Here is a 52,933-nt window from a genome sequence, read left to right as displayed (position 1 = left end):
AATAGAAAACCTATGCAAGCCACCAAATATTAAGTTGGTTAATTAATCGATAAAATCCACCCTTTTTTTAAAGGTATATGTATGAGAAAATTAAAGTGGTATATCAATTTTTCTAAAAAAAGAAATTACATGGAGTGTTTTAGATTATCATCCGTATAATTAATGATTAATCTGGGGCCCAATAATTAGGAATGCTCAAAACGACATAACCCAACACAAAACCAAGATGGACGTTTATGCATGGGAACCTTATGTGAAATCCGAATCCGAATCCAATTCCCAAACGGAAATTAAGCTGGTCGAAGTCCGTACGTGTTCGAAAGTCATATTTGTAAATCTCGCTTCTGCATATTCTGGGTTAGGGTTTTTACAATCTCTACCAATATTATTTTGATCAAAACTCTCACTAAACAAGAACAGAAACGCACACCATGCATGTCTTCATCAAAGAAAATCACCCTCGGGACTTCAGATCGGGAAACCTTCGAGGTAGAGGAGGGAGTAGCCCTAGAATCCGAAACAATATTGAAGCACCTGATCGGAGTTTGAAGACTGGGCAACGTAATCGGCCCGTTACCAAACATTACTGGCATGATCCTTTCCAAGGTCATTGAGTACTGCAAGGAAGAACACGTCGGTAGTCAAGTTAACTCATTATTTTAGCATTGTAGTGGAATTAATTTCTTGTCATATTTGATATATCTGGAATTCGTACATGCTCCCAGAGACCTATAGCCTCAATGGGGAGCTGCCAAGTGGAAAACACAAGGGGTCCTCCGTTTAGCCAGGCATATGGGAAGAACTTGAACAGGCCTCTGGCCTCTAGGGATTAATCTCTACTCTTTATATATATATATATAGCCTATAGCCTCGACGAAGATACTTGACATGAATATATAAAGGTCTAGGCCTCTAGGGACATAAGACAATCTGCTATAATAACCTTTTCCAGATGGAGGCCATCAATAAGTCTTAATTTACAAGCGATTGTAAATATTTAAGGAAAAAGATAGGGTGATGGTGTTTCTACACAAAAAAAAATTCTGAATAGTGTTGTATAGTAAGTTATAGTAGAAGATATATAATCCTTACACTATAATTAAAAAAATTAACGATAATACTTATATTATCGATCTCCCAAATAATATGAGTATTTCTATAACCTTCAATGTTCTCAATATTTTATTTTTTATTATGACGTTGATCCTTTATATATAGAATTTGGTGTTGACTTAAGGCTGAATCTTTCACAAGTAAAGGCAATTGATGTGCAAATATATTTATAGACTAGATAAAGCAAAGCTTGTGAAGAATCTTGTACTCGTCAAATGCACAATCCAACAAAAATAACTATAAATTTAGATTTAATAGCTGGATTAGGCTTAAATTTCATCAAATGAATCTACCGGTTCACTTATATAGGTGGGTTGTCTGGTTATAGCCAATCGAGGTATGAAAAACCCTCAAATTAGCCCAAGAAAGTATGCTCTTGCTATTAATTATAATTATTTTCCCTGATATTTTTTATTTAAATTATTTTTCTTGCTTAATTTTGAATTTTTTTTTGAAAAAAGTTGATATATTAAAAGGGCTAACCAAAAGGTAGCCAAAAACAAAATACATGGAAGAAAAACATAAGAAGAAAAGAAAAGAGAATTACAAAAACAAAAAGCAAACATAAGAAGAAAAGAAAGAAAAAAGCTAACATATACATAATTGAAAAAGAACATCAAGATTGAAGGAGCTGATACACCACGTTTAAAGCCTTGATTTGGTGTTAGACTAATTTATAATACCTTCAGGCCTCATAATTAAAGTAGTGTCAGTAGCTATGAAGAACTTATCTGCAGACTTGAACCAATTCGAGAGACGATAAAGAATTAAGAAGAAACTGTCTTTGAACGTCATAGTTTCATCATTGAAGATTACCTCGTTTCTCATAAGCCATATAATTCAGCTAACACAACAAGAAAGCATAGACCAAGCCTTACACTGGAATTTTCTAAACACTAGGTAATTTTTTGTTATTAGTATGATTTTAATTTCTATATAAATAATTGGTGTATTGTTTTTTTATTAGATTGTTGGTATTCAATTTTTCTAGAAAATATTATAGTTTTCTTTATCTATTTCTGTATAGTTTATAGCCGTAACTTTAGGGTTTTAAAACGCTAATTTTACAAGCTGTCCCATAAGAGACATGAGCAGCCAAGAGCTTAGGAAAAATTGTTGTTTTAGAAAAAAAAACCTTGATAATGTGGCACGAAACAAACAAGTAGCACGTAATTCCCATAAGCCAATAGTCTACTCGAGTATTTCCCTATAACGCACAGAATTCCAAAATTCAAAAACCCCGCCACTATAATTTTCAAAATCCAAACAATCAACTTTCTCATTCATTTACACTCTCATAAATTCTGATTTTTTTAAAAAAAGAAGAAGAAACACTCATCCGTCCTCTCTCTCCCAACCGAAATGAAGAAAAAAATGAGAAGTCGAAAATCGCCATTGCCTATGGCATCGCCACCATCTCCATCGCCGCCAAAATCTAGCATTCTCAACAGCAACAAGAAAAAGAAGCCGATCGCATCTGTTGCTGCCGCCGCTGGTGTTTTGAGATCATCACCACCGCCGTCTCTTGATAAAACCCTAGCTTCAATCTCCGATCTCAAGGAGTTAGCCTCTTCTCGCTTCGACGATATCAAGAGCCGTCTCATCGATCGCTCTCACTCTGAGATCATCAAAGATCTCGAAGCCTCTCACTCTCGTCTCCACAAACACTTCAAGGTCCTCTTCATTAGACTCTTTTTATTCAACCGCTCACAAATTTAGTTAATTGTGCCATCTTTTAGTGCAATTAAAACCGTTCTCAAAGAATTATATCTCCGTTTGGTTTAATTGTGCCATCTTTTATTGTTATAGTTTACAATTTAGCTTCAGTTAAAGGAATTAATCGCTTTGTTGTTGAGTTTAATTTTTTCCGATTAATGGACCGTTTTTTTTCTTTTGCATGTTTTTTGAGGATCTATTTCTTTGGTTGCTGAGAAATCAAAAGAAAATGAAATTAGAATCCGAGATCGTATGTATCATGTTCTGATTTGATCTGCTATAAACACAGCTATCTCTAGAATTAGACAGTATTTCACCTTGTGTTTGATTTAAATGCGTTTGCGTTTTGACGCTATCAAATCCTTTTTTACCCCTTGATAAACTAACCGGCTGCTTCTATACGCATGCATATTCTAATTCACCAGATTCAGAGCCAAACATGCCAGCAGATGATGGATGAATCGGAGAAGGATTTTAAGAAGATGACTGAACGGGTTACTGAAACCACCGAAGCAATGAAGGTAAAGAAACCTTTACTCCTGTGTTTTTTGAATCACAAAGTAACCAGTTCTATACTTCTGCTCATGGTGATTTCACCAGTTTTATATGTGTGATGTAGTGATTCTCTTGGTCTATCTTACTGTCTGCAGGAGACATACACAGAGTTCATGGCAGAAGCACAAGCCACCGCATCTCGTGGTATGTTTAAGTATCTCATCGTTTTTATTTATTGCCTGTGTGATAGACCAACTGTAGTTCTGAAGTTGAAGAAGACTATATAAACTGTATATATGATGTACCGAATCTCTTCACAAAGTGGCTGGGTTAGTTTTGCTACCAAATTTGCAGGTAATTCCCCAAAGCAAAAACTCACTCTCTTTGAGAACGGTTTTAATTGCACTAAAAATATTACGTACTTACAAACACGGCTGCCCAGAATTTTTTAATGAGAGATTACTATTGACAATATTTGGTGTTTGTTGAAAGTAGCTTCTAGTTGGACATTGAATCTGGTTACTTGAGTATGCACCCTGAATCCACTGACAAGCATGACATTACGAGTGAGTTTTGTTTGTTTATTTTTCCATGTGTAATGAGACCTGCAATCTAGCACTACTATTTTTGTAGATCTAGCATCAAGTGAGAAGTTCCTACCACTTGTAAATATTAGTGGAAGTGCAGGTTACTTGGAAGGGTCACAGTAGGTTTCACCAATGCATCACATGCCATCGTATTCCTTTTTACAATCTATTGATTTTTTTCTCAGTGTGCAAAACCACAATCCCTGAGCTTGCAAAGTCCTTGGAGAAATCCATTGGTGATCTCCAAAGCCGCTTCGGTATTCCATCAAATTGATCATTTGCTGTGATTTTCTCGGTAATTATCGATCCTTCGATTTTCTTTCTTTCTTGATGCCACTTTTGCTACAGGTACGTAGATGATGAGCATTTGTTCTACTCGTGAAATACCACTTATCCTATATTTGTAAAAAGAAAACGATTTTGTCAGCCATTTCCAATTCGAAGAGAAGTGGATGATGCATTTTTTGGGGGGAGTTATGCTGCACTGGCATGCAAAGAAATATTTTGTCATGTAATTTTAAGTACGAACCCTGGACGGACAATAAGTCTACGAACACGTAACAGATTGGTGTGTTGGTTATCAGAAATCATCTTGCTTGGCTGGTTGCTATAGCTATTATTAAAGCAGTTTTATTGCTTTGTTTAACTTATGCGGATATTTTGTTCAATTAACATTATCTTATTATTTTTGCGGTTGATCTTGTATTCCGTTTTAATTTTTTCTGCAATTAATATATCTGATGATTTTCATTTCAGATCGTTTGTAACCCAATTGGATGCCGTCATCAAACAAGTAAAGATGTACAGATTAAGCACCGTACCGGTGTTGTTTAGGGATGAAATTTAGAAGGACAATGATCTGCAACTCTCAGCCATTTCTTATCCTCACCTGATAACTAATGAATGTTACATTTAGAAAGACAAATCTAGCTGATAATGGCTTATAGTCTATAATATACCGGAAGAAAGGATTATCTTTGCTTTAGTGGTTTACCCATTTAAGATGAATCAACCAGTGCAGACTGTCAAAGTGATATGTCTTTCCTTGTTTCCCTTTTCTCTCTTTTTCGTAGTTATACGTGTTCCCTCTTGGCATTGTTGTGGTATTATTTGGTTAGGGAGTGAGATTACATTTTCAACTCTAGGGGAGATAATAGTCAAATAAACTATTTACTTTAAACCAAGCAGAATAATGACTTTCCGATTCTGAGATAGATAAGTGAAGCCGGAAAGATGATGTCCGAGTCCGAGTGTTTGGACTTGGCTCCAGTCATATATCCATCTATCTAGAGAACGATGATTTTTGTTGCTCAGAGTGTTTGTTTTTGTAGTTAAAAAATGTTTTTGATTTTTTAATTTTTTTAAAATTAGTTTTTTATATTTTTAAATTATTTTAATATACTAATATTCAATTATTTTAATGAGCTAAAGCAAATCTATTTTTAAGCTTCCTTTTGTAAAATGGAACCAAGTTTGGGCTGAACTCATGAATTGATTTGATTAGACTTGTGAGCTATATATACGTCTCATTTATGTAAGCTCTATGCGAGAAAAAGTTGTATCAGATCTCGTACGTAAAATAACCTAATTCTACATATTACTAGTAGTTTTGTATTTATATATTATTAGTCGGTTTTTCAATTTAATGATTGCTCTATAAGGCGACACATATTTGAATTATAAGTTAAGCTCGTCCATAGGTTCATTCAATACTTAACCGAGATCTTGGTCTTGACTTTCTATTTCGGTATTCTTTGGAAACAAATAAATCCTTGCCATATTGGCCTGGTGAATTCCATCTGTCTTTCCAGGTCAACTTATGATTCGGCAGCAAAACCCGATATAAACTCTTTTTTTTCGGCCAATATTTTTGCAACAAACTGAAAAATCTAATCTTTGATTCATCTAACATTTTTTTTAGTTTTTTTTATAGCATATTTATTCTACTGACTGCTAGAAGAAGAAATGGAGTTGGAGTGGTCTGTAGACAAGGGTGATGAAGTGGTTGGAGAGAGTAGAATCATACCCATTATTTTCATTTGGCATCGTTGGAAAAAAAAGGTTTCAGAATCTCATCGTCTGTGTTTTTCCTTCTCTTTGTGGTCTGGTTTTTTATTGACCAGAACGACAAATACACTTTGTGACAAATATGGAATTGGTGAAGCTGGAGCGTCTCTCTCTCTCTCTCTCTCTCTCTCTCTCTCTCACACACACACACACACACACAAGGAAAGCAGAAGTCTTGGGAAGATAACTGGGTGGGAATGAACGGTTGAGATTGTTTCTTAGGATCCCCCACTTCTCCATAATTTTTTTTAAATAACGCTGTAGGAACTAGGATCATGCTTTTATTTTTTGGATGCAGGTCAGATGAACCCTAAAGAGCCATGTAGTCAGCTCGGATCGACTATCATTTGAAACGAGACTCATTAGGTTAGCTAGTGGTTATGAAAGATGAAACTTGAAATATATATGGTCTATCATGAGTTCTTATCCCGTCCCTTATTCAATTAGCCACGCACTCTTATTAGTTACATCTCTAAGATTTTGCTCTCCTTCAAAAGAGTCCATCAACCTTTCCTCCAAGTTTGGAAACTTATGTTTCGAACCAAGGACCCTTTACAAACTAGCAAGACTCTCGGTGTTCATTGGTTTTGCAGAGAGAATTTCTGGGATCATGAAAGAGTTTATTAAAAAAAAATTTATAAATTATTTGTATTTATCAAAATAATTTTTTTTATTATTAACAACAAACGTTAATTAAGCTCTAACATAAAATACATTAAAAAATATATATATATATATATGTATACATACATACTCATCTTTTACTTGAAAATTAACCTGAAATCATGCTGTATAGCGTAACGGAATATAAGGCTGGTGAGTACTATTTAGGAGCACGTACAGCAATAGAATCTGTTTTTTGTTTGGTTAAGGGAACAGGCCATAATGCTCCTCGAACAGGTATCTTGGCATCTATTTTATTTTTTCTGGCTTGTGTTTTTCTTGTGTTAAACCGAAGCATCATCAATGTTACACTAGGATAACATCTCATAGATGCATCAAGACCCTCTTACATAATTTTTCTCCCCTTCAAAACTCTGCACTCTCTGCTGTTACAACCTTCAGATGCAAGAAAACATCCCAAAAAAGAAAAACAAACAGCAATTCCTCTCTTAGAAGATTAGATTATTAAATAAGGGCCAGGGTTTGCAGATCAGAAGAGGCTTAATTTCCAATTCTCTCTGCAAACCCATTTGGTAGCCCTGATCAAATGTCCTCTCAGACCCCAGATATCTCCCCTTCTTATGATAATAATGATGATATCCATGATCTCGCTTTTGCCAAAAGAAGGTGCTGTTGGATACCATGTTTAACCACAGATCCAGTACCGTCATCCAGTGGTACTGCTGGACCAGGATTTTGGCAAAGAATCAAGCCTGTAGACCGCACAACGAGCCCAGAATCATGGTGGTTTCGGGGATGGATGAGAATCCGGGATTGCTCAGAACTACTTGCAGGCCCCAGATGGAAAACATTTCTGCGGAGGTTTAATAAGAAGCCAGGCGGTGGCACTCAATACGGGAGATTTCAGTATGATCCTTCGAGTTATGCCCTTAACTTCGACCAGGGTTCAAGACGACGTCCCGAGGATGATGATCTTATGGACAGGAACTTCTCATCCAGGTACTCCCTCCCGCCTTCTCGTAAGTCATCTATTGATTTCGACAAGGAGGGGTTGTTGATCACATGATCACGAGATATGTTGTTCACCTTTTATCCTCAAAGCCTCGTATTCAAATCTTGAAAAGGGTAGCATGGAAAGGACAAATCAGAGGTTTTTCTTAATTAATTGCTTTGTTTGATGATTTCTTTTAGTAATTTTCTTATATATTTTTCATTATACATTAAGCATGTTTTCAGGTTTTTTTTTTCTGGAATGTGAGGAAAATATGAAAATCTCGTCATGTTGTTAATTTTTTACTTCTCATAGTTGGATGATCACCAATCTTTTCTTCCAAACCAATCCATTCCTACTCCTTATGCGCTTCTCTTTTGTGTGCCCTACCTGTCACGGATATATATATATATATATATATATATATATATATATATATATATGCGCTTTCTTGCAACCGAGTTGTGTGCCTTTCATATCATTTTGCGAATCCAACAATTAAATATGTTTTGAAATTTGCAGCTCCTGCGTTGCTTTCAGTGTGCGTACTCTTTTTATGCGAATACTGTTTGCTTTGATACGCGGAGTGACGATGATAAAATTGTAAGAAATCTGTATAGATTATATAGGAAACACAAAATCCAGCAGCTATTAATGTTATGCTGGACATGACTTTTGAATTATAACTTTAATTTTGAATTATAATTCAAAAATTGTTTTTTCTTTTAATAATTAAGGATAAGAATAAGTTAAAGTGCCTTTTGTCACGTGAGACTATGAAATTAAAATCATCATCTTAGAGAATTATTAAATGAATTAATCACGCTTTAAAAATCGATGTTATTATTATGGCATCCTTTCAAATGATAAATAATATTTATTATATATTTTCTTCAAATTTTATTCTAGCATGCTAAATTATTTTTAGGCTTATTTTAATTTGTGATTTATTTTATTATATTTATTTTTAATAGGACGTCAAAGATTTTGACATTAATATTTCATCGGTATTTGATTTGGACAAAAACAATTGACATTAATCCCTAATAATAGGAGATTTCATTAATTTTTTATTTTTTACAAAAAAAATGATATTAATCCCTAGAAATAGAAGATTATGTTGATTTTTTTTTGTAAAAAAAATTGATTTTAATCTCTAAAAATAAAAGATTTCATCACTTGTTTATTTTTTATATTAATCATTAAAATAAAAGATTTTGTTGATTTGAAAATTTTTATAATGAGTGTAGACCCATATGGAAGGTAAAAGTTGGGCTTTTTACCTATTCTTTTGAATATGAAAATAATTCTATTATTTGTTTTATTTTAAAAACTAGTTGAAAATTAATATCTAAGCACAAATTATTTTTAGACTAAAAATTGGCATATACTCACATTGAATTTACACATCCAATAATAAATAAATGATCCCTCACTCAAAAAATATCCTTCCATAAAATTCAAAACTTTCACATATAAAAATCAAAACACCTCAAGTAAGAAAGTAAGATTGATAACGTAGCACAAATCATTCAACACAAATAAACCAATGCAACATGCATTATTTAACATAAATAAATCCATAGTTTTTAAACCCGGCCTGGTCCAAGGCCCGGGTTTCGAGTTTTAACTGGGTCACCGGGTTTTGATCGGGTCATCGAGTCGTCCAGGTCAATTCTTTTTTTTTAAAAAAATCAAAACGACGTCGTTTTAGTAAAAAAAAAAAACAAAAGTTAATGGGTTGCAACCAGGTTTTTGACCGGGTTTTGTCGGGTCAGCCAGGTCAACCCGCCGGGTCAGCCGCTGGGTTTTGCTTTTCTCTATTTTTTCTTAAACCCGCTCGGTTCCAGTCCCAGTTCGACCCGTCGGGTCAGGTTTCAACACTATAAATAATTCAACATGATCAAAGACATAACACAAATAATTCATAATAGATAAATCAATGCATTAGAGTTCGAAATCGACTTTTCAAAATGGTGGGAATCGACTGAAGATTACTGGAATAATGGGATATAGTGGTGGCACGTGTTTGACACATGCTCATCGTGGCAGTCACAAGTGGCACATTATCGTATACGTTAGCAAGGGATAGAGACACGTGGACCAGCCTGCAGAATGCACCTCTTCTTTTTCTCTTCTAGTAACAACAATTTCATCCATCATTGCCTAGAATGAGAGATTCTTTGCATTAAACTTTTGGTTCTCTCTCCCTCTCTCTCCCTCCCTCCCTCCCTCATTATTTTTCTCTCTTTTTTTTTAGGTGGTAGAGGTTGGTCTGTCAGGTTAGGATCGGTCGATGTTGGGGGTTTTATGCTTATCACCGGTGATAGAAAAAAAAAATAAGAGAGAAGGGTTGTCCAAGTTTAATTTGGCTACAATTTTGTATGTTTACTGATGAGTAGATCGTGCTATTACTATCGGTAAGATGAAGAGTGGTGGTAGGTGTGGTCATTGTTATAATCTAATTTTTTACTTTAATTTTTGTATATATTTTAAAAATTAGAAATTTTTTTTAAAAAAATTTTATTTTAGTAAGTTTAATTAGTTTTTAATCGTTTCATCATTTTTCTTTGTGTTAAGAAAATAAATCATGAAAATATTAATAATAAAAGAAAATGGTTGGGGTTGAAATTAGGCTAATAATTGAGCATTACATGCATAAATGAAATTTGAGAATCTTTGAGCCACAATTGAGGGTTTTAAATTAAAAAGGAAATTGAGAAAAAGATTTAATTTGATTTAACTTGGCTAAGAGTGAAAAAACGATCTAAAGTTCAATAATGATTTTGAAACAAATTGTTAAGTTAGAAGTCGATGAAGATATTAATTGAAGAAGAAATTAAAAATGAAATATTAGATAGATTTAATTATTAGACTAAATTGAATCAATTGAAAACAATTGGAAAAAAAAAGGAATTAATTTGGGATTGAATTGAATTAAATCAATTCGATTGGACTTAATTAGAATTAATTGGATTACCAATGAATCACTTGGACTAAATCAAAACAAATGGATTGAAAAAAATAGGACAAGCATTTCCTCATTTCCAATACAGTTCTTTTGAATTTTTCAATTTTAATCAAATTAGCCTTACATCACATTTTTATTCTTATTTGTACCCCTAATTGAATCAATTTAGGCCTTTATATTTAATAATTTATTGCAAATTCATCCTCGATTCTCAAAATTGTGCAATTTTGACCAATCTAATTCCTAACTTTGATTTTCTTCTTCGATTAAGCTTTTTATTGATTTTTAACTTGACTATTTATTTCAAAATCATCATTGAACTTCTAACTTCTTTAACTCTTATCCAAATTAAATCAAATTAAGCTATTTTCTCAAATCCCTCTTCAGTTTAAAACTCTCAATCATGGCCCAAAAACTCTTAAACTTAATATATGTTTGTGATGCTCAATTATTTGTCCAATTTCAACCCCAACTATATGTTTTTTTTGTTTTTTATGATTTTCATGATTTTCACAAAAATGATGAAATGATTAAAAATTAACTAAATTTATGAAAAAGACATATTTTTGGATTTTGTTATCTAATTTTCAAAATATATACAAAAATAAAAGTAATAAATTAGGTTGTGTCAATTTTCTTCTCTTTATAATGTTTACAATACAAAATCATGTAAAAGATTTTGTGCAATAAGTTTGCAAAGAAAATGGTGATATTTGAAAAGGATGTAACACCCATGGAAATCACATATTTGAAAAAAAAGAATGTTACAAGCTTAGAAATCATATTATGATCTCATTATAATAGGTAATCTACCCAAGATGATATAAAATCTAAAAATGGTTAATTAAAGAGGTGACTTACCTCATGATTTAGAAATAACTTACCTTGCTATAAAATTAGGCTTGAGATATCCTAATTGCATGATTGAATCTGAAACTTCTTGATGGTAGGTTTAACTTTTTTTCTTGATTATAGGGTTGAAACTGAAATTTTCTGATGATAGGGTTAAAAAACAGAGATTCTTTAAGACAATGTTGAATTTTCCTGATTACAGGGTTCAAAATGAAAATTCCTTATAGCAAGGTTGAATTTTTCTTCCCTAATGAAAATTATTGATAGAATATTTTTTATTGATGTTTTCATTGTTATTTGCCAATTTTCTGTTAATTTATATCAAATTTTAAAAACAAAGAAAAAAAATAAAATTGATTAGAAATTATATATACAAGGCTTTCACTAAATTTTGTTTTGTTTACAACTGGAATTTTTCATTGAATATTAATAGATTATCTTTTGATTTACAAGACTCAAACGATCACAATTTACCCAATTCGATAGAATTTGTTTGCTTTCAAAGAGATCTTTTATGATTTGGCATATAATGAGTTGTTTTTTGATCTTTTAGAGATGTCTAATTAAGCTCGTGTTAGTTAGTTTTTGCACATTATTTCTCATGATCGATGTATTCATGAGGAAATATTTTTTTGATAATTTATTTCCTAAATTCAAAATCTAAATGATAACGTTGGAAGCATAATAAACACTGACTTCATATTTAATCCTTACAAACATCGGTTTCCTCGAAAGCCAAAAGAAGAACAATAGTGAAGAAAAATGGAGTTCTTAGTAAATAAAAATGAAAAGCCTATATAGTAATAAAAAGGGCAATATTTTAGTGGTAAAATTAAAAGAAACTTTGCAGTAGAGGATATAATTTGGAATTCAGAACACATGGGGGCCTCGGGGGACTGATTTGTAGTTCGCTCAGAAGAAAAATCAACAAGTGTTTGTTTCTCCATGAACATGCAAGTAACCTTATCCTCTCCCAACCTTAAACATCACTCAGCCGGTCAGCCCCTCTGGTTTTCTGAGGAAGAGCTAAATAATACTGCAAGCATGTCTCTACTCGGAAGTTAAGGTTTAGTGTTAGCTAAATTGCCTTATCTACACTCAGGACACAAAAGCAAGAAAGAGAAGGAGATAAAGAAGAAGTGAATGGCTGAAATAGCAGCTGGAGTAGTGAGACTATCATCGTCAACATCACCATTTTCTTGGCCTTACAAGCTCTCTTCAACATCTCTTTTTTCCAAGGTAATAACTAGTAAGTATTGAAATTTGTCTTCCTGGCAATTCTATAATCTGTAGCCTGTAGAGAGAAACTGGTGTTATCTGTTTATCGAGCCCAATAATTGTTTTCGTCTTTATTGTTGGATACAGTAAAGCAATTTGAATTTTTGTTTTTAATTTATTGGTTAGAATTGTTACTGGGTTCATGAATGCGTCTCTTTCTTGTTCAGATCTGGTGGGATTTTATGAATTTCTTATTAGGAAACAACTTTTATTGAAAAGGCTTTGCAGTCATTCTTTTTTGCATTTGGGTTCTTGAATTTTCAGGGAAACGGTATCTTTAGTGAGTGGAAGAAAATACGTACATGTCATACTTCAGAAAGTCCAGGATTCTTAAGATATATAAATGTTTTTTTTCGTTTCTGAAAGTTTCTGTTTCTGCCTCTCTGCAATCCCGTTTGATTAGATTGATCCCAATTTGCATTTCAATTTATACAGTGTATCACAATGAAATGTTAGAAGCACAACCAGTAATTGAGTTAAATAGTACTGCTAAGCATTTCAAGAATACTACTTTGTGAGAAAGAGGATAGAGAAAATGTTAGACAGCATTTAAGAAAAGACTTGCATGGGGTGCTTTCTTGGTTAAAAACTTTGGACAAAATTTGATATTACAGCTTTGGTTTGGTTGAGCTTTGTGCACCAAAAGTGTTCAAGGAATACAATTGCTTTGCATAAACTGCAATTTGCGAAATTGTGGTGGACATAAATGTTTGACGAGGTTTAGACAATTAGTTTTTTCTTCTAGGACAATTCAGCTCAGTGTGATTGAATTTCTTAATCAAACAGCAAGTTTCATGTTTCTTGTTTAATTGTTTCAAACATCACTTAGATTTGTTAGCCTGCTGATTTCTTTAAATCTGCTATGGTTTGTCCATAACAATTGTAGTTTGCATCTGGCTTTTAGATCGATCGTATTTGTGAACGAGCCTCAAACTCCCCTTCTTCGCTTGTTCCAGCCAAACAAACCTTGCGATTTCCAGTTCCCATACCAGGTTTTTTCCAAAATCAATCTCGCTTGTCACATCCCTCATCCCTATATGCAACCTTGAATAGCCCAAGAGGCTTTGGTCAACCTCCGAAGAGAAGCAAAAAGACCAAGAAATCAAAGCCAGGCAATGATGAAGATGACGACGACGAAGACGAGGAGGAGGAGCAAGAAGAACCAGATGCCGGGGTAATACCCGAAGTAGTGACTAACAGGATGATGACCAGGATGGGAATCTCGGTGGGGGCTCCCTTGTTTGTTGGAGTGTTGTTCTTCCCATTCTTCTACTATCTCAAAGTTGGTTTGAAGATTGATGTGCCTACATGGGTGCCTTTTATTGTGTCCTTCATCTTCTTCGGGTCTGCCTTACTAGGTGTGAGTTATGGCATTGTGTCCTCCAGCTGGGATCCAAAGAGAGAAGGATCATTTTGGGGTTGGAACGAGGCTCAGAAGAACTGGCCTGTTTTTTGGCAGTCTCTACGGGGGAGACCTGGCAAGCAGTAGGCTCTCCTATCTCTTGCCCTGTTTCTGCTTTCTTTGGATATTCTTGTGCTAAAAAAATAAAGACAATTTTGGCAGTCTTGAATGAATCTGTAAATTCTTACTTAACATATGCTTTCAAATAGAGTGTTTTTTTTAATCCATATGACCGACCACTATTTGAACTCAGCATGTGCTCTCTGGAGAGGCCTTATGGATTTGATGTGGCTTTCTGCAAGGCCTTTAACATATCAGTCATATCAAGCCTAGAAAATGGCCCACACGGGAGCTTACCAGCATGGACCTCATCAATGTTCTGGCTTGTCATGAGCCCAAAATTCAATTTTATAATGCGTCCTTTCACGTGTACTTCTTCTCTTCAGACATGGGCCTCTCTCATCACTAAATTCCTCCACAGAGAATTTGAGTCGTCGAGTTTTATGGTGGTTCGATCCTCGGAAGCGATCGATAACCACGTTAGTTCAAATTTGTTAAAAGTTGTTTTTTCTTCTTCTTTTAAAAAAAAAATAATAATAATCAGGGCTTTACAGCCCTAAAGATTAAACTAAGCTTGTGTTACAGGATCCAATTGGATCATAGTATAAAATTAAATACAAACTCATAGCTAGGAGGTTAGGTTAAAATCCAATTATTCTTATTAGTAGGATTCATTGATAAATTAAAATTAGCTGACTGAATTTGCTTCTCGATAAACATGTTGAATCTTCACCTCCCAGAATTACATTGATCATTATTAGCCACAAAAACCTTTTTTCATATTTTCAGTAATCACCTGGTTTGTATAATCAATTAACGGTCATAATCCTACTAACTAATTATCCATCCAGGATTGCGCATTTCTACCATTGCTAATTGACCATCTAGTACCTTGAATTGAATCACAAGAGACCATTCTTTAAAAACAACTTTCTAAAGAGGAGAGTCTCTCTCTCTGGCTTGAACCTGAGTAGTGGGTTGCTGTGCTCTGATATATTTGCTTATCACAAACTTGTCTTATCGTGAATGGCCCCCCATCCAATCTTCATGATAATTTGCTTCGTTTACTGAGTGCATTTTCCTTATTCCTATACCACCATCCAATTTCGGTTTGCAGAGCTCATTCCACCAAATTAGATGGATCTTATTCTTGTCCTCTTTCTGACCCCAGATGAAACTTCTGCAGATTTTCTTAATCTCATAACAGGTGGACTTCAGGATAAGTGAGGATTGCATAGAATACAATGGAATAGCTGCTAGCACAGACTTGTAAAGAGTTACTCTCCCAGCCAAGGATAAATGTTTTGCTTTCCGACTGGATCCAACTCCCAAACCGAATGCATCTTCTAACATCCACTACCATGCCTCTCACCTTCTCAGTAGCTGATATAACTTAATTGAAATCTCCCAATACCAACCATGGAGATGAAATGGACTAAGCCAAAATTGAAAGCAGTTTGAAACATTCCCTCTTCAATTAATTATTTGAATTCACAGATACCACAATGCACAACCAAGTTGGGTCATCAATCACGTTCACCTTTGTATGGATGAAATGCTGTGAAGATTGAAGAATCTAACTATCTACTGTATATGCCCTTGTTCCACAGTAACCATAAGCCCCCTAACCTTCCCTGGGCTTCTATTCTAAAACAAGAATCAAACTTCAATTGTTCTATAACCTTGTCTGCTTTTTTTCCACTTATCCTTGGTTCAGCAATGGCCAATATATTGAACCCATAGATTCTCTTGTAATCGTGAATAATAGAGCTAAATTGAATATTCCCAGCACCCGGACGATTCCAGAAAAGAGCATTCATCAAAATAAATAGATAAAAGTAAAGAGATTTAAGACCAATATCATAATTATGACTTGGCTTAACTAAGATATGTTCGAAACTTCATTGAAGAAAATGAGAATATGTTCTTTTATTAATATTTTGGCCAAGGATATATGGAAGGCGACTTTTATATGGAAGTTTCCTACCTTGGCTTCTTGTAACCTCACCATCGTTAGCACGTGTTATCACAAGGATTCCACGGTAAGGGAATAGAGCAACGTAAGCATAATTCAGATTCTTGAATTTAGATGATTTTGCTTCTATGTTGTTTGATATTATCTCTGTTTATGTTTTAAAAAATTTGAAGATAAAAACAAAAGCTTGTTTGATGGAAACAAGCCTTGTTAATTTCCATATCTTAAGGACAAATGAAAGAAAAAAGGAACCCCACAAATGACACGAAACAAGCCTTGTTTTTCTTTTTCTTGACTTTGTATTTTCCATATCTTAAGGACAGAATGACCGTTAGTGAATCCAAATATACTTTTTTTTTCGTTTTTTTGTAGCTTATGCATGCAGGGAAGACGTACGGACATGGTGTAAAAAGCTTAGTTTGATGGAAACAATATTCAAGATGGTCTCTTCTTTTAACATGCAGCATGGGTTAAGCAAAGCATATGTTTTGATCTCTGAAAAAACAATAAATCAAAAGAATCAAATGCAGAATCAAAGTTAATCAAACATTGGAAACAGGGAAAGACTTGGCGATTGAGAGAGAGCTGATGATATCTTTGCTTTAGGGAGAGTGGATCGCTGAATTAATAGCTTTATAATATTGATCACTTTTCATAGTACACATCAATATTTATATGATCATTGCTTCAACGCCCCATCATTCCTAACGTTAAAACAAAGCCTAAACTCAACCCTACCTTTCATGTTCCCCTTCTTTCCTACAATTTTTTTAATGCTTGGGAAAGAAGAGATTCATTCAGGTGCCTCACTTGTAATAATTTCATTTTGGGATGCATGGGAGGGAGACTTCTCCACACCTTCATCATTGACTGGTTTTTAAATAAAACAGGAATTGCATCAATCGTCCCCTTGCATAAATTGACGGTTTCGATCCTTTCCAGCAAAAAAATTGCCCTACTTAACTGGAAGATTTACGTGATGCCTTTTTGTTCTCAGAAAAGAGAAAAATGATTTGTGTCTCGATCGAATATAAGAATCGCTATATAAGTTGGCAATGTGCTAATATTTCTTGGGGAGGGGGAGCTTAATTATACATCGCATGTCAACCACCTTTTTACTGTGTGTTTATTCTTAGACATGGAATGTTGACTCAAAGTACAATATCCATTCAGGTATAAAACTTTCAATTTGAGTTTCTGTATTCAAATATTGGATGAGAATGATCATGGAGATCATGATTATTGAAAAAATGTATATAACACTTGAGGATATATATTACGCACGAAAAACATAAGAGCAACTCTTCGATCTATGAGGGATCAAATGAGAACATCATGGTATATATGATGCATGCATGTGTTTCTCAATTCTATTGTTCAAAGGGGTCTCGCCTACTGTACTAGTAAATTGGCATACCTTTGTTTTCCCAATATTCATCTTTTTCTTTACACATAGATACTAGATAAAGATATGTGAAAAAATAAGAAAGTTGTAATTAAAGCGCTGGGTTTTTGAATTTGTTTCCAAGCCAAAAGAAAAGAAGAAGAAGAAAAACAACTTGCGTGTTCATGGGTGGGCATGAGGGGGTGGAATGGAGTGGCTTTGGACCTTGACTATGCTTTTCTTGCTTAAGAAGATCTTGCAGGAACCTCTTTAGGTAAAGGTTATCTCTTCATATCCTACCACGTGGCAAAAACACACTCATTATAGTGAGAGAAACCATATTAGCAACCCTAAAAAAACAAATAAAGAAAGAGAGGAAGCCTGTTTTGATGACAGTCTAGCTAGAGAGAGAATGTTGTCTAAGTGTGGTTTCTTAGGGAGAGAAGGAAGAGATTGTGAGACGATAAGGGCTTGTTTTGTTGTCCCTCTATTCCAGGCATTCTTTGCTTAAAGACAATTTAGCCCCAGCCGCAGGACAGGAATAAAGCTATGGATAAAAAACAGAAGCGGGTTAAAGTTAAAGCGATGGAAGCACAAGCATACAGATAGAAACAATGCACAAACATACATACATACATACATACATACAACAGCCAGTAAACATACATACATACATATGTATATGTACATATGTGTGTGTGTGACAAAGCAGCAAATAGCCAGAACGTACTGCTGACAACCGACAACAGCCAGTAAACATCTCCCTGAGGTAGAGGGCACTGCCCAAAATATACAAACACAACGCCTTATATGTGTAGTCACCGCTCACAGCCAGTTTTAGTCTGTGACCAAATGTTTACTGACCGTACTAAATTTCACTGTCCAAAGATTTAGAAAGCTGGTTCTTTGAGTTGCATGCACTGACCGTATTATATTGTAGTCAGATTTAGAGTACAGTCAATGAGACATCTCATAGCAAGCTAATACTTGTTCTTTGCGTATTCTTTTATTTTTCTCTCTGTTTTGTTATTTGGGCCTTGGATTCTCGGAATCTGCTGTTTGTAATCCTTTTACAGGATCACAGATTCTGCATGGTTACAATTTGGATGTTTTTAACGGTGTTGATTTCTTCCCCTGTACTGCACCATATTGTGATCATGATTGGAATTTCTTGAGATATTAAGGGAGTTAATTTTTATAGGAAAATAATTTAACTTCAATCTAAAAAATTAACCTATCGTGACCGTTCATATTTTGATTAATTGTTTGAGTGCCAAATTCAAGTGGCGATGACAGGAATAAAATAGAGAACGAATAATAATTAGGACTAGACACATCATTGAATTGCTTCTCTTTCTAGTGAATCAGCTGATAAAAAGTTCTCTCTGATCAACAGGCGTGCGTCCCCATGGTCGTCTTGTCCTCGCTTCTCCCAGACGAAAACCTACTCTTCCTCTCCTTTCAGTACCCCTCCATTGTACGTACGAAGAGGAGCGTCTGCCTCTACCTGGCAGGAGAGGATTCTTGTACGTGCCTGGACTTTTCATGTATCTCACTCCTCCATTGCTGATGAATTTTCATTAGGGACCGGTTTTTGGTGTGGAATTAACTTCTCTTACAAGCCAACTTTTGCCCCCATTATATGCGTGGTATTGTGATCGAGGTGCTTCATGGGAGATCATTTTGATGGATCTCTCTTTTTTCTGATCAATAAATGAACTAGGAACCTTTATGTGAGAAATCTGTCAACAATAAATTCGTGAAAAAAACTTAACATGTAAATTAGATTTTCCAAGTCTCCGTCTAGACTTACCATTGATCTGAAAGCTTTGGAGACTCTCTAATACTTAAATGAACGACTATAAAAGAAATATAATATATATGGAATGGAATGCAAGAAAATTATATATGTTAAAAAATAATATAAATCATATCTTGAGACCTAACCTAATAATTTAAGCTATAGGGTTAAGATAGTTTTTTGACATGGTATCAAAGCCTTTGTGACCAAACGGTCACGAGTTTGAATCCCCTCATCCCTATTTATTTGATAAAAATTAAGCACAAGGTAATGTGAGTATGTGCAAGTTTCAAGACCAAGGGGCTTTCACTTGAAGGTGTGTGTTAGAGAATAATATAAATCATATCTTGAGACCTAACCTAATAGCTTAACCTATTGAGTTGAGATGGTTCTTTAACAGTATGTATTAAAAAGAAAAAGTCTATATGCTTTTTGGTAACTTTTATAACCTAAAATGGCATGCTAGCTTTGGCTAGCTTCAACTAGCTTTTATAGAACTTAATTGGCATTTATGACTTTTCATTGGTTTCTATAGCCTAGAATGGCATGTCTGGCTTTTATATCTAGGTTTTAACTGGCTTTTATGATGTAAAATGTAGGTTTATGTTGTCAGGTTTTTTATGGCTAAGTGGAGTTCTAGCCATGGATCATATATTTATTTTTGCCTCGTGACTAAGTGTATTTATGCATTGAATTATTTAAAGAAGAAAGAGATCATATCATTGGAAAATAAATTGGTACTTAACCTTGGTTACGGGGCTAGTAATCCATTTGAGGAAAAAATAATGCTTTGTCAATGTTATCTATACTTTTGTATAGAAAAAACCAATAGTTAGTCATGGTTGTTTGTTGATTGATGTGTTATGTCATAGTTATTGGTTCAAATATTGGTGATGGACAATATCATTGACATAGAAAATTACACTTACTCTGCATAGAAAAAGTCAAGTATGCGTAGAAAATAATATGTGCATGAGAAAGTTAATATGTGTTGCTATGAACCCAAAAAAATATATAAAATGGTGTGTCAGGTAGGATTGGATAGATCAAATCAACATCGAGTCTGAGATGAAATTTTATGCTGAAATCTCAACCTAAATGGCTGAAAAAATATTTTTTCTTATTTTAAATGTTACATTTGTGACCTTTGTTAACATGAGAGTTCTTCCATAAGGAATATGAGATTTTATCAAGTTCTAGTAGCAAACATTTTTATCTAAAAGATGAAAAGTACTTTGGAATCATAAAAAATTTACTATGGTTTCTTGTGTTTGAACCACTTTTCATAAGAGATGGGTATTATATAAAGTTTTTTTTTCTTGATGACAACTAATACCTCATCACATGTGGTGTTGAGAGGTGTGGTAAGGAGTTCAAAGAATGTCAGGCTATCACAAATATTCCTCTTGATGTTTTTTTTATACTATGGTAGGAGACTGATGGTGTTGTGAAGATTTTTTATATTTGAAAACAAGTGTGTCCTTATTTGGTGGCATTTTCTTCTTCTACTTGAATATGATTCTTCATTACTTGTTTTACATTAAGAAGAGTCATGTTAGGGAGTGTATATAGGCGTTCCCATGATAAATAGTTATAAACTCCATTGATTAAGACCTTAATGATAATTGTTTTAAGAAGATTTTTCACATTTAAAATTTCCTTATTAAATATATAAAGATAAGATTTGGTGCTTTCATCTTTTTATCAGGTGATGGAAAAAAGTTTAGCCATACTTTTTTTAGCTAGAATGTTAGTGCTAAAATGAGATAAGCTTCACCCATAGATCATAAAGGCAGATAATAGAGTTGAGTTCAAGGTTGTGATATTATACCCTAGTAGATTCGTAAAAAGTTATTGTAATATCCCACATCGGCAGGTGAGGACCTGGAGAGGGCCTTATATGAGCATGCTCACCTTGATTAGTAAGACGCGTTTTAGAGTCATGTGTGGCTGCTAAGAACGAATCTGTGAGGCCTCGTGGGCCAAAGCGGATAATATCTTGCTAGAGGGGTACAACACCCCACCCCACTAGCAATGACATAATCTTTGAAAAGATGAGTGTGTAATACCCCACCCCACTAGCAATGACATAATCTTTGAAAAGATGAGTGTGTAATACTTTATAATAAAATGGAGAGTCTTTATAATAAAGTAGAGAATCTCTCACTTGGTGAAATGATGTTCATTCTTAAGATCTTATCTTGTCTTGCATCAAAGTCTTTTTCATTAGGGAGCATGTGAGTGGGAATCATAAGAGGATTGATAGATATAGTCATGCTTGTGGCTAGGATCTCGTTTCGTGTCTAGGACTTTTCATTAAAGAGCACACGAGTGAGAGTTAAGGAAGGATTGATGAAGATGGCCAATAGCCATGCTTGTGGCTAGGGATCTGTGGAGGAGTGTTCTTCATGGTAAGAGTGATTTATTTACAGAGTTGAAGTGACATGCATAGTTTGTACATTATTTTTCTTATTTCTTCACGAAACTAGAGTTGTCTCTGTGCATCTAATGCATATAATAGAGTTGTGTGTTGATTTTTTTATTAATGGAATGGAAGAGAGCGTAGCTATTCTTGTATGACTAGAAAAATATTGTTAATCACTTGCACTTGATTAGTGAGTTGATGGCGATGTAAAAAAGTTTGAGTTGTTATGGTAAGGAGATTGGTTATTCTCTCTTGTTTTGGAGTGTTGTTAGCTATGAAAAATATTTTTAATGAGATGTGAAAAGAAAATGGATTAACTTTAATTTCGTTTTTCATAGACGATGTCACTGATAAAGTCATGAAAGAACTTCACATAGAAACTAGGTTTTTCATGATTGCATCCTGGGATGTTGGTATGATTGGGCTTGACTACGAGTCCATGAGATTTCTTGTAAAACAATTCCCCTTTTGGAATAAGGGGCCCTCCAATGCTTAAGTTAGCAAGTGTAAGAGGAGTTTAGTATGTATGAAATGAAATGTAAGAGAAATGTGTGAATGAAGATAAAGAGTCTATGACCTATGATATTCCTGGTTTTTTATGACTTAGAATGGTATGCTGCCTTCGTTTGACTTTTATGGTTTTTGGTTGGCTTTTATTTCGTGAAAATAGAATGAGCTAGCTTTTGTTTAGTTTTCCATAAATGACGTTATTAATGAAGTCATGAAAAAACTTCACATATAAATTGATTTTTCCATTGTTACATCTTGGGTTGTTGGTGTAACTAGACTTAAATGAGAGTCCACAAGATTTCCTATAAAATAATTTCTATATTGGAATAGGGTACTCTCCAATGCTTAAGTCATCAAGTGTAAGAAGGGTGTAGTGTGTATGAAACGAAATGAAAAGGAAATGAATGTATGAAGAGAAAGAAGTTTATGGCTTGTGACATATCTGACTTTGGCTTACTTTTATAGCTTAAAATGACACTTTTATGGTTTTTGATTGGCTTTTATGGCCTGGCTGTTATGTTTGCCTTTTTTATTTGTAACGTTTTCAATAGTTAAGTGGAGCTCTAGACAAGGGTTAAATCTTTATTTTACCTGGTGATTGATTGCATTCAAGCCTTGAAATTCCTTTACTGGGAAGGAGATCATATAATTGATAGAGAAATTAATGCTAAACTTTGGTTGTGTAGTTGGTCATAAATTGGAGAGAAAAATAGCTCTTTGTTAGTTTTATCCATGCCTTTTATATAGGGAAAAACTATTGGTTAGTCATGGTTGCTCGTTGATTAATGTGTCATGTCATGGTTGTTGGTTAGAATATTGGTGATGAATAATGTTATTGATGTAAAAAATAGTGTATGGTCTGCATAGAAAAAGTCATGTGTAAGTAGAAAAAAATATTTATATGACATAATTTATCTACGCAACTCATGAAAACCTAAAAAAAAAGAGCATAAAAGGGTATGTCAGACAGAATTACATAGACTAGATCATTACTCAATCTAGGATGAAATTGTAGGCTCAAAAGCCTATTTAGTATTGTGGTAGCGGTTATTTTTTAAAATGTTTTTTACTTTGAAATGTATCGAAATAATTATTTTTTATTTTTAAAAATTTATTTTTGATATGAGCACATCAAAACAATACGAAACACAAAAAAAAATTAATTTGAAATAAAAAAATTAAAATAAATAAATTATTTTAAAAATATTTTTAAAACGTATAGAATTTTAAAAATTGATTTTGGCTAGAAAGCTAGAAAAAATAATTTTTTAAAAAAATTAAAGAGTTAGAATAAAGCCCTTTTCAGAAAGCACCAGAAAAGGTTCACATACGATTTGAGTTTAGAATCATTGGATCACATGCTACTAGTGGTACGCACGTCACCTACGAGCTAGCAGCCTAGAATAAGCTTTTATTGAGTCATTAGTAAATCGCAACAACATATGCAACACCTTTTAACACATTCCAAACTGTATAATTTATCCATTTTGATGAATCAATGTCAGTAATTTACGTTTCTCGATGTTCATATATATATATATATATATATATATATATATATGAGTGTGTATTTTTTTTAAACCATCAGAATCAGGATTCTTCGAGCCAATTTTAACATAATCAATTACATTTCTTTGATAATTTTAAATTATGAGATAATAAGATTATTGATGGGTTTCTCAGGAATAATCTTGAATTGATGAAGTTACTCTTCTCATGGGAAAACAACATCCATGCAATCAAGTTACTATGTGATCTCAAGTTCAAGCTATGTGGTTGTTTATATGATAGTCACTGGAGGCTTATATAGTCGTTAACTTCAGAACCCATGAGATTAGTCAAGGTACGCGCAAGCTGACCCAGATACCCACATTAAACTAAAAAAAAAAAAAAATTATTTTAAAAAGTTTAACTCAACTGGTCAGGTTCTGAATTTAATTTTTAAAAATCACTAGTTTGAGTTTCATAAATCTCAGAATTACTAAAAATTTATATAATTATTAATTTTAAAATATATAAAATTAGTTAAAATATGTATATCTGAACACCCATGTTATTTAAAAAATAAATATATCAACTGAGCTTGCAGCTCCGTAAGTCTCGCACTCAAGTATTTTTTTTATATATATAAATAATGTTCAAATATATTCTTCAAAGATGTTGCATCAGAATCCAAGTAAAAGATTTCTTTTCCTCGGAACTATGAATCGAAGGGACCAAGTACCTCAGTCTTCCATTTCAGCAGGGAATATCAAGTCAACTTATAACAGATGTATGGCCATGGATTGCAGAGAGTTACAGTGCATTCATTGTTTAGGAGTAAAAACCTTGGTACTTCGACAGGGACGAATCACCACCCATGTCTTAGCTTAGATTACTTAGGTTTCCCGCGCTTCGGAACCGGCCAAATCAAGAAAACGTTGAATGTAAAAAACTATCTTTGAGATTTAGCTACATCGTGGATTAAATATTTTTATATTTTATAAAAAATTATATATATAAAAAATTTTAATGTATTTTTGTAACTCAAAAAATATAACAAATTAAAAATTGTATGTAAATATAGAATCAAATAAATTAAAAATTATATATATTAATAAATAAATAAATAATTATTAATTAATAATACCTAAAAACAAAACTTTAAAAACCAAGAGATATATATATAGATCAAGATATTTAATATTAAAAAATAAAATATTAAATTGATTGAGTAAAATAAAAAGGAAAAAAAATAACATGTAAGATTATACATATTAAAAATATTATCTGAAAATAAATATTTTTTTATTTTCAAAAACAAAGTTTATCTATATAAAAGATAAAAATAAAACCATAGATAAACCAGAAAAATCTCTCCAAAAATTAAACACATAATAAAAAAATCAATATTATTTAAAAGAGACTATCTGAACAAAATAAAATAAAAAAGGTTATGTCTATCTTTTGAGTTTCTAGTTTTTTAATTGGACATGTTACTTTATTTTTTTTAATTATATTTTTTAAAGTTATATTTTCATGGCAACCATGTCAAATTCAAAATGCTTAGGTCTGACAGTCATGCTAATAATAAACAACATGTAGTCATGCTAGTAATAAACAACATGTTGTTTGTCGAGATAGACAACATGTCGCTTATTTTGCAACTAAAATTAATCTTTTTTATAGCTAAAATTTATTTTAATTAAGACTTTATCTCTTTCAAATGTGAGAAAAGTTACCATGGTTATTTTATTTTAGTATTTTCGGGAGATATTCAGACAACTTTGGCTAATCATTAATTATTTGATGAGTGCAGAATGAAAGTTTTGAATTTGGATAAAAATAAAGAAATGGACTCGCTAAATTTTTTTAAAAAAAAAAACTAAAAGAGATTAGATAAACATTATAGGTTGGGAGTGCTTTTATTATAGACTTAAATAGTGTTAATCGCGCAAAACTTTATTCATTATAAAAAAAAAAAAAAAGTTTTGTTCAGTTGTATCCATCGTATTTTCTCATCTCTTTTGGAAACTTGTAGTCTCTGATTCTTTTTATAGATGAATAGGGAACCCTTTTTTTTTTTTTAACGATGATATGGCCTCTTCTCTGCCACACTTTCCAATTCTTTTTCCAACTCTTCTCCACCTAAAAGTGTGTGTTTTTATTCAATCAGTTTTTCTAAGAACAAACCTGCAGATAAGAGAGAATTAAGTGAGGCACATCAGAGGTATGGACTGGCCTAGCGAGAGAATAGACATACGAATGAGGAGAGAATTAAGTGAGGCACATCGGAGGTATGGACTGGCCTAGCGAGAGATGGTTTGGTTGGCGAGGATTTGAAGAGCTAAGCCTTTGTTTCTCTCTCTCTACTTCTGTTCTCTACACCCTTTCTGGATTATGAGTTTCTTTTACCTAAGAATTCTAATTGCCCTTACTGGCTGATGTCTTTTCTTTGATTTTTTTACTCACACCCTGGTTAGATTAGGTGTCGTGTTCTTTGGGTTGCAAATTAGATAACACTGTTAATGTTATTTTTTAAAGTATTATTTATTTAAAAATATTTAAAAAAAATTATTTTTATATCCATATATTAAAATAATTTAAAAATATATAAAAAAATAATGATCTTGTGCCAAAAGATTTACACTTGATCACCTTATGCCAAGCCATTTACAGAAACCATCTTTTATTGTTGTCCCTTGCATTCTAATTATTTTTTGTTTTCTAATTATCCTTTATTTTAAAATATACCTTCGAATTAAACTAGTAAATTATTAGCACATAGCAATGAAAAATATGCATGTTATTCTTATAAAACAAGAATTTAATGATGTATCATGTTAATTAGATTGAGATTCTCTCATATACTTTAATCTAAACTTTAAAAATAAATGGATGATAAAGAACATGAGATGTTTATTAATTAATATATAAAATAATTAAATTACTTTTCTAAAACTTAAACTTAATGAACAAGAGGAAGTGAATCTTCTTAAAAAGAACTTTTTATTAGAACAATATTTTGTTATTTTTTTGGTTTTTTTAATTTATTTTATTTTTAATTTTATCTTTCAATATTAATTAGCTTTACTAGGATTTGAATTCATAATTTATTTTGATTTATTTTTTATAGTGTTATTTTGGTCTCATAAATCAAGTTGTAGGTTTGACATATTAATTTAGGTTGATTCATGTTTTTTTTCTTTTTTTAATTGATTTTTTTAAGTTTCATCCTTCAACATTAATTGATTGAAAATCTAGCTTCATAATTTATTTTAATTTTCTTTTAATGAATTATCACGGTCTTATGATATGAGTTAAGAATTTGACTAGTTAACAAAGAATGACCTAAATTGATCCAATATATTGTTGTCTAAATATTAAAATTTTTAAGTTAAATTATATTTTCATCAATCATTCAGATTATATTTAGACACTTCAAATTGATTGGATCAACCCCACATGTTAAGTGATTAAAAACTCACTTATATTTGCACACTGGATTGCTACAGTGCTCTATAATATGTGGAAATCAACAATGCAAAATCTAGGTGCACCGAATTACAATATTATCCCTTAATTTTATAATTTTTTACAATATGGTCCTTTAATTTTGCAATTTTCTTATATTTGGTTCTTCTAGTTTTTATATTTATGATTTGGTCCCAAACTTCATTTTGAGTATGTTTCAGTCTCTGAATGTTGAGAGAAAAGTGAGAAACTCACCATGAAAAAGAGAGGAGAAAGAAAGGAATTGGCCAACTATATTTTGCTTTAAAAAAAACCTTGTTCCTGGTGTTAATGAATTCGTCTTAGAGGGGGAGTTCAATGGAGATAATTTTACTCTTTAATAATGCAAAAAAAATTGATTGAGGCTCAAAAATATTTCTTTTATTCAATTTGATTTTGAGTTTTTTTACCAATCAAAGGGTGTCTTGGAATAGAAAATCACTTTCTTTAGATTTTTATGATTTTAGGTTAAATGATTGAAATTTAGGCTTTTTAAGGTTTAAATGACCTAGACTTTGATTTTCTAAACATCAAAAGTGGTCTTAATTTGTTACAATGGGTGGCACTTCATCTACCTATATAGATTATATACCATCTCATCTGTTTCAAAAATAATATATAGAAGGTAGACAACACATCTTTTATTAGTGTATATGCCCTATAGCTAATAAATTGATTAAACATGACACTGATTTTGTTCATATAAAGATATATTTATTATTAATAAATGTTTTTTTTTCTTTAATATTCATTTATGTTTGAATAACAAATCTAATATTTGATTAGTGAATTTAGAGTAAAGATAAAGTTCATAGAATAAAAATATTTTGCAAGGAAAATTATAAAGTTGTTATAATTATGAGATTTTTATTGTATTAAAGCTTTATTCCTATATATTCATAGTCAACACTATATTAATACAGGATAATAAATCAATCCCTCAAGACTAGCACATTTTATGTTTTTTTCTTTATGAAAGAAAACAGTTGTTCTAATAAACTGAGTTATAAGGGATACCTAGAACTAATATGTAGGTACTTGTCAGATGACATGCATACTAAATTAACTCGCATGAGAATTTTATATGGAGAAATCACATATGTCTATAAGAAGGCTCATAGGTATAACATGAACTATATAAAGGTATTTAAATAATTAAACGAAGATTCATCATCCTATGTGAATTATATAAAAAAAATATTCAACATGTTCTTAAATAGTATTAATTGTAAAATTTTTGTTTAAGGTGTAACAAGATTTAAAAAGAGTTTCAAATATTATTCAAAAAACTAACAACTATGATTTTGAGAACAAACATAATTTAATAAAATAGACAACTATGATTTCATTGAAACTTGTGTTTTACATTATAATAAGTTTTATTATAAAATATATGCTTCTATTTAAAAAATATGTTTTCATTAAAATAAAAATAAAAACTAAATGAATAGAGAAAGAGGAGTTTTTCCTTAATAAATGCATTTTCCTCCTAAATTTAAATGATTAGAACTCTTACAAATTTTGATTTTAATTACTTAAAGTTTTGTTAAAAAACCACATTACTAATAAAGAAAGAAATATTTCATAAAAAATGTGTATATATATAAGAAAATAGGGGAATTGGCTCACATAATACATTTTTTCTTCATAATTTAAATCTTTTAAACTCTTTTAAATATTTATTTTTATTATCACATAATTATCTATAAATTAGCTTTGAAATAATTCTTCACTCTTTCCTCCATTCCATAGTTTATTGCACCTATCTTATATTTAACTAGCTGGACTATCTGCAACCTATATTTTATATGTATCTATCTTTTATTTTTTTAATGAGATGATGGGATGTTGGTTCATTTAAAAATATTATAATCCTGTCCACTAGCATCCTAAATCTGTCATCGAGTGTTGAGTATCCCATGTCTATTTATGAGGGTCTTGGATCTATCTACGAGTTGGAATGATATTGATCTTCCTTATATGTATATGAATATTACAAACCTTTCATCAAATTAGACGAGTTAAGTTGATGCTCCAAACTTTTTTATAAGTGATTCAAACTTTTTTATGAGCTGAAATGATTATTAGATAGAGTTATATGTTATAAGTATTATGAATAAATATATTATTTAATTTTAATAAAATATTATGTTATATTAATTATCGGTATAATTTTGTTATTTGTGATTAAAGATGTATTGTCAATTGTATTTTAATATTAAAAAATTAATTATTTGAATGGTACAAATTGTTGTTTTTTTAGGCAAGGAGTTAAGAAAAAATTATCCTAGAACGCTGCTGTTAAAAAAATCACAAATATTATCTGTGATCAAATATATTAGATTCTTATATATATATATATATATATATATATATATATATATATATTAACTATGTTATTTTACTAAAATATTTTTTAAAATGCGATAAGTTACCGAAAGAGTCATGGTTCCTCATCCTGCAAATATCTCACGATCAAATCCCAGCCTTACAATCTCTCTCTACGAGCATTTCATGGTTTCCAACTAATCGCACCATGCCACCTAAGCTAGATACCATACGTAAGAGATCCCCTCTCCTTACATCAGCTAGACATGCGGGCCTCGCATGTCCTCATTTACCAAAACCATTTCCTTAATCAAAATTTCTCTCTTAAAATATTGTTTTTAAAGGAACTTATTGTGTGTTAAAACAGTTTTTTTTAGTTTTTTTTCCTTCTCAATTTTTTTAATAAAAACTTGAAAAATGTATTCGTTTGCTAAAAAAAAATGAATTTTTATAATAAGAAATACAATAAAACTACAACTATTTTTTTTATAAAAATCAAAAGCATAATTTATGAATATTTTATATTTGTGAAAATCGAATTATATAATATTAATTCTATTTTATTTAAATTAGAAATTATAATGAAAATTTTATATCGTTAACTAATTTTTATGTTAGATTTATAATAAAAAAGTAAATTTAATTAAATATGAGAAAATATATAATTTTTCTATTAAATATATGAAACCAACTAAACATAAAAAAATATTTTAAATATTTTTTATTGATAAAAGTACTTGTATATAAAGAAAGAAAATGTATTGATCATGTTTTTTTTTTCATTTGAAAATAATGTGAAAAATTTATATTGAAAAACTATAGAGAACCTTTAAAATGCGTTTTTCAAACTCAATATAATTTAAAAAAACTAGAAAACTATATATTTTTTTAATTTTCAAGATGAAGAAATATTGTATCTAAAAATTAAGTTCTAATTTCCCTTTTTTTATTTTATTTTTTTATGAATTGGAGTATTATTTTGTTTCTAAACAGTTACTTAACTATTTTATTCACCGATTACAATTATATCTATCATACGATCTAAATAGAAATAGACCAAACTATTTTAAATAGTACTTTATAACATAAATAAAATAATTGCAATTGTATATTCATTCATGTTTATAATTAGGATATTGATAATAACATTTTAAAAATTTTCAAGTCATCCTAATTATATTATACTTTCATTTAAAAACAAAATTAGTTTGGATTGAAATATAAATTAATTTAAATATATCTATTATTATTAAATAAAAAATTAACCAATTAATTTTCATTTTTTAATATAATAAAATGATATTCTTGGGTCTATATATATTTATGTTAGTGTTTGATTATTATATCATAAATAAAAAAAAAGAGTAAAATTATTTTTTGTGCTTGAAAATATAAAAAATTATTTCAAAATTATAATGTTTTAGTTAAACATATATTTATTTTTTTATATTTATTAAGGTACGACGACAAAGCTTTTGTAATCATGAAGGGCGTAAATTTTTGTAGTCTACAACTGGTAAAAGAATTTGATCCTTTATAAAAAAAAAACTAGAAAAGAAAAAAAGAATTTTAACGTGATGGTCAACAAGTTTAATTTGTTTTTTTTTTATTCAACGACACAAAAGTAACTCATTATCCTCCGTGGATACACCTTAACCGTTGGGTAACGTCGGAATTTGACGGCGTCAAGTCGCGTCTCTCTTATATAAATACGAGGATTCCCAGTTGTTCCTTTCCCTTGTCTGTAAGTTTCTCATTTTGAATACTCACGCAAGATTAGTTGAAACGTACTAAATCCGGGAGGGAAGCTCCAAATCCGACACATTTCGCCGATATATCATTTCACTCTTTTAGCAAGCAACCCAGCTATTATTATATAGCAAGAAAGAGTGTTTTTTTTTTTTTTTGAGTTAACACTAAATCATCAGCGAAATTAGAGGGATTACGGGTGGTGGCAGTGAATAGAAAATTGATTACAAGGATTTTATGCTATCTCTTTGTAATCTGTTAAAAAAGGAAGAGATTCAAGGTGAGCCAAAAAGATTGCTGTTTTCTATATTGGTTTTGTCTATCTCATTTGCAAGAACTTGGAGGAGCAGCTGCTAACTCTCACAAACAACAGAAAATCGGTTTTTATGAGATAAGAGGTTGATGAAGGTAAGAATTTTTATTTCGTTTTTATCTGGGTTTTTTTCCTTCACTGGCCCACTACCAAAAGCATAGCATTTTTATTTTTTATTTCCTTACCTCGTTTTAAAGATTTATGATTCGTATATTCTGAGCAAGTAGTTTCATCATCGAGTAGTTGGATGTCTTTTAATTCCTCATATTTTCCTTTTTTGGTTTTTCGTTTTGAACTTTCTTAGCAACCAAACAGAGCACGACTTTACTATTTGTATTTCTTGTCTCTCTCTCTCTGTAAGTCGCTTGCTTTTTTGGTGATTTAGACTCAAACCCATCCATTTTAGTCCTAGAAGAAATCTCCAATCGTGCTGCTATTATTCTTCAAGAACCATTTCCATGTGGCTTTGCTTGTCGTATATGCTTTTTTCTCTTTCTGTGCTATTTGTTTTTCGTTAGGTAGTATAGAATTTGACTGATTTAATGTTGTTTTATTGCAGTTTATATGGTGAAATTTGAAAGGAGCTGAGAGTAACAGAGATAGATTTGAAAGAAAGCAAGAGTATTATATCTATCCGGGAACAAAAGCACTGATCAAGATTTATGAAGACCAGTACTTGTATAAAGTAGACAGCTAAGAACAACAGCAGCAGCAGTCGAGTGTTTTATTTTTCGGGGGGAGGGTCATCTTGCTTTGGGTAAGTCGTTTTCAGAATAATAACGATGCAGTTCTTCATTTCTATTTTTTATTTTTTTTTCTTTCTCATGTTTTAGGAGGGCATGAAAACAAATATCGACGTTGCTCACTCTTCCCTTCTTAAATATTCCTTGTCTCCCTGTCTATTCAACTACCGCTTTCATCATTCCTACACACTACATTTCTTTTTGGTTTTCTTTTTCTTTTTATCAATCTCTTCTGCACGAGTTGATTGACCCTTCATATTGCTTTCTGAGTTTTTCTTTTGATCTCTCAGAGATTATATATATTATCGATGGGCGTTGCTGTCTAGTTCATATGATTCACTGCTCTCTGGTTTTTTTTATTTTTAAAAAAAGGGCATGTCAGAAACTTCGTCATACACAAACTTGATTCTTTATTAGATTAGACCACTTTCAAATGGGGCTACGTCCCCATTTTGTTTTCCTTGTCCATTCTTGACTCACTGTTTTATCCCAACATTTTCCTTCTTTCTATTTTGTTTTAGTTTCTCCGATCCCGAGCCTCCCTTTATCTTTTTGGCCTTTTGTCCCCCCCCCCCCCCCCCCAAAAAAAACGCATCGTTTTCCTTAAAACTTGAGAACAAAAATCAAATCTTTAAATTCTTTCTTCACTTCATTTGATTTGCAAGTCTCCATGATTAGTTTGTCGTTTTTCCCTTTGGTTTCTGGGTATCTAATTCATTCGGATTGCAATGGTTTGTGTGTTTCTCATTGTTTTTTCTTTTTTGGTCTTAAACCTGGCGGTCCTTTTCTTTTTATTTTTTTCCCTATCTGCCTCTCCTTAAATAAATAGTAACATATGCAGTAATATACACTGAAGTTAGGGCCCATATAAGGCAAGTGTGCTTCTTCAAATATGGATATTAGAATGTTCTAATATCTGATCAATTTGACCTCATATTCCCTTCACACAACCCCCCCTTCATGGCTGTAATGGTAATTTGACTGTTGCTCTATCCAATCAAATACCACTGTCTTTCTTGGACAGAGTAGCTCATACACCCACTTGGAGTCTTGCCAGTTGCCGTAGACGAAATCTGTAGATTTTTGCTATTGAAGGTGGAAGGAAACTGCCATGTGAAATAGTTAAAAACCACTGATGTTAAAAAATGCAGCTACAGTTGATGTTGATTTGATGATCACATGCTGTAAATCTGTGATTTTTATTAAAGATTCTGGTCAAACGCAGTGCCAACATCATTTTCACTTTGTTTCTGAAAACAGTAATAAAGCAAGAAACAAAGGCGATAGATTTAGAAATCATTGTCAGCATAATAACAAGTGAATATTATATCATTTGCAGGGTTAAGAACTAAAAATAAAAGCTAAAGAGGAGAGAAGATGTTTACGTGCATAGCGTGCACCAAGCCAGCGGCGGAGGATGGACGAGGAGAAGAAGGAGGAGCGCGTGGAAGTGGCACCCCAAGTACAAAAGAAGCCGTCAAAAGCCTCACTTCACAGGTTCAAATTACTCTTATCCCTTACCTCCTCAACATTATTATTTTAAAGGCTAAATTTCATTTTTATCTCTATAAATCCACCGATTTCCCACCTATGTTCCTACAATTTAAGATTTTCCAATGTTCTTTCTCTGGTTTTTAAAAGTTTCAATGTTGTCTTCCGTAGTTTAAGGTCCGTAGAGTTTAATGTCGGTTTAGACATTGTAATCTAACAATGAATTTAATAATTTAATAATTTTTTATTTTAAATTATATTTTTAATATTTTTAGATTATTTTAATATTAAAAATAAAATTTTAAAAAATAAAAAATATTATTTTAATACATTAAAGTAACTTTTACAACATTCCCAAAAAATTCCTTAATTAGCTAGGAAAGTTTCAGTTTTCTGAAATCAATTTCCACTAACATGCATGAAAACAAAACAAAATAATTGGTTTATTATTAGATGTTATTAGCTATTTATGGTGTGTTTGAAAGTATGATTGTGTTTGTTTTTTAAAGTATTTTTCACTTATAAATATATTAAAATAATATTTTTTTATTTTTTAAAAATTATTTTTAATATTAGTACACTAAAACGATTTAAAAATACTAAAAAAATATAAATATAAAAAAAATCAAAATTTTTAAAAATACGGTTTGAACTAAATTCCCAAACGGTATTTTAATGATAAGGATAAAACTTGAAACTTTTCATTAACTACAGAATTAATGTTGAAAAATCTTAAACCATAAGATACAAATTCTGTAAGTCAAAAACCATAGTTTATAATTATAATAATTATAGACTTTCACACTCTATAGATGGTGTCTCATGTGCTTGCTTTTATTTTCTCTTTTCCTTATTTACGTAAAGAAACAATATTATAAGTTGTGATTGATATAGTGGGGTCCAAGTGTGAGAAGGGGAAGGGACCATCTTTTCCTTCTTTTTTTTTTTTTTTTTTGGCATCTTTCACGTTTACACATGGCTGTCTACGGTCTCCTCATACTATCAAAATTTAGTATTTTAGGTATAGTAAAATATAAATATTGCTTGCTGACTTGGAGACACACCCTTCCAGTTCATCTCTTTCTTGCTCCTTTTTTTTTAAAATTTGAATTTGGCAAATTATTTCCAATAAGACTGCCATTATTATTATTATTATTAAAACAGATTTTCATAACTGTAAAACCCTATTCCACTTTATGGAGCTATGGGCTGGTTGAACCTCTGCAGACCTTGTACCTCCTCCACAGCAGCTGTCAGAATTGAAAACTCAAAAGCAGTGTTTCAGTAAAATGACAACATCGCCAAGTCTCTCATAGAGAATCTCACAGGACTGTAATGTAAGGCTTTGTTTAGAGTGGGAGCTACCCCACCGGACCACGTTTTATAGCTTGGTAGCGGTGACATCACTTTCACCACTAATCCATCTAGTAGTATGTAAGAGGCTAGCTCATACCATTGGGTTCTTGTTGAGACCTTTTGTACTAGCAGCAGATGATATTCTAGTTCTAGTTTAGAAGTCAAATGATTCTAGGAATTTTGGGTTGACCCACTGCCAACACACTTTCAAGTTCTTTTTTTTGAAAAAAAACCTGAAATGCTCTCTGAACAATGAAGTTAAATTTTTAAAAATACCCATGACATTGTACTGGCCATGTTTGCCATGGAATACGAAAATGAAAGACAGCATAATAACCAGCATATTTTCCCACATTGAGCAGCAGTGGGGATCTTTAGGAAAAGATTGATGATATTTACGAAAAGACACTTAGATGTCTTTGATCTGACCCACCATTGAATTCTTGTCGTTCCACTGTAACTCAAAAGTTGGATATATATCATATAATAGTATGGATAAAGGAAGAATCTGCCTGCTCTGTTAATGGGCAGTGAAATGAGGCCAGCGTCCATTAGTGTGCAGCACAAAAGTACATAATCATTTCAGATTGTGCAAGACCATTAGAGTTGGCTCCTGTTCTTACCTTGCAGTATTCACCACTGCAGATTTTTTTGTGTGTAAAAACTCCGTTTTCCGCTTTCTGCCCGTGTCTGCCTCCTATCCACAAGTACAGGCCAGTTAACGTTTATTCATCCAATGAGATGGTTCAGCGTCCCCTTTGCAGGCATCTTCTGTGATGGGCAGTATACTTCATTTCGCAACGAAGGCACCTTGTTCAAATGAGAAATATTTGCTGTGGGCTTGCTTGCAAATTGCTCCTTCATGCTTGCTCTGGCCACCATAAGTTGCAACATCAAGTCTTGCACCGCCAAATATAATATCTATTTCAACGAACAGGAACACACACACACACACAGATGTGTGTGTGTGTGTGTGTGTATGCATATGCGCGTTAGAGTCCTTGATTGTGCTAAGTAGGCAGAAAGGTCTTTTGCTGCCATTTCTATTGAGGCATTAGACTTTTTACTGTAAGGAGTAGCAATACCTTAGGATTTCATTTCTTCTCTGATGAAATTGCCGACTAATTGCTGGCATGGTTAATTGGTTTCACAAGGGACTTTCTGTTGTGTCTTTCCTGAGACTCAATGTTCACAACAGAAACAGGCACCAGCTACTATATCTGTAAATCAGATTCAACCCCTCTGATGTGTCTGTTTTTATTCTGATCTTTTGCCAAATGTTTTAGAGTATCTGTGCAGATGCATCATTATCTTAGCATTTTATGACTGTCTATACAAAGCAACCTGGTGCTTTCTTTAGGCAGAGTTATATTCAGGATTTATCTATGTGCAGCAAACATATTAAAATATAAAATGATTTTAAATTGCCCATCCTTTTCGTTACCTCCCTTAAGTTTTGTTCCATCGCAATTTTTATTTCTGTATTGAAAACTTTATTGCGCAACTTCCAAATATTTCAATTTCTTTTTTGGAATGATATAGTTCTTTTGCAATTCTAATCAACCACGCATTTCAATAATGTTCAGATCAAGGATATGGCACTAAAAATGTCTGGTGCTTATAAGCAATGCAAGCCCTGCACAGGTCCCAGCAGCTACAAGAAAGGACAGCGACCTTACCCTGACTTCGATGCAGCTTCAGAAGGGGTTCCATACCCCTATTTTGGAGGTGGAAGCTCAAGCTCAACCCCTGCATGGGATTTTACCACTCCCAGTCACCATCGAGGTGCCAGAGCTGAATCTAGATTTACTTCATTGTACGGTGGTGACCGGACCCCTGGACGAGCAGAGTCTATCTCAGCACAGTCTTGTGATGTGGTGCTGGAGAATGATGATGAGCCCAAGGAATGGATGGCACAGGTGGAGCCAGGCGTTCACATTACTTTTGTGTCTCTCCCTAATGGAGGAAATGATCTAAAGCGTATTCGCTTCAGGTGTGTTTCAGTTATCTTTAACAATCTGTCTTTTAGCTCCAAACAGATAAAAATGAACTACAAAAAAAATTAGAGAATCCTTGTAATAGGGTTTTGCAAGTGAACAGAAAAGAAATTACAATAGCTTAAGTTGGCTTGTGTAAGCGCAAACTGATATTACTCAGGCATTTGGGTTTTGAAGCCGGGAGATGTTTAATAAATGGCAAGCTCAGCGATGGTGGGGCGAGAACTACGACAGAATCATGGAGCTCTATAATGTCCAGAGATTTAATCAGCAAGCACTTCACACTCCCCCAAGGTGCGAGGATGAGGTAAATCTCTTCTATCTTATCTTGCTGCTTAAAAGATTCTCTAGAAATAGTATATCAAGGTTTTGAGTCAAAACGATTCCATTCCAGTTTATTTGATCATGGAATGTTTTTTCATAATCATGTTTAAGCCTTTACCATTCCAAAGCACTGAAGGTTGACATTTCCTTTACCTTCCTTGTAAAGCTTTAATGAGCTTATTATGTATTCATCAGACTTTCCTCCTCATTGCTATCAACTTGAAACAGCTGATACGACGTTGGAAAATAAATGTCATTCCAGAACTGAAATTGAAAGATAGTTTTGGACACGTTATTGCAACAAATGCCTGTTTCATGCTTTCCCTCTTCTTTTTATCCAACTAAGAAAATATCCTTTTGTTTTTTCACACCACTACTTCTATCTATTGAAACTCCTCGTTATCTTAAAAAAAACTCCACATCTTGAAAATTTTACTGACAGATAATTGTTTTTTAAATCAGCAAAGAGATTCTTCCTACTCAAGGATGGAATCTGCAAGGGAAAGCCCTATGGCTCCATCGTTTACTCCAAGAAACTACTATAAACCTTCTGGAAGTAAAGGCTATTTCCCACCTGACACTATGGATCAAGGTGGCAACCAGCGCTACCACCCTGGTTCAAGTGGCTATATGGGACCAAAAGGCGAGGCATCTTCAATAGATGCATCACGGACGACAACATCATCGAGGGATGAGCCTTCTATTTCAGTTAGCAATGCCAGCGACGTGGAGGCAGAATGGGTTGAGCAAGATGAACCAGGGGTTTACATCACTATCAGACAATTAGCTGATGGCACTAGGGAGCTCAGGCGTGTCAGATTCAGGTAATGGAAATCCTTGATTATTCACATCTCATGCTGCATCTTTTTTGGTGGCTGAAACTATTGAAGGAAAACTTCACTTACATGAGCACCACCAGAAGCATATACAACATGAAAAATAAGATTTAAAAATGGATTTATTGCTTGTTAAAATAAAAACTATTTTCATATGAAAAATGTTCTTCTGCCTTTCCTTTTTAGATGGTGGTATGATTTTGTTTTCATTGGATGGCGGTATACTTCTTGTTAACCAAGTTTGATGGCTCTACCTTACATAACGATTATATTTCGTTGACATTTTGTCTTTCTATTTGATGTTCACAGCCGAGAACAATTCGGAGAAGTGCACGCGAAGTCATGGTGGGAACAGAATAGAGAAAGAATACAAGCTCAATATCTATAAAGGATGATTTTACATAACCTAAATTGCTGTCTAGTAAGGAATTCAGGGTGCAGCTGGATATCCTCTCCACCCCCTAAAGAAAAACAAAACTCATATTCAGTTTTGTTTTTCACGGATGCTTTTCAAGTCTTTACAGAGAAATGGACTTGCCACCACCTTGGATGGTTATACCACTGAACTAACGCTATTTCTTCACTCTAAGAACCAAATCATATTGTACCATCACTTGTGGTGACGAATTCATTTTTTGTAAGGGCACATTTCCCTTTGGATGTCCTAATGTGCCCAATTTTTGTCTCTACTGCTGTCCTGATTACAAATTAAGCACACCATTTAATTTTTAGGGTCTCCTTCGATTTCTCCCTCCTGGAAGACTAGTACTAGTCTTTGGGCTTTTCTGGGGTTGTTCGACTCTCAAATCACTTATCAGAGTTTTGTTCTCTGCAACACACTGTTTTTTTTTTTTTTTCCTTAACTAAAGGAATGGAATTGAGATCATTTGTTGTTAGAATGGTTGGTGAGCGCCCCCATAGAAATTGCAATGCTGTTGAAACCACCCGCAACCTCACTTTTCTAAATGTGCACTGTGCATGCAAGAAGACTGCAAACACAATCGAAAGCTGACGTCTCTAGTACATTTTAATGGAGAGCAATTCATTGATTTAAATCGAGGCCGTCGGGTGGTAAATAAATTACAACCAATTAGTAACTTCAAAGCAAGCGAGAACTCTGGTAAGATACGTGGATGTGGAAAGAGTTTCTGTCTCGCTTGATGTCTGTTAAAACCTTAGCTGAACAAACAACCTATTGACGAACGTATAATCATTAAACCAGGTAATCTTTTTATGCGTCCATTTTAATCTCTTCCCCTTTATCAATTTATCCTGTTCTTTTTGTCTAGAGAAATCGTATCATTACCCTCAGGATTTGGATCATCTTGCTCTCGTGGCAGAGATAGAAAATGTTCAACTAAGTGATTTGCTTTGAACTTTTTGAAACTTATCTATATTAAGTATTAACTCATTTGGTGAAAGGCATCCCTTTCTGCTATTTTCTCAACCTAATATTACAGCAAGCAAAGACCAAGGCTAGACCTCAGAGAAGCCCATTTTTATCAATATAGAAGAGAAGGCGCGAAACCAAACTTCAGAAAGGATTGTCATTCCCTAGGGTTACAGTTCTGATCTCCAGGCTTCCTCTTGCTGGTCGGCTACCTAAGAACTCGTGGTATTACATCCTAGAAAGATTTAAAATTCTGACATATAAGTAGAACATTGTAAGCAAAGTACTGTCAGCTTTCTAAAACAATCCTGCTTGGCTGAAGAAGCAAAACTTTCCTCAAGACACGAAAGCGAATTTGTCGACATAGTGGGCAGGTGGTTGAAGATTATAGGGCGGCTTCAAATGCATTCCCAGAGCTACTTGTTACTACCCTGACTTTCTCACTTTTCAAAAAATCAAGACAACCACCATTAAGCGACTTCAGATGAGAGAGACTGCCATTGAAAAATTGAAAGGATGGCCAACAAAAACCACTCCAAAATCACCATAAAAACTAGTCGCTTGCGTTTGGAGGATTTCAGTAAGGATTTGCTAGAATCTGTTGAGCGAATTCAGTTTAAGGTTAGCCACTTTTCTTAGTACAGTAGATTTTCAAGTATGGCAGATTTGTTTAGAGCGACTAATGGGTTTGGGTTTCCCCTCACGAGGATGCTCGAGTGTCTTGCGATCCCTTGCAGGACCCTATAATATGAGTAGGGGCCTAAATGATACAAAGGGGTTGTTAATTGTTATGTAGCGAAACGAGGGAGTCTACAACCAAGCATAACATTAACTACTTCGGCAATCAAGTCTGTGAATTATAATCATGGATTCATCGGTGATCAAGTGTTGGCTGGTTATGTTAGATTGGTACGCACAAAAGATGCACTTAAGTTGTTCGATGAATTGCATGAGTAAGACTTGTTCTCCTGGAATTCCTTGGTTTTTGGGTTTTCTCGCCGGGAAAATCTGGGAATTTGCTTGGAATTGTTTTTTAGGATGAGATTTGACATGGGTTCGAAACATAATGAAGTTACTGTTATGCCTGTACTTTCAGCTTGTTTTTCAGGATGCTCTATGCAGAAATTCTTGTCCTCCTGGCCATGGAAGTAAAACATAATCTCGTCACCGCCTATTAACCTTCAATCCTGTCACATAGCTCGAATCTTGTCAAAAATCTAATTGTTAGCTAAGAGAACATGCTGTAATGTGATAGTTTTTGTTTTGTTTTTTTGCACATCCATGAAAAAAATTATTTGTTTAGTTAAATGGTTTATGCATTTTATAATGGATCTTATGTATAATTATATTTTAAATTTTAGTTTTGTAAAATGAACTGTTTTTAATTCATGGTGATCTATTTTTTATTTATTTTACATGTAAAAATCTATCTCATAATAATTTTAATTAAATACATGTTTTTTTTAATTACTTTTTAAAAAACATAACTAAAAATATTTTTTAACCGCAACTACAAAAATTATCATAATACCAAACATATACTAAAAATTTTATGTTAGTATTGTTTGTTATTTACATATCTCTTGTAAATAGTAAATAATTAGATTATTAGCTTGCGTTGTATTGTGGTCAGATTATTATTTTTTAACTTAAAAAAAAATCAATGCATTGCCAATGCATTTTCAAGAAATAATTTAATCATGAAATCAAAATATAATACAAATTAGACATCTTTTTTAAAGATTGACCAGGCGACATATTCAATGTAATTTTAAAAAACAATTTAGATGGTGACATGTTGAATTGATTTAGGTTAACCTATTAAATCAGCGACTCGGGTCATGAAACCGTAAAACACTATAGAAAGTAAATCAAAATCAATTATAAAATATCAATCCTTAATCAATACAATATTAAAGGATAAACTTGAAAATAAATATTAAATTAAAAAAACAAAAAAAATTATATGAGTCAACTCGGGTTCACTTGCTAAATTTATAACCCAGGTCATAATATCAAGATAACACAATAAAAAATAAATAAATAAAATTATAAAATCTAATTTTCAACCAACCTAATATTAAAAAATAAAATAAAAAAATAAATCAATTAAAAAAATAACAATAAAACAATCCAAGCAAAAAAAAACTAACCTTTTAATTTGATTAAAAGAATATATACGGATAGTTGGATTGAAATTTATGATTATGTCATCATTAAATTTTTTTTGGTGACATTTTTCTGAAATCATTTTAAAATGAAAATATAAATTGTTAAACGAGGTTGAACTCTCTAATAGAAATGTTGATCAATAATTTATTAAATTAGATGTATATGTTATCAATATGATGATCTACCCATTAAAGGATATAGCATGAAACAAAAAGGAAGTAACTAAAACCTTACCAGGACCAGCATTAATCAATAGAGGAGGCGATTGATAGAAAAATTAATCTTGAGAGTTGATACATAGATAGATAAAACAAGCGTGACAAATTGAAGCAGGCGCCAGCATTTATTCGCCGGCAAACACAACACCGACACGGAAGACCTTTGATTGTTCTGCCGCAATAAAGCCATCTTCTTCCTCTTTTCCTTATTCGTCGAAGGGTGGTCACATATTAATAGAGAGTTTGCATGTGAAGTGATTTGGAAGGCAGAGGAGCGCCATCAAGATAATCTATAGTACGATCGGCATCTAATTATAGCAGTCGTGCAACCCGCTGCTATATGTGGCACTCTGCAATACAGTTCATTAGATGGCAAGTTATTTGTCTAAGATATCGTTAATTAAACTGGTAAATAGACATGTTACCTTATTCAGCTTCAACCTTAATTTCCAGGGTGCCTCTCATTTTGTATCATCCTGCAATAAAACTCATTTTGCAATTCCAGCAGCCTGTTTTCGTTTGCTAACCTCAGATGCTCTTCCAAGAGCTGTTTCTTTTCTTGCATCCTGGGATCCTGGATATTGACGTTTTCTCTCAATCGTGCAACTTCATCACGGAGGCTTTTAAGTTCATCGTGGCTTGCCTGTTCGGGGAATAAACATCGAAGCAGTATAAGATATGATTGTTTTGATTCCTGAACTAAATCTGGTGATTAAATAAACTAAATATATGAGTGTATAAACAAGTAATTAGTAAGGCCTGGGATATAAAATATTTACAATTTTTTCGGTTAATGCATCCAGACGAATTTTTTGGTGGTCACTAATACGTTTCAAGTCGTGATTTTCACTTTTAAGTTGATCTATCACATTTGCTGCTAATTCCAGCTTTGGACTCAATATGGTATCTTTTTCCTTCACCAGGGATTCATTTTCATCCTTCAAGCGTGCATTTTCTACCGCTTGCATCTTCAATTCATCCTCCTGTCTTTTCTTGTCTTCCTGCATATAAAATATTAAACGACCAGTTTTTTATGTAGCACAGTACTACTCAAGAAAATAAATAGATTAATTAAGAAAAAAAGTGAGTACCCTACAACGATCGCGATATGCTTTGTCGTAACCTTTCTTCCTGTCGCGTCGATCTTCTGTTTTGGGTACTGATGTGGTACTTGTTCCGGCAGCCATGTTATCAAGTTGTGCCTTTGGCGTTGCCTTTGCTGCATCCAAGACTGTTGAATTCGGACAGTACCACAAGACAAATCAGAAAAATGAGCTGATGGGGGTGGTCCTGCTGCTGTTTTCTTTTCACGCTAAGTTTTATACATGCAGCATATGGAAATACTCAGAAAAAGAGAGAGAGAGCACTGCAGTTATAATTACAGCCGTAACCGGGTAAAATTGTTTGTTAGCTACAGCGTCATTTCTTATAACTTTTTTTTTTTTTTTTGTCTTTTTTTCTATGTTCCTTTTTAGTTTTTTGTGAGGGGGCGAGTTAATTTTATGAATCTTGGATCAACTAGATTCGGCTTATAAGTTTGGGTTCATATTCATACCGGCTACCGCCATGCCAAAAGTCTCAAAGGCACAGCATCTTGATTTGGAAAATTAGAGGCGCCAATAAACCAAAGCAAGATAAAAATACAAACCCTTTATCAAACAATAAAATAATTAATAAAGATACAAAAGCTACAGCTGCTCCTAGTATAAATGATCAGTTATTACTTACAGGAGGTATCTCCAGTGGGTTCCTGGATGCACCTCTCCCACCCCCATTCCCAGACCGCCTCTTGATTATCAAAATGATCAGGATTCATCGCTAGCTCTCTAATGAATTCTGAAATTCCCTGTGCGTAATGTTTAATATATGGTCTCAAAAACCAAGCCGTGATAAATCAAGACCGGGGAGGGTTTCTGATCTGTAATTGTGAGTAGTAGTCATTGAGGAAGACTTTGTGCTAAGAAATAAAAATGTTGCTTGAAGGGTCCCCCGCGTGTATATCAGAAGTTTAGTGGAAGATTTCGGTCTTTCATTTTGTCGTGACATTGGAATTTGGAATTGTTAATATTGTGGTTGTTGTTATTGGCGAAAGAAAAAAGAAAAAAGAAAAAAGAAAAAAGGGGGCAAACCTTAAATGAGGTATCAAACTATAATTGACTTTTATATTTATTTGCTGGAATGTATTCTCTTATAAAGTATTTTTTTTAATTCTTTCATGTATGATTATATTATATTGTGGAAAATTCATTAAGGAAATTCATTTTCGAGTTAAAGAAAAACATAAATATATATATATATATATATATATATATATATATATATTAATAAAATATTTTAAAATAAAATATTATTACAAAATAATAAATTACTAATATATTTATATATGAAATAATATATTAAGATAATTAATATACAACATAAAAGTATATTAGTGCATCTAATACTTTAAATGTTCAAATACTTTAATACTTTCATAATATTATTAAAAAAACACATTCAAATACAATATTATATGGTAATTATACATTTTAAATCATATAAAATTTGTTATAAAATTAGGATACCATAGGGAAAAAAATTATTTTAAATGTTCTTCAATTACCAAAGAATAATTATATGTCTATAATATTATATTTGAAATATTTATATTATATGTATAGTTATATTTTGTAAAATAAATGATATAATAAATTCTTTTTTTTCCTACCATTACACTTTTTATATCTCCTTTTTTTTGTAAGTGGACAAATAATTATATTTAATGTTATATATATATATATAAACCTTAAAAAATTAAAAGATTTTCAATTATAGGTCTCAAATATGCCCAGTCGGTAGGTAATCACTTTTGCGTAGTTTATTGAGTTGGAAACTGTATCCGCTGTAAGCTTCGTAGTCTCCATGCTAGAATTAATGGAAAAGTTTATGGTTCTAGCATGCTTGGATGTTCAGCTATTTAAACATAAAGACATACAACATTTTCTACGTCAATCAGAGAGATAAATTAGCATCCAAATCATGCAAAATATAGAGATGTTTTCCCACCAACGAGAATGAAATCATGCATATATAATCACATATACGCACAGGGGGAATTAATTTACAGCGTGACAGTCGGCCGGGCAAGGAATAATGATGGATGGTACCCTTAAACAAGGGACCTTGGGCATACAGGAGGCAAATCAATGAAAAATGTAAGCTTCGGAGCGGAAAATTGCGACACCTCATAACATATCCTTGGGACCTTGGGCATTTCCTTACGACGAAAATGCTAGCAACAAAAACTTGAGATGAGTTACAGAATAATTGATAACCCTGAAAAAATCATAATCACGGACCTTTTTTCTTGCAAAGAAAACGAAATTTGCACAGAGGAGTTAGGATCGTCGCGTTCAGACAATATCGTCTAGTTGCCATATTTCTTGAAAGATCGTGATCCCCGGAAGGAATTAAATGACAGGGAAGAGGAGTCAAGATGTTTTTCCATATCGTGGACAGGACTGAGGTTCGGACTGCTTTTTTGGCTATCGAGGAGGAAAAACAGGATGCTGTGGAAAAGGCTATATGGCTAGTTGCTCAGTCTGTCGCTCCATCTTCACTGAAGTTAAAACCGATCCAGTAATTTCTTGTCGGTAGCCATTGATGGCAACTCTGGAACTTATGGTCCCATTTAATGAGGTTTTCTTAATTTCAACCCCATCAAAGGTGCTATTGAATTGAACCTTTTCTTTCTATTTAAAGAATTTGTAATTCATTGACGCGTTTATGTGAATTTTTATTTCATGATAGCTTGCTCATGAGACTTGTAATCGAACCTTTTCTTTCTATTTAAAGAATTTGTTAAAGTTGAGCTTTAACTTAGGCGTGCACTAATGACCTAAAAGAAAACAAGGATCAATTTTTTTTTCTACAGTGGTCGCCCCCTTCTGTTATTCAAGGAAGCGGATTTTAATAATAAAGAGAACAAACTGCAGAGCATCACCGATCCTTGATGAGTATCAAAAAATTTAATTTAATAAAAAAAACATTCAAAATTTTTCAAAAACACAACTCGACCGTACTTCCAAACAAAACTATGAAAAATGCAGAAATAATCCGGAAGCTGATTGCCAAAAACAGGTTTGCGGAAACAGCATAATGGAGGCATTCATATCCAGAAAGATTTCACCTTGCCTTTCATAGTAAAAGAGATTATTAACTTTTAGGCCATTCCAGTAGCTAATAAGCAAAGCCAGACTCCACATAAGCGTTTGCAACAATCAAAGTAGCAGATTCAACAGTAAATTGAAAACAAACTAATAGTTGCAAGCCAGTGATCTTAACACTCCAACAGTAACTTACATGACAAACCAAATTAATTGAAAACACACCCATAAAGCCATTTCCAGTGATCTTGGATTTTCTGAATGGCTGATACCTGTTATTCTTTTACAACTGTGCCACTCGCATCCACAACCACTTGAGTATTGCTCTGTGTTTTGCTTCTCATGCATTCTCTGGCAAAAAGAAAGGAGAAAGACTGAGGATTGTATGCTTCGAAAATCAAACAAACAAAAATTCGCTTACTACATCTGCTGCATCTAGAGATTTGGCTGAATTGTTTTTTAATAACAATTAATATGCCAACGAGCTGTAGACTAGTAGACATTAGTGTCCCTCCTCTCCCAAGAGATCTCGAGTTCGAACCTCTCCTATATAACTAAAAAAAAAAACAGTTGATATGTTTTAAGATCAGATGGCATTTATAGAACCAGTGGAGATAGGGGCACTAACAATCACTCTAGTTTGCAGGCTCATGATCATTCAAGCATATCCGATTTGTAATTTGCAATTCATTCTAGGAGTTGTCGGCCATGCAGGTGAAAGTTCATGGACTATTCAAAAGATGGGTTCTAACAATTGAAAATTTTAATTTCCTTGTTTGCCAATTTGATGTCAGGGTGATTATAACAGTAACGTACTCGCAGACTGGCATGAATTGTTTTCTGTACTTTGAAATCAAACAACGTATTCTCTAAAATGAAGACATGATAATTTTCTAGGATGGTCAATCCAAGCAGTAAATTCAGTACGTTCTGCCTACGAATCAAATGATTGTATAAAAAGATCACTTATATATTTCCTCTATTTTCAAGTCACAATCTCAATTCCCCTCTTCCCAGGCCATTCTTCTGATCTCTTCTGACGCGTCAATGGATTGCCTAACAGAAAGTTGAGCCACCCTGTTGGCAACAGCAAGCCTGGTGTTTTCTCCACTACGAGAGAGTTCAAGTGTAGACCATCTATCTGACATGAAACTAATCTAACATGGGGTGTAAATGCTAGGACATAGGAGGATTAGTCCAGGCCAAGAAGCCTTGAAAAGAAATAACCTGATCGAATACTCAAAATTAGCTTTAAAGCCACTTGTATTTCCCAGACAAAGATATATGTAAACTTAAGGGGACCAATTAGCCATCCCATGCATGCATTCAACCAAAGTCATAGGGATTTTGTTAACGAAACTAAAGAAAGATTTAGGTGAAGCTAACCGAAGAGACTGGGTAAGACTGGCAGCTTCATGAAAATTGTTCTCATCTCGTGCTTTCAAAATTTTGAACATGAGATTTAGGCGCTTCTGATTGCTTGCAGCCTGTTGTGATATCAGGAACGTTTCCTTTTTGAGTTCATCACATTGAAACTCAATCTCTTCAAACTTCTCTCTGACTTCCTTTTGCCCTTCTCTAATATGTTTTTGTTGTTCAGCAATCTCTACCATCTCAGCTTTTAACCTTTTCACTGTTGCTTTTATTTTTCCACTTCTTTTCCTTTTCTGTACACAAAAAATTGAGCAAAATAACATCATTTTAGTCTCACATTAAAACAGGCCATAACCTTAAAATTAACATAAAATACGTCTGAAAAAAGATCATATGTTGTCAGCACAGATAAAAATATTGATCCTCATAAGTAACATTATCTCTGTGGGCTGTTCCCTGAGGTCAAGTTAGCAAGTAAAGTAGATGCAAGATCACTAAACCTACTTTACATGTCACCCAAAAGAAAAACGATGAAAGTAAAGAATTGCAGAAGCTACTCTAGAATTGCGAGTTGTTCATGAAGGGGCAAGGTTGATATTTCAAGTGAAGAGGGACAAAAAGAAGACTCTGTTATTACGTTGCTATCAAGAATTTTCTATTCCTAAGAAATAAAATAGTTGAGGTTATGTTTTATCCACTTCATAGCATTATGAATATGAGAATTTTTATTATGATATAAGGAAACAAAATAGTACTAGCTGGTATTTTCGAGTCAATTTTTAATTCCTGCAGCAAGATGAAATTCAACTTCGTTATAGGCACGCCAATATTTACGTTCAAAACAGGGGGGTTCGTGAGAATCTAAGAAGAATTATTGGTAAAAAAATTATCATTTATTATTGAAGTAAATATTGACCACCTTGAACATGCTGTTATATATTATATGCTCTAATATATGGCTTCAGAAATTCAATAACGTATGCAATTGAGACCAAGTGGAAATTTAAATTTGACAGTCTACATTCAGTAACGAATGAGTGCTTAGGTAGGCCGATGGTATTTCCAAAGAAGAGGGAGTGAAGTCCTAGATTCAAATATGAGTCCCACGAAACATGAAGTTAAAAAAGAAAGTACGCCTGCAAGAGACAGAAAAGCAAATGAGTTCAACTTTAACAAAATGAGTATTTTTGTATTGTTAACGTAGTTATTAAACCTGATTCGGGGTTGACTTGGTTAAAAAGTTGGGTTTTGAGTTTTATACGTCAATCCAGAAAAATTTTAAAAATATATTTAAAATTTTAATATTTCATATGAAAAAATTAAAAAAAAATCCATGTGAATATAGATTATACATGTTGTAAATAATGAAGTTTAAAAGAATATTTTAAAAAGTTTTTTATCCCACATTGAAAAAACATAACTTTTTTCTTGTGAACATAGAGTATATATACTAAAGAGCTTCAAATCCCACATTGAAAAAATAACTTCTTTCTTGTGAACATAAAGTAATATATTAAAAAGCTTTAAATCTCATATTAAAAAGATATTATGTTATCCTTTTAAGTTGAAGTATTTAAACCAAAAAGTTTTTTATCCCACATTGAAAAAACATAACTTTTTTCTTGTAAACATAGAGTATATAGAGTATATATACTAAAGAGCTTCAAATCTCACATTGAAAAAATAACTTTTTTCCTTGGGAACATAGAGTATATATACTAAAGGGCTTCAAATCTCACATTGAAAAAACATAACTTTTTTCTTGTGAACATAGATTATATATATGAAAGGGTTTTAAAAAATATTTTTCTAATATTTATATAGTGAACTTTAAAAAGTGTTAATAACCAACTAAACAAATATGAAAAAAAAGAGGTATAGGAGAAAAACCACATTTAAAAAAAAAAAAACAAGGTCTTGTCCGGGTTCGCTGGGGTCATAAGTCGACCTACCGGGTCGATCAGGATTTGCCGAGTTGTTGCACCGGCCAGTCTTTTAACAAACCTGAACCGGTTCAGCTACTGGGTCCCGGATCGACCCGTCAAAACCGAGACAAAACCGAGCCAAACCGGTTTGAACCGAGCCAAACCGAGACAAAACCGAGCCAAACCGGTTTGAACCGGTTTTTGCCCTAAAAAACCGAAACCGGTCGGTTTGACCCGGTTTCAGTTTTTTTTAAAAAAAATTTCGGTTTGGTTACTTTTTTTTATAAAAACCGAACCAAACCGAAAATGATCACCCATAGTAAATTCAATCTAAAAGATCAAAAAAGGCAGTCACTAACCACAACCACCAGTCGTTTTCACACTACCATCTACCATTATCTTTCACACATGGAACTTTGATTTTTCATGCTTTCATTTTGTGTATAAATAGGTAGCTAAGTTTATATTACTAAGTGTGAGAAATAAAAAAGAGAAACACTATAGAGAAAGAGAAGGTAAGAGTTTGAAAGTTTGCAATTTATGTACACTTGTTGTTTGTAAAAAAAGATTGTTTTTATCTTCCCTGAGTATTTCAAAACCATCACCAGTAATCTCTCACATCATTAACAATTGATATCAGAGTCTTGTTTGTAAAAAATAGAGGAGTTTTTTTTAGATACATTTGAATTTTCAAATTTGTCAAAAACACGTTTTATTCATTCCATAGTGTAGGGTTCTTCAATACATACTTCACAGTGCAAAAATCAGCCTCATCGGATCAAGAAACAAGAAAGCTTAAAAAATATCAGTAAAAAAATATTCAAAAAAATGCTTTAAAAAAAGATGAAAGTCGACTTAGGCTAATATTTTAGATTTATGACCTGGGTCATAAGACCGGTGTGACCCTATCAAAGGCAAACCCGAAAAAACAAAGAAGTCAGATTCTTAACCAAACAAACATCAATAGATGAAATTGAAGGGAAAAAAAAAAACAATGCAAAACAAAAATAATAACAATTAAAAGAATTAGGACTAAATTCATTAAAAAAAAATATTTCGGGATGGAATTGTAAAAAACCAATCCATTAAAAAAATGATTAAAAAATAACAATTAAAAGAAGCTGTACCAATTTCACACAAAAATTAAATGAAAATAAATGTCTAGGGATGAAATTGTAAAAAAACAAATCAATCAAGAAAATGATTCAAAACAAAACAAATAGCAATTCAAATATGAGAATCAAATTTGAAAATCAAATTCAAAAATCAAATGACCATGTATGAAATAAAAAATAAAATTCAATTAAAAATAATCAATGTAAATAATAAAAATTGCAAATAAGAGAAGATGGATTGAATTCAAAGAAAAAATAAATTGAAGAGCTGATATGATTTTTTGCATGGTCAGCATACAATCCCAAGAAAAGAAAAAAAAAAGTCATTTCCAGCCAAACCTCTTCGAACCACCTTACACGTACTATCCAGAGAGAAAGAAAAGAACGAGATGAATCAAATAATACGATAAAAACACCATTAGAACTACCAGAATCAACCGCACACGCCTCCTGAAATCAAATAATACTTTGGTATACTTGAGATGTAGCTAAAATGATCATATTACCTCGTGACAAGGGCTTCAAGATCCTTTTGTAGGGGTGGGTTCTCTTAAATGTGTGTAGCCGCTTTGTACATGAAAGAGCCATTTTAAGAGAAAAATAAGCTCTTATGTGTGAGTTTTGGGGGACCCTTTTTTGTTTAAGCAACAACCCATCAAGACTTTTATTATGTTCTTTATTGTCTATTGAGTCTTGTGTAAGATTTGTTAGTGTTCTTGTGTGCACGCGTGAGGTTTTTGAGTTTGAATTTATCACTTTTGAACCCTGTATCCGCCTTGTTTGACCTGGAGAAATCTGGACTCGTCTTCACCCTTGGAGCAGGCAATTTAACCGAACCATGTAAAATTGGAAGAAGTTGTTTTTTTCTCATTCTCCTTCAAAACATTTCACTCTTATCACTACAATTTTTCGCCTCCTGCGCTCCACAATTATAGATTCACTGAAAGACAAACTTGCTATGCTAGCAGAGTGAGTGCCATGTAAAATAAAAAGAGAGAAAATCTTTAAAGACTGACTGCTTTTTTCATGAAGTGAGTTTAAAGACTCTGTAGAGCATCGAGTACCCTTGTATCCCTACAGTAGTTCCACTTTGATCTACCGTCCAGAAGCAGTAAAAAATAAAAATATAAATTAGAGAAACCACTAGTTTAGTTTTACTGCTCCAAATCGACAAACACCGAGCTATTATTATAAGAAGTGAGCATGCTTATAGAATTTGTACTAAATCGGAGGCACGTAGCAGTGGCCGCATCAATTAAACATTCTTTGAATGAATTCCTACTACCCCATGGCAAATGGCTGCAATAGAATTCTACATACCTGAAGCCTACTCTCAATCGATCTCTTAGGGCTTGGTTCCTCGGCTACCATTGTGCATTCCATGATCTTTTCGGAATGGCGATCTGCTTTGCTCTGCTGTTTTCTTTCTTCCTTGTATAAGAAACGGTTGATATCTCTGTATGATCGACAACCGATACTCAGCAATGGGATTAGCCTACCAACTAGGGATAACTAAGCGTCACCTACTTTCGGGCTAAGGATCGGGGAAAACACTTGCATATTTAACCTTGTAGTTATTACAATATTTTAGACCAATTGGTGAGGAAATTTCGGGCACTCTTTCTTAAATTCTTCCTCCGCGCTAGGACGCGCGATACGAGAGAGTAATCGGGCGATGGAGCCTGGTACCTTTCTTTTTCTTAGGAAAAGGAAAAAACAATAGCGAAAAAAAAATTAATTGCCCCACAAAGTTAAAGACAAAAGCTTTTTTTGAATTTAAAAAACAATATAAGGGTTGATATATAATGTATTTTTTTAGTAAACAAAAAAAAAAAAACTTTTATAGCATTCAGTGGTAGTGTCGTGGGAAACTCTTATACAGTGATTGTATGCTGACATGGAAACTCTTTCATAGTGTCATTTCAACTAAAATAACATATAAATCTTGAAATCATGACTCATCTTGATATTAATCTATTAGCTTTGTAGATTTAAAAATAATCTAAATGACTAATAAAAACTTAATTTAACTTAAAAATAAAATATAAAATGATATTTTTTAAAAAAATATTGGGACCATGACAACTTGGATATCCCCTAGTAATCTTTGGTTAAGCCATCAAACCCACAACTCAGATCATGGACTCGATCGAGTTTAATAATTTTATCTTTTAAAATAATTTTTAATTTAATTATACGATAATAAAAATACAA

At 32.7% G+C, this 52,933-nt stretch overlaps 6 protein-coding genes across 8 annotated transcripts; 4 read left to right on the top strand and 2 right to left on the bottom strand.

The window, feature by feature from the left end:
• The first annotated feature begins 2,313 nt into the window (after positions 1-2,313).
• On the top strand, positions 2,314-5,222 carry LOC18094078 (uncharacterized). 2 transcript variants are annotated; one of them, XM_024593516.2, is made up of 5 exons: positions 2,314-2,787; positions 3,255-3,350; positions 3,480-3,528; positions 4,097-4,206; positions 4,339-4,624. In XM_024593516.2, the coding sequence occupies exons 1-4, from the start codon at positions 2,476-2,478 to the stop codon at positions 4,183-4,185; spliced, it is 546 nt and encodes a 181-aa protein (XP_024449284.2). In that variant the 5' UTR covers positions 2,314-2,475; the 3' UTR covers positions 4,186-4,206; positions 4,339-4,624. The 2 variants fall into 2 exon arrangements, with proteins under 2 accessions (XP_024449284.2, XP_006368304.3); XM_006368242.3 differs by lacking the exon at positions 4,339-4,624 and adding an exon at positions 4,668-5,222 and having other exon boundaries at positions 2,317-2,787.
• Positions 5,223-7,188: 1,966 nt separating this feature from the next.
• LOC18094077 (uncharacterized) lies at positions 7,189-7,668 on the top strand. The gene has a single exon (XM_006368241.2). The coding sequence runs from the start codon at positions 7,189-7,191 to the stop codon at positions 7,666-7,668; it is 480 nt and encodes a 159-aa protein (XP_006368303.1).
• A 4,659-nt stretch (positions 7,669-12,327) lies between these two features.
• LOC18094076 (protein PAM68, chloroplastic) lies at positions 12,328-14,323 on the top strand. Of its 2 annotated transcripts, none has more exons than XM_052450813.1 (2): positions 12,328-12,665; positions 13,651-14,323. In XM_052450813.1, exons 1-2 carry the CDS (start codon positions 12,560-12,562, stop codon positions 14,181-14,183), a joined length of 639 nt encoding a protein of 212 aa, XP_052306773.1. In that variant the 5' UTR covers positions 12,328-12,559; the 3' UTR covers positions 14,184-14,323. The 2 variants fall into 2 exon arrangements, with proteins under 2 accessions (XP_052306773.1, XP_024460712.1); XM_024604944.2 differs by having other exon boundaries at positions 12,339-12,655; positions 13,599-14,323.
• A 16,979-nt stretch (positions 14,324-31,302) lies between these two features.
• Positions 31,303-39,118, top strand: LOC18094075 (protein BREVIS RADIX). The gene is made up of 7 exons (XM_024600369.2): positions 31,303-31,728; positions 32,193-32,390; positions 33,716-33,873; positions 36,810-37,216; positions 37,398-37,527; positions 38,007-38,368; positions 38,690-39,118. The coding sequence occupies exons 3-7, from the start codon at positions 33,754-33,756 to the stop codon at positions 38,766-38,768; spliced, it is 1,098 nt and encodes a 365-aa protein (XP_024456137.1). The 5' UTR covers positions 31,303-31,728; positions 32,193-32,390; positions 33,716-33,753; the 3' UTR covers positions 38,769-39,118.
• A 3,069-nt stretch (positions 39,119-42,187) lies between these two features.
• LOC18094074 (uncharacterized) lies at positions 42,188-44,155 on the bottom strand. Its single transcript, XM_052450131.1, has 5 exons — positions 43,889-44,155; positions 43,252-43,391; positions 42,940-43,161; positions 42,586-42,803; positions 42,188-42,510 (listed from the first exon to the last, which is right to left on the bottom strand). Exons 1-4 carry the CDS (start codon positions 43,974-43,976, stop codon positions 42,603-42,605), a joined length of 651 nt encoding a protein of 216 aa, XP_052306091.1. The 5' UTR covers positions 43,977-44,155; the 3' UTR covers positions 42,188-42,510; positions 42,586-42,602.
• A 2,157-nt stretch (positions 44,156-46,312) lies between these two features.
• LOC18094073 (uncharacterized) lies at positions 46,313-52,446 on the bottom strand. The gene is made up of 3 exons (XM_006368234.3): positions 52,040-52,446; positions 47,692-47,972; positions 46,313-46,656 (listed from the first exon to the last, which is right to left on the bottom strand). Exons 1-3 carry the CDS (start codon positions 52,100-52,102, stop codon positions 46,581-46,583), a joined length of 420 nt encoding a protein of 139 aa, XP_006368296.1. The 5' UTR covers positions 52,103-52,446; the 3' UTR covers positions 46,313-46,580.
• Positions 52,447-52,933: the final 487 nt, after the last annotated feature.

This window comes from Populus trichocarpa, chromosome 1 (assembly GCF_000002775.5).
Source record: "Populus trichocarpa isolate Nisqually-1 chromosome 1, P.trichocarpa_v4.1, whole genome shotgun sequence".
Classification (NCBI taxonomy): Eukaryota; Viridiplantae; Streptophyta; class Magnoliopsida; order Malpighiales; family Salicaceae; genus Populus; species Populus trichocarpa.
The sequence above is the reverse complement of the archived record's forward strand: the minus strand, read 5'-3'. Positions and strand labels throughout refer to the sequence as shown.

Coding starts and splice junctions, on each gene's coding strand:
- LOC18094075 (XM_024600369.2), top strand. CDS start 33,754: ATGTTTACGTGCATAGCGTGCACCAAGCCAGCGGCGGAGGATGGACGA. Junction 33,874..36,809: donor TCAAAAGCCTCACTTCACAG/GTTCAAATTACT, acceptor AATAATGTTCAG/ATCAAGGATATGGCACTAAA. Junction 37,217..37,397: donor CTAAAGCGTATTCGCTTCAG/GTGTGTTTCAGT, acceptor TGGGTTTTGAAG/CCGGGAGATGTTTAATAAAT.
- LOC18094078 (XM_006368242.3), top strand. CDS start 2,476: ATGAAGAAAAAAATGAGAAGTCGAAAATCGCCATTGCCTATGGCATCG. Junction 2,788..3,254: donor GTCTCCACAAACACTTCAAG/GTCCTCTTCATT, acceptor CTAATTCACCAG/ATTCAGAGCCAAACATGCCA. Junction 3,529..4,096: donor ACAAGCCACCGCATCTCGTG/GTATGTTTAAGT, acceptor TTTTTTTCTCAG/TGTGCAAAACCACAATCCCT.
- LOC18094073 (XM_006368234.3), bottom strand. CDS start 52,102: ATGGAATGCACAATGGTAGCCGAGGAACCAAGCCCTAAGAGATCGATT. Junction 47,973..52,039: donor CGATTGAGAGTAGGCTTCAG/GTATGTAGAATT, acceptor TTTTGTGTACAG/AAAAGGAAAAGAAGTGGAAA. Junction 46,657..47,691: donor AGTCTTACCCAGTCTCTTCG/GTTAGCTTCACC, acceptor TCTTTTTGCCAG/AGAATGCATGAGAAGCAAAA.
- LOC18094074 (XM_052450131.1), bottom strand. CDS start 43,976: ATGAATCCTGATCATTTTGATAATCAAGAGGCGGTCTGGGAATGGGGG. Junction 43,392..43,888: donor ACCCACTGGAGATACCTCCT/GTAAGTAATAAC, acceptor CGAATTCAACAG/TCTTGGATGCAGCAAAGGCA. Junction 43,162..43,251: donor CATATCGCGATCGTTGTAGG/GTACTCACTTTT, acceptor TTTTATATGCAG/GAAGACAAGAAAAGACAGGA.
- LOC18094076 (XM_024604944.2), top strand. CDS start 12,560: ATGGCTGAAATAGCAGCTGGAGTAGTGAGACTATCATCGTCAACATCA. Junction 12,656..13,598: donor CAACATCTCTTTTTTCCAAG/GTAATAACTAGT, acceptor TCTGGCTTTTAG/ATCGATCGTATTTGTGAACG.
- LOC18094077 (XM_006368241.2), top strand. CDS start 7,189: ATGTCCTCTCAGACCCCAGATATCTCCCCTTCTTATGATAATAATGAT.